Below are 66,566 nucleotides of genomic sequence, written 5' to 3' on the forward strand. Positions count from 1 at the left end.
GTCGACGATGATCTTCTTATAATCAACGGTCCTTCTGTTCATGTGAATGGTACTATATATTGGAGCTCTATTAGCCTTAACTCCTGTTTTTGGACATGTTATGATGAGGTAAACATGGTTGCATTTGATGTTCGAAGTGAGAAGTTTAGATATATTTCAATCCCCGAGTTTTTACTTGACAAGCTGCCTAGGAAACACCACGACGATAAAAATTGTTCTGACCCGAAGATTAATTTATTGGAAGTAGATGGACGTGTAGCTATTCAAATTAAAATAGATAGTTATACTATCAAGCTCTGGATATTTAATGATGACAAGAAGGGAATCACAACATCGGCTAATGACAAAAATTGGTCTGAGGTGACTATTAATTTACCTTTCTGTTGGGGAGAACATCGGTATCTTCATCTTCATGCCATATTTGATCAAATAATCTTAAGAAGTTATGAACTTGAAGATCTATATAGTTCCTATAAACATAATAATAAAAAGAATGTCTCGATTTATTCTTTCGATTGGAAGAAGAATATATTGACCAAGTTCGATATTAGAGGAATCCCCTCTTGGATTCCGTCTGGGTATATTCATTGTGCTGATCTGTTCACAACATTCTTAAAAATTGTTTAGTATGTTCTGAATTTGAACAATATTGCTTATTTTATAAGTTTACTTCAATTTACTCCTTGGAAATAATGACTTAATTTAACTTACCTCTTTTCTGAATGTAGATTAAAATCAGAACTGAGTTCAAAAGCTTACTTTATTAGTTGTTATGAACTACTTAAATAGAGTTACATAGAAACAAACTCAACTAAAAATCAGGACTACTCAGTCCACATTACTCTATAACTAATACTTAGTCAAATTAACTAACCAGAAAATACTCTAACACTTTATTGACTAATTCAAACTCTAACACCCTCCCTTAAACTAAATGTTCTTTCAAACATTAGTTTAAATGAAACAAAGCTTTATTGACTAACTCAACTCTAGTGTAGCTTCTGTGACATGCTTCTTAAGCTGCAATCTCCATGGAACAAACCCCAATTAATTTCCGTAGCTTCACAAATGTATCTAACATGAGAGGCTTGGTTAAAATATCTGCAATTTGATCTTCACTTCTGCAGTAAACTAGATCAATAGTATCTTCTTGCACCAAATCTCGCAAAAAGTGATATCGCACATCGATGTGCTTGCTTCTTCCATGTAGAACAGGATTCTTTGACAACTTAATTGCAGAATTATTATCGCAATAAATCAGCGTACTTCCATTTGAATGACATTGTAGTTCCTCAAGTAGTTTTCTTAACCAAATTGCTTGGCAGGCACAAAGAACAGTAGCTACATATTCTGCTTCCGTAGTCGATAAAGTGACAATCTGTTGCTTCTTTGACATCCATGATATTGCACCTGATCCCATCATAAGTACATATCCTGATGTGCTTTTTCTGTCATTTGAATCACCCGCATAATCACTATCCGTGAAACCAATTAGATTCAGAGATTCCCCCTTCCTGTACAAGATACCAAGGTTGATTGAACCTTTCAAATACCTTAGTATCCTCTTGGCAGCTAGAAGGTGCATCTCCTTTGGATTCTCCATGAATCTGCTAATCAAACTCACAGCATACATGATATCCGGCCGTGTGGCTGTCATGTACATAAGACAACCAACTATTTGCTTATATAGAGTGCGGTCTACCTCAGTACTTGTTGAATTTTGAAGCAACTTTAGACCAACTTCCACTAGTGTACTAACTGGATTGCAATTGTCCATCTTAAACCTTCTTAGGATATCACACACATATTTCTTTTGTGAAATAAATATACCACGACCAGTAGGTAGAGAGAGAGGGAGAGAACAAAAGAGGAAGAGAGAGAGAGAAAGAAGAAGAAGAGAAGAGAGAGAAAGAAGAAGAAGAGGAGAGAGAAAGAAGAGAGAGAAAGGGAGTTTTGTTTTTTTTTTTGGTAAAGTTGGCCGGTCGGCAAGTTTTCGCCGGAGAAGAAGGGTGAGGTGGACAGAGGTAATGTGGTAATTCTTAGATGAGGTCGACAAAGAAAAAGAAAAAAAATAAATTACAGAAATGCCGTGGGGGTAGAATTGGGAGGTTGAAAAAAATTTGGAGCCAATTAGAAACATTTTGGGCCCAAAACGAACTGCCGGACACTTATGGGGGCTAAAACGGCCAGTTGGTCACAAATCGGGGGCCAAAACGGAATTAACCCATTATTGTATGTGACAAATGATCATTGAAGTATTTTGATAATTTAGGAAGTTGTTTTAATTCGAAGTATTTTGGTAAACGAGCTTAAAACAATGAGAGCTCGAGCTCTTTCAAACTTATACGAGTCGAGCTTGAACAAGTGAACAATTACTCGAACGAGCTCGAGCTCGAGCAGATAGTCAAATACACGAACCGAGCTTGGACATCTTACTACTCGGCTTGACTCGAGTACACCCCTAGTGTTCATCCAGCAGGTTAGTGCAATTAGGGTTAGCATATCTAAACTTAAGTTCCCATGATGAATCATAAAGGGTTGCTTGCGATTTTACTAGTCGATGTTGTCTCACATTGCAATTAGTTAACGTTTGTGTTGTTTATTAAGATGAGTTCGTTCGATGTCCTTAACTTTTGCCTTTCAGCTATTTCTTTTCCAAAAATGATACTCTGTCCGACAACAACTAGGAATTTTTGCCAGAGAATGCCATGTCGATTCTGCTCTCCTTACTAGATGAAATGAAGAGCAATTTTGTTAATGCTGATATTATTCTGTATAATGTTTGCGTAGATTGTTTCGGCAAGGTAGATATGGCGTGGAAATTCTTCAATGAGATGAAAGCACAAGGAATTGTGCCCGATGATGTGACTTACACTAGCATGATCGGTGGACTGTTCTCTGCAAATCAAATAGACTTGAGGAAGCTATAGACTTATTTGAGAAGATGGACATTAACAGTAAAGTTCCATGTGCATATGCTTATAACACCATAATTATGGGGCATGGATCTGTAGGAAAGTTTGATGAAGCTTACGAATTACTCGAGAGGCAAAAAGAGAAGGGTTGCATTCCTACCGCGGTTGCTTATAACGGTATCATTTGCTCAGTATTCAAGAGTCTTTGATAGTCATCTTGTGGGGAATTGTTGGATTTATTTCACCTTTTGTTTGTATGAAATTATTTGAGGGTGAAGCTCGCCCACTTGTAACTGGTCAAGACTCTTTGTCTTCTAAATAACACTAGGGTGGGCTCCACCTCTTTTTGAAAGATGGCAATCAAAGCCATTCCTTTCCATAATTCAGTAAACAACCAAGTCCAATAGAAAAGATCCACACACGCGCGACAGGCAAGCTTTAGGCAATGAGCCCGTGCGTCCGGGCGCTCAAAGTGAATGGACTCTTTTGCCACGAAGAGTAATTACACTTTAAGTTAAACCCGAAGTATAACTTAGTTGATGGCTTTGACCAAATCAGTTTTGAGTTTATCTCTAACTGATTTCTTGGGGTTAACCTAGTCGGTTTTCGAGTTTATCTCAAGCTCCCTTATCTTCTCTATCATGTTTCCTAGTCGGTTTAGTCTTCCTTTGTTGCTATATATTCTGGTCGAATCAACTGAGAAGACACACCAAAAATTTAGTTACCATCTACACTCACTACAAAAATACGGAGTTCTTGTGACGATCGGAAGCCGTCAATACTAAAAAGAAAACCGTCACAAATATCTAATTGTGAAGGCTTAAGTCCGTCACAAAGAATAAATCCGTCACAATAACTGTCGTCGCTAACATATGTTATGACAGCTGAAGCCGTTATAAGTACATGTTGATGACGGCTGCCTTCATAAAGAAAATATCGTGACGCGAGGATAGGTCTTTCATCTTTGGTGCCAAATTGGTTGTGACGGCTTGTTTGGTATTAGGTCGTCACAGTTATTTGGCGCCAAATTAATTGCGACGGCTTAGTTTGTATCTGGCCGTCACAAATTGTTTGTGTTTTTTTTTAAAATAGGCAGAAACTGAAATATCCAGCTGTAATTTGCAGCTTTTTGTATACACTTTTTAGCTGTTTTTGTACTACACTTTTTAGCTGTAATTTGCAAGTCGTCCATTCATCAAAAACCATTAGGAGAAATCGAAATTTATTCATTCATATAAAAAGAACTCGTTAATGGACAACATAAGTTCATATATATATATATATATAATAGAATCAAAAGAGTAAATGCACCACATACTCAATATCCTCACTAATCCTGTATTCAACATCATCAGTCACAGGAAGCAGCATATATATAATAGAATCAAAAGTTAAATGCCTGCCTCGTGGTAAGTAATTGAAATCTAAAATAACAAAGAAAGGAATTTGCAATTGGTTGTCTACTTGGTAGATAGTTGGTGAGCTTGGCTTCGGCCCTCTTTCGACTTGGCATGTGCTGCCATATTCTGCTTCACATCAATCTTGCTGACAGGTAGAGGTGTGGTAAGGATTTGCCAGTTAGATAGCTATAGACTAGTATCTTTAAGCATCGTCAGTTTACTTAATTACTTCAAGCTTTGTTTTACGTCGAATTATTTATGGTAGTGACACCACTTGTATAATTAGATGTTGCAATATCTGGATTTGATAGAAAGACTTCGATGTTCTGACTTGCCTAAAGGAGTTGAGTTATAGTGAGTTACCATTGCATAAAAGTCGAGGTCTAATATATGCCAATACCACCAAATAGCGGTTGCTAGTATGTTAATTTCTTAGTTGCATCTGAAAACTATCCGTTGCTTATTATTGTGATGCAGGAGGAAGAGATCACCAAATTAGAGTACGAGAGGAAAACCTTGTTGCTGCAAAAACAACAAGTTGGAGATTTACTTAGGAAATTCGATCAAGTATTGAGAGCTTGGAATCTAACTTAAGTTACTTGCAGCAGCAGCAGCACTCAATAGGTAAAACATGCTTGTCGATATTGAAGCTAAGAGACGAAGAGTTTACACCCTCAACTGCTCGATCTGCATTTTATCTTCTTTTCCTACTCTTCTTGCTAGCAACTTCGATCTTGGCTTCTTTGTGGAGTTTACACCAAAGTAAACACCGCCTGACACAATAACACTTTTGTAACTTAATAAAATCTCAGCGTGCTTATGTGTGTGTTTTGAGCCGGTGGGTCCAACTTGCCGAGGATCAGCCACAAATTAACTACACATATTCTGCAGAAGAAGTCTGACCAGCTCGGTAGAAGGTTAGAGAAGGAATTAAACACGTTAACTGAAATGGAGAAAAAAAATTCGATTGCAACTCGACAGCAGAGATGGGTTCTATACCTTGAGTCCTAATCATCCATTAGTAGTCAAACGTGCGAGAAATTGAGGCAATCAAGAGAAAAGTTGATGAAGAGAAAGCTAAGTATTTGCATTCTGTTACAGTGAGTCGGGCGATAACTCTTACAAACTAGTCTTTCAAATGTGTTCCAAGCATTGGCAGGATTCTTGAATGTTTGTTACGTACATTGGAGGCCACACTCAATCAACAATTTTGTATTCTGTTTGTCTCAAAATCCATCGTTGTTCTTTCCGTGTCTCAGTTTGTAATCAGAGATGGCTGGGCAAGGTTAATTGTAATTGAGAAATGGCTTCTTCTCTAACTTCATTCCTTTTCAATTTTCCTGTCGTAGTCACCGGGAACGGCTTATTCGATAGAATAAACAACTTTGGGATCTTAAACCTGCAAGAAAGAAAAAGTAAATTTTTTAACTCCATTTTAATTTCTTACAAAAGGGTACATGATTGTTATCTCACAACATAATTCGGTTCTCTTCTGGTAGGTTGGCTCTTGTGAGTTTTGTATTTTTCATTTCAAATAGTGGTTTAATTGGGACTGGCTCGGGAACGACGATTGGCCTGGCTCGGGCCCTGCCCGCAGACTAATGGCATTTCAAATAGGGGTTTCATTGGGACTGGCCCGGCAACGACGATCGGCCTGGCTCTGCCTGCGGACTAATGGATAGGCCACCCTAAGGGCCCACAACGCCTTTTGAATTTTGTTCCTTTTGGCTCTAACCTTTTGGCAGTTGAGAGCTTTTGACTACGGACCAACCTAACTCAAAGTGGGCCACTAGGCTGGGCATAGTGACTAGCTTGATGTGACAGTCCACACTTAAGAGCACAAAACAGCAAGCAATGTGGCCTGGGACAGCAGCAACATAGCTCAGAACAGCAAGCATATGTTGGAGTTCATGTCACTTTGGGCCAGGCTGCACATCATAGTATTGATCCATCGTTTGAACTCTTGTGGGCCGAGCTTTACGGAGCATTCTAGAGATATTTGGAGTTTGGGGGTATTAATAGTATTCTAAAGAATTCTAGAGATCTCAATGGAAGGATTTGACGCACCTCTCACCAGTTAAATCATCGACCAGGGTTCGATTGTGTTCTGACACATGGTTCGATCGTGTTCTGACACATGTGTAAGCTAAATAGTATAGATAGGGGTTCACCCCTTCATTTGTAATCATCCAAGTGAAGATTCAACCATAAGAGTGATCGGTTGGAGTGACTTGGGAATTGTGCCCGAAAACATACATGTAAACTTTGATTTCATATTAATGAAGCTTAACTTCTTTGTAATACTCTTGAGCATTCTTGGAGCTTAACTCTCTTGGAGCATCTTAGTAGTGTTGGAACTTGTCTATTAGTGAAGGTAACATTAGGCAAAGACGTAAAGGCTTAGAGTTGTGCTTAGAAAGGAAGGTAACACAAGTGCTGCACGGTGCTAAAAGATCGAGCCAAACTTTTACTCCAAGACATTGAGCTCAGTATGAGCAAAGGCGGGGACTGTCGTTCTCCCCTTCTATGCCAGCCTCTTCGTGACTGACTGGGTGTATGGTTCTATGCTAGGACTGATTATCCGGTCAATTGACACGACTAATTCGGTAGTTACCTGGTTTTCCAAATTTACTTGAAGAAGCAACTCATTATATGCTTTAAAAAAATTATCGTATTTAAATTTTTTTTTTTTTGTAGATGATGATTGAAGGACGTTGACAGTTGATACCTGGTTAAATTCATCTTATGGCAGTATTCTTGGAGGATCTCACTCGATAACGTCGGTGTTCTCTCTCCTTGGGGTAACGGATCGGAATTCTCATCCCTCCATCTCCAATTTTCTGTCAATCTTACACAGCCTATCACCATCTCCGAGAGTCTCACATTTGGAATCCCCAACACAACAATGCTGGAAATGCCGGGGTGCTTAGAAAGCACAGCTTCCACCTGAATCAACAACCTCACCAAGATCAACATACTGCTACTCTTAGGTATTAATTCTTTTCTTATCAATGTCGAATTAGTTGAGCAATATGAAAGTTTGGTCTTATACACAGAAATAGCTAACTATGCAGCAATTTAGTTTACCTCTTCAGGGTAAACATTTTCTCCTCCAGTTTTTATACGATCCTTTGTTCGTCCGACAAGCCATAATTCACCATAATGGTCGATCCAACCGATGTCTCCTGTGTCAATCCAACCTTGGTCTGATGCCGGATTATGATCTGGCCAGTACTTGACCATTACATGTGGACCTCTAGTAAAAATCTGACCAATGGGGGAAGACCCTTCACTAATAATCTTCAATTCAACATGTGGAGCTGGTTTTCCTACTCGGACTCCTACTCGATGAGTTGACTCGGACTCAAGTCTACGAGTTGGTTTAGTTTGTCTTTGATCATAAATAGTCATAAAAGTAAGTGAAGAACATGTCTCTGTCATTCCTATTTTGTAACGAGAAAAAGAAAAGAGTTAGAAGTAGAAAGGACTTTGATTTAGGTGTTGCTTGTTTTTCTTTCTAAATCTGAATCTGAAATCTGAAATAAATAATGTTTAATTTGAGTATCTGCGTGTATTTACTTCTCTGATCAATTCAGATATTAAAACAGGTCTTCTCCAATTCAGACTTGTTTTGAAAGTTGAAAAAAATATTCACCCGGTGCAAAGACTTGATTCAAGATTGTAATACAAAAGCAGGCAAAACAATTAAGGGAAGTTTTATAGCGGCCCTCCCATTTTTGTTAAAAGGCCTCCCCACAAATTCATTGACTTGGTAAATATTGATCGACCTTCTTTGGTTAAAGGGCTCCCTTGCAATGGTTTAAGAAAATCCACTTTAAATGTATATCACCCACATTAGCAATCTACATATCTTAACCCCCAATCTCTCCAAAACTCAAATCTCTTTACATTTTTCTTCTTCCACTTTGGTGATAACCAAACTTTCAAGAAACTAAACCTAGGGTTTGAGGAAGATCAAAGAAGGAAGAGATGAAGATGAAAAGAGGGGGAGAGAACGAGAAAGAAACCGAGAGAAAATGAGGGAGAGATGAAGATGAAAATAAAGGTAGTGGTAGAGGTGATAGATTTTACAGAGAGAGTGAGAAGATAAAATGAAGAAGAAGATGAAACAGAGCTACTGGCCCAATTTTCGGTGGGCTCAGACCGAATTATGCAACATTTTACGATGGGCTGGAGCCATGAATTTTACATAATTCGAGCAGAGCCCACCGAAAATTAGCCCAGTAGCTGCTGGTGTTACTGGTCCAGTTTTCGTTGGACTCGAGCCGAATTATGTAACAGTTTACGGTGGGTTCAGGCCACATTTTGTAACATTTTACGGTGGGCCCAGGCCGAATTATGCAACATTTACGGCTCGAGCGCACCGTATTTGCCACCAGTAGCTTTTCGGTCTAGTGCGACTGGAAAGCTCACTTGGGGGTTTTCTTCCTCTCTTGATTTAAACCCACTTCCAGACGAAATGCTTCCAAAGAAGGTGCGCAAATCTTCTTCCTTGTGTTGCTAACCAGTAGATTCAAACAATGTAGTTTCAAAAATTGAAAAAAAAAATATAAGGTTATGAGGAAGATGAAAGAAGAAGAGATGGAGATGAAAATGTGGAGAACGAAAGAGAAAACGAGAGAGAAACAGAGAGAGAATGAGGGAAAGATGAAGATGAAAATAGCGGTAGTGATAGAGTTGATAGATTTTATAGAGAGAGAAGATAAACTGAAGAAGAAGAAACAGAGGTCATGAGGAAGTTGAAAGATGATGGAGCTTTTGATCGGACAATGGAGTATTTCTTTGTTTAAATAATTTTGACCTAACGGCGTTAACTTTACCGTTAGGTCAAACTAGAGAAGGGAGAGTTCATGTTTCTAGAGGGGGCCTTCTAATCAAAATGGGAGATTTGGGGGACCCTTTGAAAAAATGGGCCCCTATTAAATCTCCCAGTAATTAAAATTACAAATACAATCATTTCAGATTTCACATTCAGACTTACAGAAAAATAAACGGCACATAAGAGTATATATTCTAAACCGAAAAGAGAGGGAAAGATAAAACACTAACCATAAGCTGAAACAAGCTTAGCAGTAGGAAATATGGATGAAGTTTCTTTTATAAGATCAAGTGAGAGTCCTCCACCTCCATTTAGTATCTTCTTCATTGAGTCCCCACCTCTCCATCTTTCTCCACCCCTCCTAAACATCACCAAAAATAACAATACACCCTCTCAATTCTTACACTCAAGTTAAACTAGTGTGCCAGCAATTATATTGAAATTTTAGAATGCACCTATATTTCTAAAAAAAGGCTGCATACACAAAAAAATATGGAATGATTCATGATCCTCTCTGGACCCTACTCCGGACAGAATGTAGCCACAAATACGTCTGACGGCAGGAAATAGTCAGACAGAGTATAAAACTGAATTGTGTGGGCCCACAATTTATACCATACCTGATAATAAAAACAGATCAGTCGATTATTTTAGATAAGTCTGACCATCCATTTTTTCAGAGTTTGATTGAGATCATATCCGACGGGTGAGATAGAATATTTTGGTAAGTAAATAACCTAAAAAGAGAAGGGTATTAATGTCAAAATCGGTTATAATCTCCGTATAATAACTCCTCCCACATTCTCTCTATGTTTTTTTTTTCCTTCACGACTTATACAGAATATTCATTCCCTAACTTCTCTCCACAACTACCCATCTTATTTCTTATCCCTTAATTTCTTTGTCTACATCTTCTTCATTTCAAGTAAATAAAAAAAATATGATCTATTGGCGTTAGCAAGAGGACGGCGGAAACCTAGTACCTGATAAAAGAGAGGAGATCGCACATCATGGTGGGGACAGTGATCAGAGAAGAGACATGATGTGTTTGGATTGTTTGGAGAGAAGAAAAGGGATCAAACTTGGGCAGGAGAACATGAGAAGCACCAATCATGAGCATGGCAATGGCTGAAGATATCCCACCAATATGACACAAAGGAGCTGTATGTAGATAAACCTGCAAAATACACGCCCACTTCATGATTTGTTACCCAATGACTTCGTAGAATCATAGTCAACCTTTGAAAATATTAATTGAACTTACGTCATCTTCATCATAGCCAACTACTGCGATTTTAGCGAGAGATTGGATGATCAGAGATGTGTGGCTTATTGCAACTCCCTTTGGGCTCCCGGTGGTCCCTGATTACAAAAATACATATATATATACATTCACTTAGATTTTTGAATCTAACTCCCATGAACCTGATTTGGCTGAGCCATCCATGTTCCACTCCTTTTGGTTACGGTTACACTAGTAATTTTAGGTTATTTTGGAGAATGGTTTTTATTCATATTTGTTTTATTCTTTACTCAAATAGAATCAATATTAATCTGACTCAGCAGACAAGTCAAACACACGAGTTTGGAGAAAACGTTCTCATATGTCACTTGAGCCCATTCAGATTGTGAGTCAGATTTTTTAAATTTTTATTCCTAAATGAGTCAAGGCTAAACAAAAAACGGCAGGCTCAAACGAGTCAGATTTTAAATTTGTATCTTTACCGATCGAGTTATAAAGAGTTGTGGATATAAGTTTCTAATTCACAAGTCTGAAATTAAGGAAATAAATATTTGTGACATGATCTTCTGGCGGACCAGATGGGTCTGGCGGACAAACTAGATGATTGTTGCATTGTTGAGGTGTACTTTCCTCAACAACCACTAACCAAAATATGGAACTTAAAAAGTTAACATTAACCAGAACAACTTGAGAGAGAAGACCTTCAACTTCAAAACAGTGTCTAAGAGTTGAGAGTTTGTATTGTTTGCTACCATTCGACAATTTTTCAGAAAAAACGTATGATCTATTTCAAAAAGGTAAAACAGTTGTATCAGAAGAAAAAAATATCATAATATGGGTGCGTACGAGAAACAGAGTGAATCTTTGTCTGGTCGGCTGAATGTATGATACTGTTCGATTTTAGATTAATTTAGTCAGACATTTCAAATCAAATAAAATTCAAATTATGAGAAAAAAATTACCGCCTTTAATATAAATGAAAAACCAAAATTTGGGAGGGTTGATTAGGTAAATAGAATATAAAATACCTGAAGTGAAGCATATAAGAGCAATGCCACAAGCAGCCCAAGAATAATCAAATGATGTGTATGTATGTATAGGTTTCTTGATGGCTTCTGTGCTTAACACTGAAAAAGAGAATGCAGTGTTAATCTTATGATATTAGCTCCATAGCAAAAAGTCAAAATGTTCGTAGCTAAAACTATTTACTCCGGACATGGTCCGAAGTAATTGTTCATTTGTTATGGATTTCTTTTTCCAACTAAATTTGAGGCCATAAAAAATTTAAAATTTAGAGATGGACTAGTATCGGTATCCCATTGGTTATGGTCTAATGTTGTATTCTAGTTAGATAACGTACCAGTAGTAGTGGTGGTTCTGAGTGGGGTTGAAAGATGAGCGCTAATAAAAACATTCCACTTAATACAAGTCAACTTGTTAAGTTGCAGCTGGAAGCACCACGTTCGACAACTCTCATCAACCACCAGCATCACCGGTCTAACAATCTCCAATGCTAATCTTGCCTCTTCATAATTCTGCAAAACCAAGTTTATAAAAACCCATTATGTTCTTAACCCCATATGACTTTTCTTATTTCCTTCTTTGACCCAAAAAGAAGTTCTAAAACGAGTTCTAACATTTCTCGCAGAATTAAATGATGTCACATAATCTTATGACCTAGTTTAAGTTTTATGCAAATTTTCTTTATTTTTGTTAAAGACTTAAAAAGTTCTAGGTGGTAACTAGAATTTGAACGTCACTCAGAACTACCGAACCAAATTTTAGGGACTTACCCATCGATAATTAAGTGGAGCAATGATAGCTCCAACAAATGAAATAGCTAGCATCCATTCCAAGTATAAATCACTGAGTACAAAAATCAAAATGTTAAGTTATCATTAGAGGTGAGCATGAGTCTCTTCTCTAATAGTATATTGTTTCAAACGCAGTCGAAACTGTCAGGACTTCGAACAGTTAAGTCAGTTAAGTTTGGTTTATTTTTGTCTAAATTAATATAATGCAATACTAGAATTTTAATACAGTCTTTTTCTGCTAATTGCTGAAATACTTTTCCACATATAAAAGATCAAAATCTCTAGGAAGAGTGGTCAGAGGACGAAGTAAAGGCAGCAATAGACGATCTGGCCAAGGATAAAGCTCCGGGACCTGACGGATTGCCAATATCTTTCTTTAGCAAATGCTGGGATATTATAAAAGAGTCTATTATGGGAGTGGTTGAAGAATTCTCAACAACGGCAACTCTTCATTGGAGATTAAACCAGACGTTTATAGTTCTCATTCCTACAAAACAGAGTAATTCCTCTTTTGCGGACTTTAGACCCATAAGTTTGGTGGGTGGTACATACAAAATCTTAGCAAAAATCCTAGCTTCGAGAATGGCCAAAGTGATAGGGAAGGCAAAAATCCTATCTTAGACGGATTTATGATAGCAAACGAACTAATAGACTCAAGGAGGAAAGAAGGAAAGAGGTTTAATAATCAAGGCAGACCTTGAGAAGGCATACGATCGGGTCAATTGGGATTTCTTATACCAAACCATGGAGCGCATGGGATTCGGGTACAAATGGCGCTCTTGGGTGCATGCGTGCGTCTCCTCTGCAACCTTTTCAGTCCTAGTCAATGGAAATCCATCGGAGGTCTTTCAAAGCTCGAGGGGCATCCGGCAAGGGGACCCTCTATCTCCCTTGCTCTTTTTGATGGTGGGAGAAGTATTAAGCCAATGCTTACAGAAGGCTGGAGCAATGGACTGGATCAAGGGTTTTCAAGTCAAGGAGTCGGGCAGAAGTATCAATCATCTTCAATTCGCAGACGATACCCTGTTCTTCCTAGACGAGAAAATAGACCAAATTCAGAAACTAAGGGACATCCTGGTTTGGTATGAACTAGCATCAGGACTCAAGGTCAATATGAACAAATCTTTCATTTATGAAGCCACAAGGGTTGAAGCAGGAACAAGGAACTGGGAGGCCCTAAGGGGATTTGGGTGCCCGCTAGAGCGGCTACCATCTTCTTACCTAGGGCTCCGTCTGAGGGAGAAGTACAAGGCGAAAGTTTTGTGGGATCCAGTCTTAGAAAGGGTCAATAAGAAGCTGGCGGCGTGAGGGTCAGGTACTATCGAGGGGTGAGAAGGTGACCCTCATAAAATCAGTTCTTCAAAAGCGGAAGATGGCCAACTTTCTGTGGAATGGGAAATCAGATAAAAAGCGTATCCACTGGGCGGATGGAGTTCAGTAACTTCTCCTAAAGCTAGAGGTGGATTGGGGATAAAAAAAAGCTTAAAAGGATGAATGAAGCACTTCTGATCAAATGGTTATGGAGATTTGTGTCCAAAGATATATCCCTGTGGAAGGAAATTATTGTTGAAAAGTATGGGGGTAGACCGAGTATATGGGAGAAGAGGGTTAAGAGATCATCGTACGGATGTGGAATATGGAAAGGAATTCAGCGCCTTTACAATAAGTTTGCCACTTTGACCAAATGGGTGGTGGGCGATGGAAGGTCGATTCAGTTCTGGACGGATGTATGGATTGGGCCATACAGTTTGAAGAACAGATTTCCCCAAATATATGATCTGGCGGTAGACAAAAATGTTTCGGTGTGGTCTTCCTACAACAGGGAATCACAGATATGGGATATAACTTTGCGAAGAAATCTAAATGATTGGGAGATTAACCAACTCACGAAACTATTGGAGTTAATAGCGTGCGCCCAGTTGGGGGAAGGCAAAGACAAGAGAGCTTGGAAATCAGACGAAACTAAAAAACTCTCGGTTAAGGAGTGTAATGTTAGGCTTGTGCAGGATAGTCAACTCATAACTAACCCCCTTATCAAAGCTATCAATCGAAAACATCTACCTCCAAGAGTTTCCTTCCTCATATGGGCCATCCTAATCGATAGAATTCCATCAGTGGACTCCTTAAAGAAAAAAGGGTTCCAGTTGGCGAACCGATGCATTTTGCGCAAAGCAGAAGAGGAAACAGTAGATCACCTATTCCTCAATTGCGAAAGAGCGTCTCACATTTGGGATTATTTCACAGGTCTTTACGCACACAGTGGTGTAGGCCAAACACCATCATAAAGCTCTTTGAGCAATGGGAGGATGTAAGAAAACCAGGGTCGAAGAAGGAAATTTGGGACATAGCCCCGGCAGCAGTAGTTTGGAGCATCTGGAAGGAGCGCAACGACAAAATTTTCAAAGAAGCTAACCCTTTCTCGGTCCTGGAAGTTGAAGACGTTAAAGGGAAAATCCATAACTGGATTGTATCTAACCCCAAATATAAATTTTCGTCTTTTATGGATGTAGTAAGGAATTGGGAGGCCTAGGTTATGTGAGAAATCCCTTATACTATAGCCCTCTTCTGCTTCCTTTGTATAGTTGTTTCTTTAAATAAATCTGATGGATGTTTTGGGGCATCCAAAATGGTTGTAGGGGCAAAAAGACTTTGGTCAAGCATTTTTTACTTTAATTGACTTTAAGGGCAATCTTATCTTAAGTACACTCCATAACTGAGTTGGCTCATAAGAGAAGAGATATTTTAGTCTTTTCAGCCTCTAAAAAGATTAAAAATGCCCTTTGTTTTATCAGGAGGAGTGCACAATGGAGTATACCAGGGACTCCCTATCAACATTGAGAAAATAGTCAATTATTTTGGATTATTAATTTGTTATGTTGTCCAAATCCTATTTTCACATATTCAACTTCCACAAAATAAATTTTTTTAATCAGTCCTATTTGAAATCATTAAGGTATAGATATTGATTTTATTTTCTGATTAATAAATTAGTGAAGATTCGTACACATCGTAAATTAAGAATGCAAGAGATACAATTTTGCAAAATTTTGTGGCCTTGAAATAGGAGGGTCCGCACGGCAAGGTTGGGATTGAATCGGCCCTAATTTGCTCCATTTGATTGAGATATAAAATTTAATGTAATTTTTTTTTCAGTTAAAACAAAATTTGAATTATTTTTTCAAAATTTAAATAATTACACCATAAAAACAACCACCAATAAGACTATAAGAGTACACAAAGGAAGAAGAGAGAAAAACAAATAAGAGAGGGAGAGGGAGAGAGACAGAGTGAGAGAGAGGGGAAGAGAATTGAAGTGTTGTTTTAGGGACAAACCTGTTAAGAGCAGCAATGGCGACGACATCTCCTCTCTGAACCCCAAGCTCATATAATCCTCTTGCTAGTTCCAAGATACTCTCCACAAATTGAGAACCTGTCTTTCTTCTATCTCCATTAATGGTGACCACACGATCACATCGAACAGTTGATATTCGACTTAGGCATTGACATATATGACCTCCTTGTCGTGAGTTATCAAACACATTCATTTTATGGGAGAAGCACAAGTGAAGAAGAGAAGTTAGGATTTGAAAACTTTGTTATCCTTATTTTTGGCTCTACTTTTGGTATACTTCTACTAGATTTTAGATGAGGTGAGAGCCAATAACAGGGTGACATCTGTACATGATATTAAGACACCCCAAGATATGTTTGATCCCCTGGTCTTAAGTCTTACCAAGACTATGTTTACCCAACTTATTAGATTGGAGATGAGCGGACCCAGCAGGCAGGCCTTGAGATTTGAAGACCGCGAGTTTAAAGAATGTGGGCCCACATGTGATTTTTTTTTTCTGAAAGGGCCCAAATCTGTTCTCATTAAAAAAAAAATTGTATATTGGAACTTCAAGTTTTCTTTACACCTAATGTCGAGCTTAAATATGAAATTTATGTTAATAACTATACAGTATGACTCGAATGATCTAATTGTGTTATTTAGAAATCGACTTGAATGCGAAGAGAGTCCTAGTCGGTTCTTAGTCGAACTTCCAATTCAGCGAGATACTCAGTGGAATCGGTGAATCAATATCTTGGTCTTTCCCTTTTTGTTTTAAATACAAAAACAAAAACAAAAATTAAAAAAATGAAAGAACTAAGAAACCACAATTCTCCGGAAAGAAAAAAGTACAGATAAAAAAAGTCAATACTTTTCTTTTTTATGGTGTGAAGGTGTGTTGGTTGTGGTTAGGGGTGGGAAAACGGTCTGGAAACCCGAGACCGGCCCGATCCGCCCGGACCGTTAGTAACCGAAAACCGGAAGGTACACGACCGGGCATACCTGACCCGATAAGCCGGGTGCTAGTGGGCCGGACTCGGATAGGGGCTCAAATCCGAGTCCCCACCCGATAAGTCCGTCAGCTACCCGTCTTCCATAACCCGCCCGCTACCCGATGGATTTAGAGAGCCCGATACCCAATGGAAAAGACCTGCCCGTCTACCCGCAAGAAAGATCTGCGTGTTTTATTTAGATCCAACGGCTGAGGTAGGGCGTCTCTTCAAATCATACCTCAGCCGTTGGATTAAACTGCGCCTCGACTTCGTTCAATTTTAGTTGTTTCTTTTTTACTTAAGCGACTGGGTGTGACAGGTTGGTCATAACCAAATGATTTTTCGCAGTGGTACCATCTTTGGCATATGTCTGTGGGTTTCTTCATATGGATCTTTTGTACTGGTATGAGCGTGCTTTGGTAGATGTCCCGATGGACCAGATATTTTTTATTTTCCATTGCATATATCTTTCCTGTAATGCTCATTTTGCAGGAAAGAGCTTCAAGTCTGCAAAGGTCTTTAGTGCACTGTCTTGGAGTTGGTCATCAAAGTCACTTCAGTCGAGCAGGGATGCTATTGAGTCAGACGACTCTAACGAACTTAGTGCCGAGGAGGAGAGGCTCTACAAGGAAATTAAGGTACCTGATCCAACAAATATGTGGTAAACAGAGCACCGTAGTGTATTGATCTATAACTTTTGAGGTTCAGCTGTGCTTTGAATGTGGTTGCTAGGCAGTTTAGCTTCATTTGAAGTTTCCACTGCACTTTTGACATACTTCCACAGTAGGTAAGAGGAGATAAAGGTTTTTCGATCTTATAAGATGAAGAGACTCTTGAATATCAAAGGTAACACCATTGCCCAACTTTGTGAGTCCAAAAAACACTGAATTATGTGTGCATGTCTTGTAATTTATGTACATTTCTCTCTTCAGACAGTTCATGTCTAGTTTGCGCACTAATATTGTGATATTGCAGGTCTCTTTCGATCTGACACAAGGTGTTGTAAGATGTACATTAGTAAGAAGCTATAGTCAACTTCAGATAATGAATCTTCTTCTGGGCTACAAGGTGAAGTCAGTCCTATCAGGGAGGGGAAAATAGCAAGTGATGATGTGTGCCTGATTTTGGATAATGGTCCCTGGGGATATGCAATGGAAGAAGCTCGATCTTCACTGGATCAGACATGTCAGCCAGATAGTGAAGGGAGTCTTAAAGAGGTTAAAATGTTAATTTGGGTATGAATTATTTTCGGTGGGTTGAGAAGAAAAGCAACCAAGTACACAGTCGGGAAGCATATGGTTGGCTTCTCATGTTAATGGTTCGAAACAAAAATTCGATCAGATTCTAGAGGAAATGAGTCTTGCGGGATGTACTCTCTTAAATGAGACTTGTGTTGAATTAGTTACTACTTGTATCAGTTCCCAAATGCTTCCTGAAGCTTTCAATCTGATACAAGCTATGGGTTAATTCAAATATCGTCCGACATTTTCAGCTTATACTAACTTGATTGGTGCCCTAGCAATGGTGCATGAGCTTGATGTTGCTCTCACCCTCTTTCATCAAATGCAGGAGATTGGGTATGAAGTGAATGTGCATTTATTTACAACTCTCGTTCGAGTTTTTGCCAGAGAATGCCGTGGCGATTATGCTCTCTCTATTTGTTTTGGCAAGGTTGGTAAGGTAGATATGGCGTGGAAATTCTTCCATGAGATGAAAGCACAAGGAATTGTGCCCGATGATGTGACTTACACTAGCATGATCGGTGTTCTCTGCAAAGCAAATAGACTTGACGAAGCTATAGACTTATTTGAGAAAATGGAGCTTAATAGGAAAGTACCATGAGCATATGCTTATAACACCATGATTATGGGGTATGGGCATGTTAGGGGCGGAACCAGGATTTCAGAACCGGGAGGGCAGACCCTTTACTTAAAGTTTGTAAAAAAATTCTTTAGAAAATTACCACAAAATCTATCTACTATTTTCAAAACTAAAATCTAAAGACGTGATTAATTTTCTCATTTAAACGTGCAAAAGACGTGATTAATTTTCTCATTTAAACGTGCAAGTAGTTCAAAAAAATAATATGAAGAAGGTAATACCTGGTGAAAATAAAAATTTGGTCTTCTCTTTCGTCATATATCCACATTTACGAAAGTATGACACTTGTTAAATTTGGTACCTGCTAAAAGAATACACAACGCAACGTATATACAAGTAGAGATTAGTTTGACAAACTAAATATGAAAAGAAAAATAACTAACTAAACTAAAAACTACACATATAAATAAGCAAAACAAAACTAATATATTCATTGATCACTGCGTTTCTGGATATAAAATTTATTGTAAATCCAATAAAGATATGCATAATACTCTAAAGATAAACAAAATACTCAAAATAACTGCAAAATACTAAAAAAAAAATATACTATGCAACCATCATAAGAGAACCACTCAAGGTATAAAATTGTGTCACTTGAGTTGCGCCCTACGATCGTTCAAAGCATAAAAATCATCTATTATCGAGTCAGAATCAATTCCTTCAGCAAGTTCTCTCTCAATATGAATAATCATGCAATCTCTAAGAAAATCATCATCCATTTTGGTGCGACGTTTTGTCTTGATAAGTTTCATTGACGAAAATGATCTTTCAGTAGTTGCAGTAGAGACAGGTAAAGTTAACACTAGACAAATTAGTCTATGAATAAGATAATATGCCTCTGATTTTCTTGTTTCTACCAAATTCTTACATAACTGCAAAACAGAAGATATATTTTGAAATTCGGGATGTTTAAGAACATCAAATTCATAATGTAACAACTGAGATTTCAAAATAATTATCTTCTGACTATTAAAATCTTGTGGATAATCTTTTTCAGCAAGTTTGCTTATATTGTCAGCCTTAAACGACAGATTCATCATGACCCCTAAAAGCACATGCTTGATATGTAAGATTCGGTAAACAATCAATTGTTGTCTTGAGTCTTAACTGATTTTTCTGAACCTCTTCTTTAGATTGTATATTGATTAACTTGTCGATGTGTCGAGATGTACTCCCTAAATCTTTACAAGCTCTTACCGCCACCATGTGCAAAGAATCATGTTCTCCCATATGCCTTAGAAACGAACATTTTTTCCCATCATTAACTATCTTCCATTTTCCAAACCCTTCGACTGTAAACACTGTACGATTTGGTGGATTTGTTTCAAAAATGAAGCATGGAAGACAAAATGCGGCATCTTTTGCAGGGGAATACTCTAGCCAAGAAAATCAAGTAAACCACGAAGCTTGGAATCTACGGAGTGTTTTTCCAAATTCAGTTTGTGGATACTCATCAAGTATTGGTTGGTACGGTCCAGCATTTAGATAAGCTCTTCATACCTCATCTTGTTTATTAATAGGATGCTGCCATATTTGAAGGCGTAACCCAGGATCACGTTGAAAAGTAGCTTCGACATTTCTTGAAGGTTCAACTGGTTGTTTACCAGTTTCTCCATCTTCAACTCTTTGAGCATCGACTCCAAACGTGGAAGGTACACTTTCTGGAGATTTAACTCCTTCATTATCAACTACCCCGTATGCAACTCCTTGATTATCAATTATTGTTGAATTGGGAGGTTGCTCATTAGATAGTGACACATTGACTTGAGAAGTAGAAACAACATCTTCTTTTGTTTTCTTGTTCTCTCGTGGTTTGAAATACGAATGTATTGTCTTCCTCCGTTTACTTACTTGGGGAACTTCAGACATCTTGGCTTAGGAAACTAAAAATTACAATTACGTTACTTTCCTAATTAGAGTAAGAAGTATACAATAATACAAACATTAAGTTCACTATTCACCATTCATACAATATACTTATACACAAAAATACAAAATAGTATTTGAATTAGATTGATCTTTTTCGTCAAATTTCCCGACTCGTTCAAGTTATTTGGCTCGATTTGGTGATTATTAGGGTTAATGATGGATCAAAATTGTCAATTCAATTAGTTGATTATGAATGACTTAGGGTTTTGTAATTACTGAATTAGGGATTGAAGTAGAAATCCCCAATTTTATGGACTATGGTTAATTTTATTCATAAAAGATTAAAAGAAGAGTAAACTACATCAATCAACAAAACCCACATCCACACAATTATCAAAAAAACATAATTAATAATATTCAAGAAAATAAACTTTTTTTATAAGAAAGAATGGGTAAATAAATACAACTCAATTTAAATTTTAAACCCCATAATAGAACATCATTAACTAAGCATTCACCTTTAAAAGGCAAATCAAAGTTCATGATTACAAACTAAATAAAAATAATGAATACCCATAATCCCAAGAAGTTATAAAAACATCATATTTCCTAGAGAAATTTCCCTAAATCTTTTAGGGTACTAAAGATTATGTTTTTAAACAACTAGTACATACATACCCAGAACCAAAAAAACAGTTCTTGATCTATTTTTGAACCACAAAATGAAAACCAAAAGCTACCCATTATGTCAAATATCATAAGAACTTACTATGTCAAAATATCATAAGATCTCAAGCACAAACAACACCCAAACCAATTAAACTATTAAAATCAAGAACAACAAGCGATCCCCATTGAACTCTATTAGTAATATAAACCATAACTAAGCTAGAAAAAAATAATATTAATACTAAATTTAATCATGGGTAGTGAACTGAATTTTTTTATTTAAAACATAGTTCTTAGGAAACAGGACGACGAGATAGACTTCGAGTTCTTAGGAAACAGGACGGGGCAGCCCTACATTTTGCAAACAAATGTGTTCACAGGAGGTAAAGGAAACAGAGAACAGAGGATATATCTCTGGTTCGATCCAACGAAAGATTTCCATTCCTACTCTATTTTATGGAACCTTTACCAGATAGTGTTCTTCGTGGACGATGTCCCAACTAGAGTGTTCAAGAACAGCAAAAACTTAGGAGTGAAATTCCCATTCGACCAACCAATGAAGATCTACTCTAGCCTATGGAATGCCGACGATTGGGCAACAAGAGGTGGGTTGGAGAAAACAGACTGGTCCAAAGCACCATTTGTGGTTGCCTATAGAGGATTCCACATCGACGGGTGTGAGGAGTCGGTCAGAGCTAAGTTTTGCAGGACACAGGGGCAGAGATGGTGGGATCAGAGGGCTTTCCAAGACCTAGATGGGATTCAGTACAGGAAGCTTAGTGATGTCCGGAAAAAATATACCATCTACAACTATTGTACTGATAGGGTCAGGTTCCCAACCATGCCGGCCGAGTGCACCCGGGACAGGGATGTCTAATTCCATACACATATGTAGAGAGTATACTGCTACTAGTATACTATTCACCTGCTTCTGATTTGGGTGTTAAATTTGTACCCAAAAAAATGGGTAATACTTTTTTGGGTAATACCCAGAAAAGAGTAAATGAAGTTACCTTGACGGATTTCCTGAAGAGAGAAAGCTTTTGTGTCTGAAATTTCTGATGTGGGGGTAATGGAGGAAACTCTGAGAGGAGGAGGGATTTGAGGAAGAATTGAAGTAGTGAGAATTTGGGTTTTGAAATTGAAGTGAAGGGAAGACCCAAAGTAGAGGTTTTGGTGATGAGGGAGAACAAGGGGTGACTGAAGGTGGTTATAGTATATATATATTATCCATGGGAGAATTTTTTCTAAATCATTTGAAATTACGTAAATACCCATACCACATAATAGAAAAATTACAAATTCCAATCTCTTCAATGGTTTGGATGATGACTAGGTATGTCCTTTCGATCGGTTGAATCCCAAACTCTAAGAGCAGCTCCAACGTGATGGGGGCTGGGGCTCCCAATTTGAATTTGGGAGCCCCAGCCCCGAGCCTCCTCCCTCCAACCCGGGAGCCCAGGGGCTGGGCTCCCGGTGGGGCTGGGGGCTCCCAGCCCCAATATTCTTCCCGTTGGGAACTCCCAACGGCTAGTTGGGAGCTCCCAACGGGAATATTGGGGTGGATCCCCTTTAAAAGGGGATCCACCCCAATTTTTTTTCATATTCTCCTTCTCTCTCTCTATTTTATCTCTCTCTATCTATTTCATATTTTCATCTCCTCTCTCTCTATCAATTTCTCCTCCATTAATTTTTTTTTTCAATGGATCCAAATGCCAATTTACATAATTTAGGCTATATGGAAATGTTGAACTCCGATTTCAATTATGTCGATGAAGTTAATTTATCCAATGATGGGATCGAAGAAAGGGTCGAAGAAAGTCTTGATTGTAATGAAACACCAATGTCGTCGGTTTCTAGTAAGCGTTATACTAATGATGATGATAATGTGCTCGTTCATGCTTATTTGCATATTGCCACCGATGCGATTATTGGTAATGATCAAAGAGGGGGTACTTTTTGGAGCAAAATTACCGAACACTTCAACGAACGTACAAATCAAAATCGTGTACCAAAAGGTCTTAAATGTCGTTGGGGCGAAATTAACAAGCAATGCGCGAAGTTTTGTGGGTATTTGGCATTGTTGCAAAGGAACCCAAAAAGCGGAGAAAATGATAATGATCGGGTAATTACTCTTATTTTACATTTTGACAACATTATGATTTATTTTTGACACATATTTGAAATTTTAAAATTTTATTTTTGTAGATAAAATTCGCAAAGGCGATGTTTAAACAAAACGGCAACAAAGATTTTAAGTTCGAACATTGTTATACAATTTTGAAAGACCATCCCAAATGGTCATTAAATTTATCTCAATCTTCGTCACACAAAAGAAAAAATTCTTTTGACCAAGACGAAGGATCTCCCTCAATAACCCAACAAAGACCACTTGGAAGAAAAGCAAGCAAGGAGGCTAAAGATAAATCCAAAGGTAGTGAAATTTCCGCGGTGCTTGAATTTTGGAAAGAGAAAATGGAGAAACAAGATAGTAGAGATATACTTATCAATGAAGCCATTATTTCGCAAAAAGAAAATCGACTACTTCAAAACAAACAATTAGAAATGAAAGAAAAAGAATTAGCCATTGAGGAAAAAAAAGTAAACGCTAAAGTGTGGCAAATGGGGATAGACTTGGTGGGCAAAGATACTTCGAACATGACTCCCGAACAACTTGCTCTTCATAGGATGTTGATCTCGAATTGGCAAAAGAAAAATCTATGAATTTTAGTTGATTTGATTATGTATGACTTTGTTTTTTGTTTTGATTATGTTTGAATTTTAGTTGTTTTGGTTATGTATGAATTTTAGTTGTTTTTTATTAAACCCGGAATTTATGTATTTTTTTTAAATAGCACTTCATTGATTGAAAACCAAATACATAATCGAAATACATAATAACTCCCTACAAACACATAATCGAAATACATAATAACTCCCTATTAACACATAATCGAAATACATAATAACTCCCTACAAACACATAATCGAAATACATAATAACGGAAATAGTTCCGTTTAGTCGTTGCGATCTTTAGTATTCCACACGTGTTGTACAAGATTTGCCCTTAATCGTGTATGCAAATCTTTGCTTGTCACTCGACGAAGACGATTAAACATTTCTTCATTTCCCCCAACAACCACTTCTTCTGGAATACTTCCGTCAAAATCATTAGTCGCATTAGGTCCTTCATCTTCGATTATCATGTTATGCAATATAATACATGCCTTCATGATATCACCTAGTGTTTCTACATCCCAAAGACGTGTCGGTTCTCGGATGATAGCAAATCGAGCTTGCAATACACCAAAGGCTCGTTCAACATCTTTTCTTACCGATTCTTGACGTCTCGTAAAATATTGTTCTTGTGGAGTTAACGGATTTTGTATGCTTTTAACAAAACAACCCCATTGTGGATATATCCCATCAGCGAGATAATAACCCGTATCATAATGCTTACCATTAATCTCAAAATTAACAGTTGGAGCCTTACCTGTGGCAATTGCATCGAACACCGGAGAACGCTCCAACACATTGATGTCATTCAATGATCCAGGCAACCCAAAAAATGCATGCCAAATCCAAAGATCCGACGATGCAACAGCTTCTAGTATGACTGTTGGATTATGGCAATGGCCAGTATACTGTCTGTGCCATGAGGTCGGACAATTTTTCCATCGCCAATGCATACAATCTATACTACCGAGCATTCCAGGAAATCCTTGTTTTTCACCAAGTGTTAAAAGCCTACAAATATCAGATTCATTAGGAGACCTTAAGTAACGAGGACCAAACACATTGACGATCGTTGATACAAATTGTCGTAGTGAATCGATTGTAGTCGTCTTTCCAAGTCGAAGGTATTCGTCAATTGCATCTGCTGGTGTCGCATAAGCAAGCATTCTCATAGCCGCAGTTATCTTTTGATGTGGCGATAAACCCATTTTGCCGAAGGCGTCTGCCTCTTGTGCAAAATAGTGATTATGAGCAACCAACGTATTGAGGATGTGAAGAAATAAATCACGACTCATGCGATATCGATTTCGGAATGTAGCAGCATCATAAATTGGATTCTCAACAAAATAGTCACGCATCAGTCGTTCATGACCATCTTTCCTGTTACGATTTATCGTACGATGACCCGGAACAGAACCAACATGACGGGAACGTGGTCGTTGATCCCTTTCCCTTTCCTGTAACTCTGATAGATACAATCCAAATAAAAATTCATCTTCTTCCCTATCTTCTAACTCTTGTTGAATGATCATATTTGTTAACTCAAAATTATCATCCATTGAAGGGAGAGAGAAGATGGAAAGAACGTAGAAGGAAAATGTAGAGAATATAGAAACAAGATGTAGAAAACTTAATGGATAAGTGATTGTATTTATAGGTGAACAAAAAGTAAAAAAAATCGAAATTCAAATTCCCCCAAAATTTTAAAATTTGAAATTCAAATTCCCCCCCATTTTTTTAAAAATTTGAAATTTAATATATTAGAGCCAAAATTTAAAACACAACCCTCACACACATACACCACACATGTGCATATTTTGGATTTGGGAGCCCCTCTTGGGAGCCCAACGTTGGAGTTGCTCTAAGCCCCGGGGCTCCCAAAATTCAGGGGCTCCCAAAATTGGGAGCCCGAGCCCCACGTTGGAGTTGCTCTAATTCTAACTCATTTTCATCTTTGTTTCATTCAAAATGAATAGTCTCTTCCACAGGGCCGGCCCTGAGGGGCAAGCGAGCAAAGCCTCGCTTCGGGCCCCCAGGGCCAAAGGGCCTCACGAAAGGTAAAAAATTAAGAATCGAAGGGGCCCCGATTTTTTGTATCTTTATACAAACAATGATCAAACTTGACAAGAAATTAACATCAGCTCAACTGGTAGAAAAAATTTTAAGCAGTCCAAACAACCCATGTTCGATCTCAAGCATAAGCAATTTTTTTCTTATTAATTTTTCTTTTCTACTTTAGTTGATTTCTACCACCACCACAACTACTAAACCTCCAAATTGTACCTCCACTACTACACCCACGGTTATTAAACCTCTACCACTATCTCTATCATCACCACCACCATTAAACTGTAGATTTAGAAAAAAATTACTTCGGTTGACACTTATACTACCACAACGATTACTAAACCTCCACTACCACCACCACAATCACTAAACCTCTACCATTGTAGCTCCACTACCACCACCATCACAACCACGACTACTACCATTACTAAACTCCAACACCACAACTACCACCATTATAAAACCTCCAGGGCCACAATCACAATCAAACCACAATCAATACTATCCCCTTAAACACAAAAAAAGAAGGTTGAAACTTATTGATTTTTTTTTTGGAGAATCATTATCTAATATATATTTTTTCGGTTTAAAAAAATACTAAACAATATACTGATTCACCGAATTCTGAATTCGCTGAACCACTTAATTGTGAGGGCGTTCATAGACCGACAAGGGTTCTCCACGAACCCATGCCGATTTACGAGTAACTCAACCAAATCATTCAATTCAGAGTGCAAATTAATTGTGAACACAAGTTTCATGTTTAAATCTCACATTATGTGCAAAGAAAACACAAAATGTTCTGATGTACAAATTTTTTTCTTGTGAAACGCGTATAGGCCCCATTTTTAAAACTCGCTTCAGGCCTCCAAAATCTCAGGACCGGCCCTGCTCTTCTTCCATCAAATTACTAGTATTTATCATGGAGATTATTATTTTCACTAACATCCACATTTAAAAAAGTGTTTTTATTTGTATTGCAACCTCCATCGTCGTATTTTCTGGGCAACACATGCACACCCATTGGGTACTAAAACTTATCTAGTATGAAATAAGGACCCAAAATTGGTATAACGTTCCCGGTGTTGGGTAAAAGGGTAGCGATTGACACCTCTAATTATTGTAACAGACGTGACACACCTAAACCCGGTATCAAAGGGCAAAAGGCATTAGACTTGAGACTTATATTGAAATATTAATCTTTTTCGGACCAAATTTAAAAGCAAATTTTTGGCCTGTGTTATTCGGTCAACAATGGCCTAGCCAATGTGATTTGCTTTTATCTTTTTAATGTTCGAACAATTACAATGCTAGAATGAGCAAAACCATAAATTCACGATTGTTAAAGACATCACATAAAGGACTTCAAAATAAATAAACAAATCAAATTTTTGTATTTTGTAGCCTAAGTAAGAACATACTTGACTACTTTGACATATCACATAAAGGACTTCAGAATAAAACATTCTACAATAATATAACTATTTAGTGTTACGGCCCCCTTTGTACGGGAAAAAGACTTTCTACGAAACTTGTGATTGAAGTGACTTGATCATTGGATGCCTACTCTCTTAGACGTCTACTTTTTCCGGTCGTAGAGATGATATTCATATTTCCTTGACTTTATTTGTGTTTGTTTGATGATCATTAGGTATGTCCTTTCAATAGCTTCAAACCAAACTCTAATTCTATCTCATTGTCATCTTGATTCCATTCAAAATGAATTGTCTCTTCCATCCAATTACTAGTATTCTTATTTTTCTCATTATCGTGAAGATCATCTTCATGTAGTATCCACATCTTGAAAGTATTTTTATTTGTACTGCAACCTTCACCTCCACGTACTTTTCCTACAAGACATGCACATCCATCTACCTTTGTTAAATCACATATATCTACGATAGAATTAGGAATTGGGATTGTTCTGAACTTCTCCTTTCCAACATCAAATGCTATAAGAAATATATTCAGTCGGTTTATCTCTATATTGTGGAAACTAGACAGCCAAAAAACGGAACCATTTGCATAGACAGGATAGTCGTCATGAACGTTATACGGTATAATATCGTTAATCGGTCTCCACAAATTATCCTCACCAACGCTAAAGACCTCACAAAAACTTTTATATTCTAAATAATTTTCAATAGCTACCCTTGCCATTCGTATGACTTTATGTACCTTAGAGATAGGATCAAATCCGAATCCACAACTAATAATGTAAGGATCACCCGACATTGACATTATCGTTATCGTACTTTTTTTTTTATTTGCGTATTTCGTGCTCACGTATACACATTAAATTATTGCTACGTACATATTCTCTTGTTCTTTCTCCTATGAGTTCGCTCCTTTCTCGAGTGCTCGGGTTGTCGAATAAACAAACCAAACCGTTTACGGGTTTCAACATGTCTTTATCCGTTCGCGCGTTTATTTTATGACCATAACCAGTTGCTACACATTCATGAAGATCCATTGCAGAGATACGTAGGTTTTTCCAATAAGAAGAAAGACATACTAAGAACATCGGATTATTTTTCGATACAATATATACTTGTATAGCTTCAACTAACCGAAGGCAACAACCCTAAAAGGAAGTACTAACAACTGAGTTCAATTCCCAAGGCTCCCTCTAGAACTAGTCCTTATATAGGCGCCTTTAAAATTTCCCCAGAACAAGAAGTTGGATATTGGGTCTAGCTCTGTTATTATTCTTTGCTATAAAACCCTAGTTAGAATTTGCAAGGGAAGTTTCCATTACTTTGAGGGAAATCTCTACTCTAAGGGAGAGAAATCAGGTACTAAGTTAATTTGATTTAGTTGTTTGATTTTTTGAATCTATGTTATGAATTTTAGGGTTTTGATGGTGATCTGAAACTGATTAAAAGTCTATATCTAGTGATTTTGGCATTATTCCTAACTTCAATATACCATTAGTTTTCATCTTAGATTAGGGTTTTGAAGGGTTCTCTTCAATGGTTTGGATGATTTTTGGTTCATTTCTTCATAATCCACTAAATCAGGCTCTTCATTATGTACTTGGTTTCCCTACTAAACCCCTTAGTGTTATCCTAGTTCTCATGATTTTGCTTGCATAGAACACTGATTTTTGTTTCCCCTTTTATTTAGGAACGGAAGCGAAAACCTTACCCAAGAGGCCGAGACCACATTGTCGAATCAAATCTTACTACATTATCATTAGAGATGTTAACCTATGTGAATCCGTTGGTTATATCTATGCAAAAGTAGTTCAATTCGATGAAAATCGTTTGCCTTCTTTTCGGCATGTACACTAATAGAGCTTGAGAATCAACTATTGCTTAAACAATAAGATATCAAAGGCTAGACTTGATCTCGAACAATAACTTAAAAGAGATGCCCGCACGGAAATCTCCTCGTTCAAACCCATCAAGAAGGAGATGCAGTAGAACTCTCTTAACTTTAAACTCTGTGCTAATGAATTGTAGGAGTTACTTTCCGTTCTTCGAGTTAAATTTTTTTCGTATGAAGTTTTTTTTACGTGTTGCATATTCTTATAGCTAGTTTCTGTTTTACAGTTTATAATTAGTGATGGGTAAAGCTAAAGGTGGTTCGATATTCATCAGACTCGTATCTGCTGCTGGAACTGGATTCTTTTATGTGAAACGTAAGAACCCACGAAAGATGACAGAGAAGCTTGAGTTTCGAAAGTATGACCCTCGGGTGAATCGACATGTTCTGTTTACAGAATCCAAGATGAAATGAGGATTTTCATTTCTCTTCTAATCTTCCAAAGAGTTCTCAATGTTCGTCGGTAGATTCGGGTACTAGTCTTACTTTTATTCCAGATTGTGAAAGATCATTCGGAATTCACCCATTTGGGTAGTTTTATGCATATTAGAATGTTTTGATTCTTTATAACCCTAGTAATGGGCATTACTCTAAAGTATTGAAAATGTTTCAAAACCCTTTTCTCTTTGGATAGAAATATAATGTGTCGAAAAGTCGTTCTTTCACTTATAACTGTCGTTTTTATCCTCGTTGACCAAAGAAACCTCCACTTTCATGAGTCGGACTCTGTTTGTGGTAATGCAGAGACACACATATTACTACCCGATCAGTGTGGGTAAATGGAACTGGAGTTGTTAGTGTGACCCACCCATGTATATTGGTTAGGTAGCTAATATACGGACAACTATATTTCTTACGTGGACAACAAAATTGGGCGTAAATAAATATATTTGGTGGCAACTAAACTGAAGGATCTAAACCTAAAACTAAATATCCATTTCTTTTTTCTTCTTAATCACTATCTCCAACGGCAACACAATACAGTCACCGACCACCACCAGCAAGCACCATTTTCTCAGACAACTACCACCATGTTCGTGTTCTTCTTCACCCCTTCTTCATCTTCATCCATTAACACATCATCTCATATGTCTCTCTTCTTTCTTTGGTTTATACAAGAATTAGGGTTTTCTTGTGCCCGTGAATGCCGCCGGCTAAGGAGTTCTTCTCCTTTGTCTGTTGACTAAATTTGCAGATGAAACTTAGCCGTATATGTTTCGGATATCACAAAAGCATCTCTAACAAGTACTAGAATGTTATGTAAAAGCATCTTGTCTAGCTTTACTAGACCGAGAAGAAGACCCATCATAATGAAGTTCAAGTTATAAAGTGGTACCTGAACCTCAAAGTTGCCCTTTAAGTATACTTGGAAATTGGAAGTACAGTAAGATGTGGTTGATGTTTATGGAATTTATAAGAATCTAATACTGAACTTCTTGAGTTTTCCATAGGATGCACTAAATTGCACAAATGGAAGTTGGAGGACGCCCTAAATTGCACAAATAGAAGTTGGAGGATATCCTAATTTACAGAATTTCAGATGTTTGTAGGTTTCTTGAGATCGACAATTGTGATGAAATCCTAGGTTTTTTCTTAAGAAAAAAAAGGAAGAGAGGCAGAGGAGAAGATGTGTTGTTGGTGGTAATGACGATGAAGAGGGTGAATCATGACAAATATGAACATGATTGTAGTTGGTGAAGATGAAGAAGAAAAAATTGTGTACGTAGTTTTAGGTCCTACAATTTTTTTTTTTGTTGTTCAAAGAGGTCCTTCAATTTGATCTCCTCGAATCATAAATATTTACACCCCAATCATAGTTGTCCACCTAAGAAATTCGTTTGTCCACGTATTGGCCACCATTGGTTATTTGGCCCGAAATTTGGGGCCGACTAGATGTCAGGCAATGTGGAGAGAAAAATATACTGACAAATGAAAACCGGACACATCACATTGGACTAATGGAAGCGCTATGTGGAGAGAGAAATATCTCGACTAATGGAAGCAGGACGCATCACATTCGATTAATGGAAGCGGGACACATCACAATCTGTCTCTTGTTCAGCTTGAAAAAGATTGTGACCGTTGGGTGATGTTATTCTCAAAGCAATGGGAAGTTGGAAAAGAAAGGAAACCCTAAGAAAGGGACAAGATTCAAATAGTGGTGTAAAAAGGCAAAAGAAGCAAAAGAGTGAGGGATTAGTACTCAATTAATCACTTATATTATTGAAAAGACCTTTTGAGAGTTTGAAATTCAAAAACAGTGACTTCTTTTTTGTTCACTTTTTCTGAAGGGTGAATGAAGAAAAACATCCAAACTTATTATCATCATTGGCACTTCCAACCTAAGCTAATCCCTCCTAACTTTTTACAAAACAGTTAAATGAAATTATCTAAGGGCCCCAATATTTTCGGGCCTCATAGGTGGCACGACCGATCTTTATTTGGGTTGGCTTCGACTTGGGTTGTTGAAAACTGCCTAAACCGAACTGACCAAATTTAGTTGAGTCAAACCAAACCGAGGCGAATGAAGTCAGTCGACGACTTTGGACTGAAGAAAGCCATAAACCGGTCTTGATTTGGTTTGGCTTCGACTTCGGTTGTTGAAAACTGCCCAAACCGAACCGACCAAACTTATTTTGTCAAACCAAACCGAGGCGAACTCATCTCTGCCTGATATTTTAGCCCCAATGTCTTTGATGCTCATAGGTGGTAGGACCGACCTTGGACTGAAAAACGATTAACAAATCTTGATTTGGCTTGGCTTCGATTTAGGTTGTTGAAAACTGCCTAAACCGAACCGACCGAACTTTGAGTCAAACCAAACCGAGACGAATGAAGTTGGTTGTCTCAGCTTCGCACGATGATTTAGCCAAACTGTTGTTGATTATTTTGCTTCGTCTGACCCTAGATGGTATTTTTTTTGTCGACCGAACTTTGAGGCAACCGCTGCTCACCTCCGAGAGAAACTAGTACGAAGTATTTTTTTTGTCCAAACCATGAAAAAAAAATCTATATCTATAACCTCAGATTTGAAATAAAAAGGTCAATAAATTGTATTTAAAATTAGTTTATTTAGAAGTGTAATGTATGCCCAATATTGGTTCCTTCTCTTTCTTAACGAAAGAAAAATATTCTATCGAGTTTATATATATACTAGGGTATATCCCGTGCCCTAGGGCACGGACACTTATATCAATCAAATGTTACGAAATTTATTTTATATTTTACTGAGAGAGAGAGATTTTTGTTAGTTATTATTTTTTGGTATTATTTTTTTGTTTCTTTTCTCTTAAATTAGTTATTATTTTATTGAGAGAGAGAGAGATTTTAATTTTTTTCTTTAACCCTTGAAATTTATTTTGTTTCTTTTTTTTCTTAAATTAGTTATTTTATTTCTAAGAAAGAAAGGATTATTGTTTTTTAAATAGGTAACTTTATCTCTACGAAAGACTATATTTTAAATTTTGAGAAGGGCTTCTAGACAATATGCATAATTAAATAAGGATGTTTATTTTATATTTTATTGAGAGAGAAAGATTCTTTATTCCTTGTTATTTTTTGTATTATTCTTTTTCTTTCTTTTCTCTCAAAATTAGTTATTATTTTATTGAGAGAGAGAGATTTTATTTTCTTTTTTAACTTGAAATTTATTTTGTTTCTTTTTTTTTTCTTAAGTTAGTTATTTTATTTCTAACCAAAGGCACGGTAAAATTATTTGAACATTTTATGCGGTGGTATATATTGCACTAAAAACATTTTGTGTCTTTAAATATATTAGGTGATGAACAGTTAAACAAAGAACAGTATGTTTATTTGTAGTTCAAGCATAGTAGAATTTTGAGGGATGTATATGAACGAAACTTAGCCATTGGTAGAAATTTTGGAAGTAAATGATAAGATAGTATCCAATTACAACCCTATTTGAAATCCAAACCCTTAATCCCCGTAAAAGTATTCGAAATCTCCAACTTCTATTTAAATCCTCAAAGCTCAATTCTTCTTCTCTTTAAGGGCAGTCCCCAACACGGTCTTCTCTTCTAACCTTCACATTCTCCGAGCGTCAAAAACCTAAAAGACAGAAACGTATAAAGTAGATTTAATGGTTTGTCCACTTACCTTATCTCACCGTAACAAAATTATCTTTTGTTAGATTAAGTGACATTTGAGATAAAGTCTAAGTTTGAATAAAGAAGACCAAATAATGGAGGTGTGATTACAATAATCCGGATTGAACAAATCAATCAGACTACCCCAAACTAATCCAAATCACTGTGAACCACACTGTAACCTGAAACCTATCAATGAAATAATGGAAAAAAGATATAATGCTCAAAATTTTCTAACCTAACATACACCCACAAGTTTAAAGCATGTTGATATAAAATTATGCAATTCCTAATTCAAATCAGACCTTAGTGTTCAACTTTGGAAGATCATCTTTAGGCAATGATATATCATTAATTCAGTGAAGCAATGAGCATAGATAGAACTTATTTTATTTCAGCGTTCCTACTTCAACAAGCATTTGCACTGGACTTGATGTTTATCTCTTGCCCCTCTATTACTTGTCTGTTTAACGACATAATTAGGGGTTTTAGACGAAGCTATGCTTGTGATATTTATTTCCACTTCGATGTGGTTGCCACACTGTCAATAAAACAAAAGAAGCATGGATTTCATAAACAAAAATAAGGAAGAATATTGAACAACATTGAGAAAACTAACTATTGCAAAATAACTTCAAAAGGTTAGTAATTTAGAGTCTCTGGTGGATTAAAAACTCTAGATTGACAATTGAACGACATAAACCATAACTACAAAAGATTAATAATGTAGAGTTCTAGTGGATAAAAAAAAATCTAAATTGACAATCGAACAACATAAATCACATACATTTTCTAGCTTCGGATTAAAATCTTTAGTAGAAATATGCAAGTAATTTAACAGAATAAAAAAAAATGTATTTCTTTTTAATTCACACTAACCTGCTTCTCAAACCAATTTAGAGAGAGATGGAATGTACAAACCAATTGAGAGAGAGAGAGATGAAATGAGACGAATTAGGCTTCTTGCCCTAAAATTCCCTTTTACATTATTTCTATAAACCAGCCTTAATTTTTTTCCTTTTTTTTTTCTTATCTAAATAAGTAAATAACTTATTTAAAAGAATATGCCGTAATTTAATTTAGAGAAAGAGAGATGGAATGAGACGAATTTAGGTTTCTTTTTCTTTCCTTTTTTTCAACTATGCCCGTTAGTTTAAATTAGTAAATAAGTTATTTTAATTTTTTGTAAATTTGAAATAGGACTATACTATAAATTTTGAGAAGGGCTTCTAAACAATATCCTTTATTAAAAAAGGATGTTTGTCCCAGTCATCGTTTTCCCTTCTGTTTTATATAATAGAAATTGAAGAAAATATTTATGAGGACAATTATAACCTTAATTATTCTTTGATGCTAAATTGCATCAAATGTTTTTTTTCTAGCTAATGCTTTAAGAGACAAAATCAAACGGAAATGTCGATGACATAATTATTCATATTAAGAATCTAATCGAAAAGCAAAAGACAAGAACAAAATGTTTTAATCAAAATGATTTATAATTAAAATTTAAAAAATATTAATTTGAAGGGCATGAAGGAGTTGCCCCGAAACATGCAAATAGTTTTTTTTTAATTTCTGCAAGGCAAATAGTTCTTGTAGATTTATCGAAAATCACACCTCCCACACACCGAACCCTAGATTGAAACCGAAAGCCAAAGTATGCTTATTTCACACGAGAAACAAAAAAGATCCAATTATTATTAAAATTTACAAAATTGTCCCCCAATTGAAAATGGATTGGTCAAAAGACCCAAAACTCCTTCCTTTTTTAACGGTAACCTGCACACCTACCCCACCAATTGGCCATTAGATTCACAAATTTATTTATCAATCAATCACTTTATGGTTTTTTTTGGTAATTGAGCCATAATAATACCTGTTTTTTTAGTCAAAAAAGAACCTGTGTTTTTTTTGGTAAAAGAGAATGAACGGTTAGGAAGTAAGTATGTGACACGTGTCCTATTTGCAAGGGTTGATGGTGATTGATAAATTTAAGTAAATATTATGGAAGATTTGACATCATTTAATGGACTTATGGTCCCATCATGCTCAAAGATGTGGGAGAATTCTTTTTTTATTATAAAGTTTTTTTTTTGAAGTGACTGCGATCTACGTATGTCATTACATTTGGCATTGATACATCAAAGATGTGATACGCTCAATAACTGCCCACTCATACTGAAACAAGACCGGACATATAAGCCAACAAGACAATGGCCTAAAGGCCAACTACATTATTTACACCCTAATAATCCCAGATCAAATAACTAAAGAATCCACCTTCTCTGGGATTGGAACCTGAGACCTCCAAAGATTTTTGGGTTTTATGTCAAAACCTTAGAAACACTTAGGCTACCAACTGTTGATTTGGAGTTTTATAAAGGTATTGCATATTAACAATTTTGTCCATTACCTTTCGATGTAGCGGTTTGCCACTCATTCTGCAGTGCAGAGATATCAAGATCCATTTTATAGAAGTCTACATTTGCAATTTTATTAGATGCGTGTGTAAACAAAGTAAAACTAGATTAGTTAGGTTTATGTCTCATGACCTTTAAAGATTGATATATTTGAGGTTCAAATCAATCAATTAAGACATCTACAATGCCCATTCAATTTATGAATTTTGACATGTATTTGTATTACCTCTTTATGATGTATCAATCCGTGTAACAATGATTCTGATTGTCCATTTCTAAAAAAACAAAGAAATTAATAAAGTTTTTCTTTTAAAGAAATATTGATATATTATCAAATATATTTCTTCCTATGAATTGTGTTTGAGAAAACAATGATAATATGACAAGAAAACATACAAGTCTGAAACTTTTACCAAGTAATCAACAACCAAACTGTGCTATGGTTATCATAATTTAATTTTCCAACTATACGTAATTAGTTACTAACAAGTAGAAGGCTTTCTAACGAAAAAAATCAAATAGAAGGCTAAAATCACATTAAAAAACTACCGCATTTATCGTATGTTATTGTATTAAGTAGGGCAAGTCTTTCAAACTAATATTGACGTGGTAAACTTTGATATTTTCTAGCTTTATGCTTTAATATCGATAATAAAGGACCAATCAAGACTTAACTCTTGTTGATCGATGATATATGTCTTTTTTTTTTTGTTAAAGTATATATTAGGGGTGGCAATAGGTACGCGTTTACCCGAGAACCGAATCAATCCGAGTCTTAATGGGTAGGTTTTGGATAGAGGTTTCATATTCATTAGGAAAATCGGGTTTTAAATGGATATACCTGATAGGACCCGATTAGGCGGCGGGTTCTAATCGGGTATATCCGTCTGGTACCCGACAGGTAATGGATACCCGAGATAGTACTAAAACCATCCTAGATTATATAGGATTCTTTTAATTAAGAGTTTTCCCCATCAAGTTACCAACTCACCAAGCCTCTAAAAGTTAAAACCTAACAGTTACTGAAAGTTGTGAGATTTCTCAAATCCTCTTTTCCTCGGTTGAAAGCTAATTTATAAACCCCAAAGGTGAGTGGTTTAATATTACATAAATGTTCAATTCTTCTTTCTTGATTTTCCTATCTCCTATCTCATCAACTATTGTACCCCGGGATATTTGCTTATTTAAAGATTTATGTCGTTTATGGTATTCCTTTTCATTAGATTCTTGCAAATTCTTTATTTTAAGAAATGTTTGATATAGTTTTGTGAATACCTGATGAGGACCCGATACTCAATGGGTAATTGAGAAATTTATGGGTTCTGGTTGTGGATCATTCTATTGAGGTACCGCTACCGTTAAGAACCGAAACCGCTACAATCTACAGGTTCCATTATGGATAGTTAAAAGCCCGAACCAGAACTGACCGGTTTGATACCCCTAGACTAGGGCTGGGAAAACGGTCCGAAAACCCGAGACCCGACCCTAACCGTCCGGTCCGTGAGAATCCGAAGTCCGGAAGAAGCTTGGCTTGGGCTTACCCGACCCGTAAACCCGGGTTAAAACGGGCGGGACTCGGGTAAGGTTGTGTACCCGAGTTTCGGCCCTTTATACCCGATCGAGAACCTGCGCATTTCAACCGCCCGATTTAGAGTCCGTAGGATCTAACGGCTTAGGGCCCTTAATTTCTCCCATCAGATTTAGGGTTAGGTATATAAACCAATCTTCATTCTACATCTTTACCCCTAGGGTTTTTTTAGAGGTAAAGAGGAGAGAAAGAGTACTACTGAGACGGAGGGAGAATATTTTAGAGAGAGAAGAGATAGAGAGAGTATTCTAGAGAGTAGGTGATAGAGAGAGATCAAATAAGATCGAAGAAAGAATATCTTGTGAAGACCAAAAGGAGTTTCGAAGAGATCGATTATAGGGACGGACTAGTGAAGTTGCACAAATCGTAACTATTCTAATCTTCCTTCCTTGTTTTTGTTAAAGGTAATCTAATCTTCCATGAAAGAATGACTCCAAATCTTCCAAGAAAAGCAAGTTTTCGATTTTTTACTCCTATATTATGGTAAAGTTTGGCGATTAATGCACCAGATTGAACCCATGATGTGTTTTCTTTGGTATCCATACAGGTATTTTGAAGATTGAACAAATCAAGGATTATATAAGGAACGTCGGATGTATGAGTTCTATCTATGTAATTTTTATCTTCCTTTTTTATGTTTAACGAATGAAAATTAAGTGCTTTAATTTTTTTTAGTTCTCTGAGCCCGCAACCTGACCGTCCGCGTCCGCCATAGCCCGAGCAGGCTCGTGGGTAGAAACGGGCCGCGGGCACTTTGAGTGTCAAATTAGTTCGGCTCGATCCACCCAGTTATCAATGGTGGGCTTGAACTTCCCGGACCCGATCCGCCTGAGTCCGTTAAAAATATGCCCGCAAGCGCCCGACAGAATCCCGCCCCTACCCTAGACTATGCATATCAAAATTTTGGATTTTAAAAAAAAAATTAGAAAATTGAAATGAGGGTAGTTTTGGTATTTAGTATAAAACGTGCATATGCCTGAAATATGGAGTGGCATTTTGGAAAATCATGGAAAAGACAAGGGTATTAAATAATGTTAGTGATAAAGTAAGCGTTAAATTTGAATTTTGTGTGGCGTTTAAACTACAAAATAACTTCGAACTCCAAACCCCAATGCTTCAAAAACCAGAGAAATCACCCTCTCTACACTTGGAGTCTGGAGATAGAGAAAGAAATTTATAGAGAGAGAAAGTTAGAGAGAGAGTGATGACAGGAGTGTTAATGGCAACAAAGGGTGGAGGAAGAGGAGATCAAGGTTGGAATGAGAAAGGAACAAAAAACAGAGCTTCTTCTTCTACTGATGTTGATGATGATGAAGAACAAAACCAACTTTCTATTTTAACAATTCTTATAGCAGCTATAAGAAAATCAATGGTTTCTTGTCGAGTTGAAGAACAAGATGAAATATCATCTTCATCTGTGGAGATCGGATGGCCTACAAATGTTAAACACATCACCCATGTTACTTTTGATCGTTTTAATGGATTTCTAGGGCTTCCTGTTGAATTTGAAGTTGAAGTTCCTTCTAGAGCTCCAAGTGCCAGGTGAAAATTTCACTTACCCATTTCAATGGGTTCTCTTAATATTCAAAAATTTAATCTGGGTTGTTCTTTGTTTTGTGAAAAATTGGAAAAAAGTTCAAGATTCTAGGGTTTAGAAATCAACCAGTTTTGAAAACATGAGGTTTTTATGTTAGATCTTGGAGCTAATCTGGTACCCATTAAAATGGGTTGTCTTAAAATTAGAAAATTTAATCTGGGTTGTTTTTCATTTTCTAAACATTGGGGAAGAAGTTCAAGATTCTAGGGTTTGGAACTTGAAGTTGAGAAATTTCAGTTAATTAGGTTAAGATACTTGTAAAGGTGAAGTTTTTATTTTAGACCTGAAAGCTATACCTTATTGAAATGGGTTTTCTTCATTTGTGAAAAATTGTGAGAAGAATCAAGATTCTAGGATTTAGAACTTCATAAATACTTAGGTAAAGATACTTGTGTGAAACTAGTTGTTCTTGTTTTGTATAGCAAAAGAAGCCCTAGATTGAAATTTTGGACTTTGAAACCATTGTAAATATGGGTATAATGACATTTTCATGTGTTATTATGCTGATTTTGATTTCTCTTTTTTTTTGGACAGTGCTAGTGTTTTTGGTGTATCTCCAGAATCTATGCAGTGTTCTTTTGATTCCAAAGGGAATAGTGTTCCAACCATCCTTTTGCTTATGCAAGAAAGACTCTACTCACAAGGAGGTTTAAAGGTATAACGATTTTATCTTTGAATTCTTTCTCTAGATTTTAGTTCCCATTTGTTTAATTTTTCCAATAGAGAAAATTTTGTTACTCTTACTAGATCCATTTTTTTTCTGAAAAATAAAATTGTGACTCAACCATCCTTAAGAATATTTTGTTTTTGCTGAGATTTTTTTTTATCATTCGGCAAAATGACATTAAAAATAAGTTCAGAGCGTCAGTTGAAGTTTTGCTTAAAATGTTGATGTCACAATTATTACTGTCGGTTTTAAATCAAAGTAGTTTTCAAAAAATAGTTGATGAAAGTATGTGGTCAGAATGATGTTAGATAAAGCTTGAAATAAGACTTCGATTGGAACTCTTGGTGGAAGAAGCATTTCCTTAGGTTCCTACTCGGAGTTTGTCTTAGCATTCTGACATCTTTGTGGTCACATACTTTCGTCAACTGTTTTTAGGAAACCTCAGTGATTTAAAATCATAGAGATTTTCAAAAAACAATTGATGAAAGTATGTGGTCAGGATGATTACAGATATAGCTTTGAATAAGACTCTGATTGGAGCTTTTGGTGAAAAAGCATCTCCGTAAGTTCTTACTCAGAGTTTGTCTTAGCATGTGACATCTTTCTGACCACATATTTTCATCAACTGTTTTTTGGAAACCTGATTTGAAAAAAAAACAGTTGATGAAAGTATGTGGTCAATGATGATGTCAGATAGTACTTTAAATATGACTTCGATTGGAATTCTTGGTGAGAGATGTATTTCCTTAGATTCTTACTTAGAGTTTGTATTGACATGTGGCATCTCCTTGGTCACATGCTTCCATCAACTGCTTTTTGAAATCTCAATGATTTAGACTCGTAGAAACTTTCAAACTATAGTTGATGAAAGAATGGGTTAAGGTTGATATCAGATAAACCTTTGACAAAGACTATTAGTTGAAACTCTTGCCAAAAGATACATTTCCGTAGATTCTTATTTTGAGTTTGTCTTAGCATGTGACATCTTTCTGGTCACAAACTTCCATCAACTGTTTTTTGGAAGTTTCGATGACGATGATTTAAAATCAGTGGTTAAATTTTGCCATCAACACATTGAGTAGGACTCGATTCAACCTCTAAGTAATTGTAGCGCTTCCGAAGTTATCAATTACTAGTCAGACTTTTGATTTCCTAGTTTTGGTTTTAATCTCAACAGAAGTTACTAACTTTTTTCTCTTTTGCGAAACCGATTTATTAGGCTGAAGGTATTTTCAGGATTAATCCAGAGAATAGTCAAGAGGAGCATGTCAGGGACCAACTTAACAGAGGAATTGTACCTGTCAACATTGACGTACATTGTTTAGCCGGTCTAATTAAGGCTTGGTTTCGAGAACTACCTGAAGGAATATTGGACGGGCTATCTCCTGAACAAGTTCTTCAATGCAACGAAGAGGACGAATTTGTCGAGCTTGTGAAGCAACTTCTACCCATTCAAGCTGCACTGCTTAATTGGGCTATCGATCTTATGGCGGATATTGTCGAAGAAGAAGAGTCTAACAAAATGAATGCTAGAAATATTGCCATGGTTTTTGCTCCAAATATGACTCAGGTAATGGAAAAGCAAACACATACTCGATCTGTCAAGATGATTTCCTTGTTGTGTTAATTGGTTTTTGCATACTAAATGGTGTCTTTCTCTTAACAGATGTCCGATCCATTAACCGCTCTGATGCATGCTGTTCAAGTGATGAATTTGCTCAAGTCACTGATACTAAAATCATTACGAGAACGTGAAGAAACAGCAACGCAGGGAGATTATTCGCCAGCTTCGTCTCGTTCATATGAGCGACAAACCGATGAAGAAGACTTCGATAGTCAGGAAGAAGATGATGAAATGGATACAAGCTCTGAAACGAGAAGAACAAGTTCAGATTATTATGAGGATACCCATTACAGTCCGAGTAGCGAAGATGAAGAAGAAATCAATCAACTAAATGAGACCGAAAACTGCTTATTAAGACAATTAAACGAAACCAAGGAGCAGCAACCAATGGATTCTACTCAGGGTTTGTCAGAAAGTTGTGAAACTAAGCGACTTAGTAGTCCAAGTACCTTATCTAACAATACTGAATCGGGTTCATTATATTCTGATGGCAAAAATACGAACAAAGAGTTCGAAAGGGATCCTAATGAAGATTCGTCAGAAAGTATTGAAACTAAGCAACTTAGTAGTCCAAGTACTTACTCTGGTTATAATGCAGAGTCTGGTTTTTCATATTCTGACACGAAAAATATGGGTTCAAACCTAACGGGTATGAGTGACATAGAGGATTCAAGCTCAAGTGTGTCTATAACACCCGGGTTAGAGGAAGTGAAGATAAACGAAAGGTAATGATGGAAGAAAAACAAGTCGAAGTTTTTGCATGATTTAACTTCACTTTCGATTGTGTGATGTGTGACTACTAATCAAGGTCTAGTTTTGAATTGTGATTGACAAGTAATTGTGGGACGTCTTTTTTTTTTTTTTCTTCGTATCTTTTGACAGCCATGGTTGTCTGTAAATTGATTCTCGCTGTTCTAGGAGTGGGTTTGCTTGGTGGTGTCCATCGAGAGCTGGTTCAGTTCTAGGCTGAACTTTTGTGCTTGTTTTGTAATTGATATCGTCACAGGATTTGTACTACTACATTTGAAACAAGTTTCCATTCGATCTTAAAACATCTTCAATGGCTTCTTTTTCTTCTTCACTTGCCAATTCCTCCACACATGTTATGAGGGAATCATACTTCATAAATACTTCCTTCTCTTGATGGGGGTAATTTTGATAGTAGAATGTTAGTTAAAATTAGGATGAGTAGTTCTAAAGGGTGCCCTGGGAATTGCTACATATTTTGGTCATAAGTGGGCTCCTGCACCAATGTCCATTGAACTCGGTTGCTAAAGGGTACTTATCATACTTAGGGTTTACCTACCGGGAGTCAGGAGATATACCCGTCTCTATTATAATAAAACAGCTCAGTCGTTATTTAAAGGATAAGTCAGATTTTGTTGAGAGTATGATAAAGATAATATCCAACGTTTAATGTAAAATCCTACTCTTGCAAAACAGTACCAATTCCTTACTTCTTATCCCAGCTATACAGGTTGCCATAGATTACAACATCTCTAATGCAAAACTATCCTAGGTTGTGTTTGATATCGGAGAAATAATTCTAAGGAAATAAAAGAGTTCCATGGAAAGTTTTCCACGGAATTTATTCCGTGAAAATAAGAGTTATTTCGTTTGGTAGTCATTTCTTATTCCGTAGAATTACAAACTCTGCTATTCGGTTGACAACTAACTTCTACGAATAGAATATTCAATTAAGAGTTTTTATTGACTCTTTAGGTAGTCAAAATGACATTTTTACTTTTACGATTGCAAAGTTACATTTTCATCCTTATATTGTCTAAATTACATTTGTACTCTTATGTATTCAAAATCATGTTTTACCCCTATATTATAAATTTATTTAACCTTGTATCACTTCGCTAATTTAAGAGTAAGAATGTCAAGCTGTGAATAAAACAAGATCAAAATATAAATTTGACAACGTATGGATAAAAAAAGGGTTTTTTGAGCTTACCCCCTCATCACTAATTGCTAATTGAGTTTACCCCCCTCAATAATGGGTAATTGAGCTTACCCCCTTACATTTACTATTTTTGACAAAGACACAGAGGTTGTGTTTGGCGTATGTGAAATAAATGTGATTACCAAGAGCAATTATCCTTCAATATGATCACTCGTAGTTATTCCACCTTACTTTATTATTTTATTTCGTCGATAATATGATTAGCAAAGATGAATTTTGTTTATACATTATTGAATTTATGATTTTGTTATCCCATGCCAAACATGTCCTTAGTAGTTTTGCTAAAAATTCTAAACTCAAGGGGGTAAACTCAATTACTAATTACTGGAGGGGGTAAACTAAATTACTAATTAGTATTGAGGGGGTAAGCTCAAAAAACCCATAAAAAAAAGATATTACTAATATAAAAAAGGTAAATATATCATTTTAATGTAAAAATGTAGACACATCATTTTTACAAGATAAAGGCAAGAATGTCATTCAAACCACATAAAAGTAAAAATGTCATTTTGATATTATACGAGGGTAAAAATGTCATTTTGACATAAGGGTAAAATGATAGTATTATATTATAAAAGGATAAAGATGTCATTTTGGTTATATAAAGCCAAAATGTCATTTTGACAACATTGTAAACACGACATTTAGTAAGAAAGATAAAAATGTCATTTGCACAATGTATAAGTAAAAAAATTGTTTGTTAAAGTTTTATGGGTAAAAATGTCATTTTGTGGAGATAAATATTAGGTTTCAAGTATCTAAATATACTAAAATATTTTTTATTTCTGACATTTCACGGAAACTAATTCCTAGGGTGGAGTAAGGAATTAAAAATGGTCTATCTCATTAAAATGAATTCCCTAGGGAATTAAAGCCTTAGAATTAATGGCCTTTGGTATAGGAAGGACAATTTTTAACGAAGGTAGTGCATTAGATAGAGAGAACACTCTTTTTAGAATAGGGAGAGATAAACACTATTTTCTAAAATATCTCAACTTTAAACTTTGGGACCTCCCCTCAAATTATTTTCGACCAAAACATAGAGAAGAAAGAAAAATCATGTTCGACCAAAAACCTCTTCGTCGATCAAAAAGAGAGAAGAGAGATAAACACCTTTAAATCCTGTTCAGCTAAAAGAGAGAAAAAAACTCTAAATCTTTTAGTTTCGATCAAATAGATAGAAATATAGATGGAAACCTAAACCCTGAATGACTAACAAAACACTCATCTCCATAGAGGGGTTTGTAATTCTTGTTATTGCTTGATTTCTTTAGGGTTTACATAAAAGAAATTGAAAAGAGATAAACACCCTTAAAACCTGTTCAACCAAAAGAGAGAAAAAAATCCTAAATCTGTTAGTTTCGATCAAAGAGAGAGAGGGATAGAGATAGAAACCCAAACTCTAGATGACTAACACAACAATCATCTCCATAGAGGGGTTTACTTAAAAGAAATTTCGCTTATCATAAATAAAAATTCATAAATGAAAATAGTGAAAATTTTCATCCAGAGCAACTGAAAATTTAAACAAGTTTCGTCCAGAGCGGATGAAAAAACAGAACAATTTCAGCTGGCTCGGACGAAATTTATTGTTTTTTTAGCGGACCCTGCCGAGATTTGTTGTCTTTTTCAGCCAACGCGATCGAAATTTGTTGCCTTTTTCAGTCGACCCAACCGAAAATCATTTACAAAACAAAAACGACCTAAGACCCTAAAACGTTTGTCCAACCATAAAGGAAGACAATAAAATAATTTTTCTTTACCTGAGACATATTATCTTCATTATATGTATCTTCATTTAAGTCGATGTCCTCGTTTAAGTCGATGGTTTCGTTTAAGTCGGGTCTTCGTTAATTAAGTCAAAGGACTCTTCTTTCTTGATGCAGGTTGCCTCCTTCTTCATTAATGTGGTTCCTCGTGCATGAGATCTTGAGACATCATTAAAAGTTTGGAACTAAGACTATAGTGATGGTAAACTTTGCAAGTTTCTTAACACTAATGGTGGTGTTGATAGTAGTGACAATATAAGGGTTGGGTTGTTTATGTGAGAGAAAACTACAAGTGAATAGAATATTAGATTTATTATTAATTTTTATCAAAGTCCTTATATTTTAGTATTATTTATTAAATGATCATTATAAAGCCATCCTTAAACTAATTTGGTGAAGGAAGAGCAAATACATAAATTCATATTTCTAACGCAATGCCTCTAGTAAGCGTTGCTCTTCCTATACCAAAGGTCGAATTATATTATCAAACGGTGAAAATACCTATTTCAATGAAAATTCTTTTGTTTCCATGAAAATATGAGATATCAAACACACCCACATAAATTCTTTTTGAGTTGTTACTTACAAACTTTTTCAATGCAAAATTTGAATTACTAAGGTGACGTGGCGGTAGAGATCAACTGGTGGATGGTAGTAGGAGAATAGGTGAAGATGAAGAATATGGTATAATATACAAACAATTTATTTTTTGAATCAAAATAAAGTTGTCTCCTAAATCAAATAAATAGATCAAAGTCTTTATGGCCTAGAAAATATTTTGAATCCCAACGGCCGAATTTTTTTACTAATACCATTCTAAAAAGTTACATAACCGTCTATAAAATCGAAAGGCCAGCGCTTTGGGGAAAGCAAAATAGTTTCCGGGGTGTGAAGACTTGGTCAAAAATTGGTCAATTTTGTTTGACAATTTTATTTAGGGGAAAGCAAAATAGCTTCTCTACCTCATCTCTCTCTCTCTCTCTCCACCTCACTTCTCTCTCTCTCTGCCACCTCATGTATTCGCCACCTCATCGTCTTCACCGGTGAAGGTCGCCGGCCATTAAAGGTCTGAGCAGACCTCCAATCATAAAAAAAAAAAATTCCTTCTCTCCTCTCTCTAGATCAGATCTAGAGAGAGAGGAGACCTCCATTAAAGGTCTGAGCAGACCTCCAATGGAGGTCTGGAACAGACCCATTAAAGGTCTGTTCGGACCTCCAATGGAGGTCTGGAACAGACCCATTAAAGGTCTGTTCGGACCTCCAATGGAGGTCTCCTCTCTCTAGATCAGATCTAGAGAGGAGAAGGAAAAAAAAATTATGGTTGAAGGTCGCCGGCCGGAAATTGGCCGGCCGGCGACCTTCACCGGTGAAGACGATGAGGTGGCGAATACATGAGGTGTTAGAAAGTATTCTCCATAAAATATGTTTCCCTGGAAAATTTTCAAAATTCTACATATTCCCTTTAAAATTTTACACCCCGGAAACTATTTAGCTTTCCCCAAAGCGCTGGCCAATCGAAAGCACTAAAAAATGTCTAATTAGAAAAAACTAGGGACCAATTAGTATGTTGGTTATAAATTAGTGGGCCATTTGAAATCAAATAAGAAATAGACAATACCCATATCTTAAGGAACTACTATTTCTTTAACAAAAAAAGGTTTAGGCATGTAAACGGGAGTTTACCCAATCGGATATACGCATATTCGATATCCGATAATTATTTGACGGATATTATACATCAACATCCGAATCCGACACTGATATACTGACAGATATCGAGAATTTCCAATATTCGAAACCAAAACAAAAATTTATGTTTTAAGTTTAAATTTTTAACCATTAGATCTAAATAATACATCTCAACCACCTACTTTATATATTATTAACAGTAAAATTTATATTTTATTATTTTTATATCACTTATCGGATATTAGAGTATCCTTATCCCGTATCCCAAATTTTAAATTTTTTAATAATTCAAATATAGATAAGGATAGAATGTCCAATATTTCCATTGACAGACTTACTTAGGTTGGTTATAAATTTGGTTAGATGAACTAACATAAGTATATATTCACTAGTACAAGTCAAAAAAGGAAAACTATAGTATTAGGATGGTGGAGTCCGACAGAGTTGGTGGTATTTTGAACCCTAGAAGTGTTCTTGAGATATTGACAGATTTCTAGTTAAGTCATTGATGCGGTTGAAATCTTAAAATAAACACATGAACTATATTATTTCCCAAGATGAACACTTTTGTAATTTACATCTTAGGGTATCGAAAAATAATCCGATGCACCTAGTTAGTCTTTATTCCTGTTCGGAAAAACTATGGGGCCGGATTACCATATTATGTAGGTGACACTTGTATAATGATGTCTCTTCTTTTTCTTTTTGTTAACACATATGAAAATATCTGAAGTCTTAATATATTAATTATGTTCACAATTACTAAAGGTTCTCTTTTTGTGTTAAAAAAGTTATATCCTTCCTCGAGTACCATATCATATGACTTCTTCGCTATAAATATGATCATATCAAAATTGTTGCTTAAACGCCATGGTTCAGATTTAAAATAATTTTGATATTTTATTATCTGAGTAAAATGGATAATAATACAATAAGAAAACATACAATCTCAATGTTACTTCTATATAACGAGTTGAGTAATAACTAATTTCTGATCTAACTTTTCAGATAAAGGGTATATAGTGTGATTGGATATTTTGGAACATAAGTTGAAGGAGTTGTGATATAGGATAATATAGAATAATTTTTTTTTGTTGAACTAATATAGAGTAACTTAGAAATAGTTAGAAAGGGATGGAAGTTTGAAGAACTATCTTGAAATAGTCAATATCACTAATGTGTTTATATAAATTTACTTTGGTCATAGTTTGCTTTTGGTAGCTCATATAAATATGAGAAGATGGAGGTGTGCATTTATTTATATAATATTTTAGGCTAGGTTTAAGGTGTTGGAGAATACTAAATAAAGAGGGTAAATCTTCTTCTTCAAAGGTGTGAATTAGGCAAAATTAGGGACCAATTGGTAATTTGATTATAAATTAAGAGGTCATTTGAGATTTGTATAAGAATATGACAATTCCCATATCTTAACGAACTATTTGAGATTGGTTAGATGAAACTCATCAGAAAGAATTACTGAAACCCCACCTTTCGTGTAATTGCGGTCAAATTAAACAGATTTCCGCCGTTATCTTCTCCATCCCAGCAAATCTATTATTAATGAGCTATCGGTCCTTTCTGCTTATAAATCTTGGCTTCTAACAATTTAGAGGAATACACAGCAGTTTTCTTTAGAGTTTTCAAAGCTCAAAACAAGCATTTAGTGTTTATGTGCTCTGGTGGTAAAAGGTCATCATTAAAACAAGATCTATATAAACCCTCCTATGGGGGTTTGTGGATGTAGATTTGAGAGATGGGAAGCTTTCTCTAAAGAGCTTGGTATGGTTTTCAAACTTCTTTCTCATACCTTGTGTATGGTTGGTTGCTTGTTTCAACTTTCAAATGAAGTTCATTGTGTACCCAGGAGGCGGATACATAGGGGTGCCAGTGGATGCAACCGCACCCTTGGATCATCCCTAAAAATAATAATAATAGTTGTAAATATTTTTTTAATATAAGTATATAGAAATCTATATATTTATTTAATGATGTATGATTTGGACATGAAGGACTTGGCTTAGTGGTTAGGGTGTGACTTAGGTTTTAAATGAGTGTCAGGTTGTGGGATTGAACCCCTCCATAAGCAATTTAAGTTTTCTTTTCTATAGATATATTTGTATTTTACTATATATGTACAAATGATAACAAGTGAAATTTGACTTAGTGGTTTTAAACTTGTGGCTTTAATACGTGGACGGGTGGGAGCTTCAGGTAGTTGCTCTATGAAATGTTTGAGTCCATGGATTTGCCTTTTCGAAAAAATTAAGTTGATGCGTCTTGCTTAATTTTATGAGTCATTTTTAATGAGTTTTTGTCTCCGGCCATGTCACTTTTAATGAGTCATCTTTTCCCTATCGTCAGTCTTTTATGAAACCTTCTCAAACCATTGCTGCTCCTCCACACCCAGTTATAGTTCCTGCCCGTCCTACTCCTCTTACATTAGTTGATGTCCCTCCTCCCACACCTGCTACCTCTACTACTCCACCCATTTTACCAACTCCATCTCTTCCACCTACTCCACCTGTTTCTTCTCCTTCATCTTCTTCCAGTGGTGCTTCCAATACATCCACTTCTATTCATCCTATGCAAACAAGGGTTAAGTCATGAATTTTTAAACCAAAAGCCTTTCAGTTGACTACCAACCATCTCATTTCTCCTATTCTCTTGGCTACTACCTTACCACCTACACCAACCTGCTTCACCCAAGCTAATAAATACCCCAAATGGAGATCAACAATGTGTGAATAATTTGCAGCACTTCAGAGGTCAGGAACTTGGTCCTTAGTACCATCTTCTCCTGATCAGAATTTAGTTGGCATTTTTAAATACTTTATGTTTGAATTCATTCCATCCAACTATCTTTATTGATATTCAACTTCAAAAGCTAAATGCTCGTTTCAAGAGTATCAAGTTACTCTATGGCATATTTGAGTCCATGGATTTGCCTTTACGACAAAACTAAGTTGATGGGTCTTGCTCAATTTTATCCCTCAGATTTTATTAGACTTGACACTATGCTACTTAGTTCTCAACTTGATAATTACATTTACGGTACGAGAAAGAATGCCAAATTTAGATGGGATTGGAGCTCTTGCTAAATGCTCATTCCAAAAGTACTGAGTTGCTCTGTTATATGGCGTGTTTGAGTCCATCTACAGAATTTTCCTTTTTGACAAAATTAAGTTGATGCGTCTTGCTCAATTTTATCCGTCACATTTCATTAGTCTTGAGACTATGCTAATCACTTTAGCACTAACTTTGCCGCCTGCGACTGCTTCTATTGAAAGAGCTTTTTTGAAATTAGTTAAAATACGTTTAAGAAACAAGACGAGTGATCTGTGGTTGAATGGTAGTTTAGTAGTCTTTATTGAAAAAGAAGTTTAAGTTAGACTATCTCCAATGCAACACTTAATCTTACAAACTCTTAGGGCGACATACTTTTTTAAATTTTTCTTTAAAACATACTTTCTATTCAAAACTTTTCGGATCTCTAAAATGATGTGGCGGTGGTCGGAAGAGGGTGATGGTCGGAGATGGTCAATGTTGGTCGGAATGTAGTTGAAGATGAAGATTAGGAGCTAAAAAAATAAATACGTTGATTTTTAGACTCAAAACAAAGTTGTCCTCTAATTGATCAAAGTCTTTACGCCCTGGAAAGAATTTTAGATGCCCCAAAATCAACCCTTTTATTAGTACTATTCTACAAAGGAAACATAAGCATCCATGGATCCAGTAAAAAAAGGTCTAATTTGACAAAATTAGGGACCAATTCGTAGGTTGGTTATAAATTAGAAGGCCATTTTAGAATGAATAGGAAGTGGGCCTCCCATTGGACTGAGGTGGAAAGAGGGATCGGATCACAATAAGGATGAACTTGTTCCCCACCCAAAATATTTGGATGCCCAAAAAGAAAAACAACCCTACATTTGAACTTGTGAAAAACTGTTTAATTAGACAAAACTAGGGACTAGGGGTGGGAATCGGTCCGGACCGGTCGGTATCGGACTCTAACTTCATCGAACCGGTCGACTCGGACATAAACTGTTGGTGACCACCTATTTACTCGGGCGGACTCGGACGGTCACTCTCAAGAATTCTTTGTCCATTGACCGTCCAAGACCGTTTATTTTACCGGTCCAGTCGGACACCGGACGGTCTCGGTCCGGACTTTCCAATAAATTTACTTAATTCAGAACTTTATTTTTATTAGCACAAACAAAATTACTTACAAATGAAGATGTTTAGCCAAGAAATCAAAAGTAAATATAAAAAAGAAAAAACACAGTGGATCATCATTTGACAAGGTATAATTAAGCCATGCACTAATGTTTGGTCTTCCAGAGGACTATATGACTATAGCCAACGATCATCATATATTCATATGTCTATAAAATTCAACGGTCAACTTCTAAAAATGAGGACAGTTTAGTCGGTCAACCTATTCGGTCACTCGTACCGGTCGGTCCTTCGACATAGAATTTTGACCGTGACCGTCCGCCAATTCTTTCGGGCCGGTCGGACACTGACCGTTATGACCATCGGGTGTCCATGGACACTTTTTATCTCGGTCGAACGGGTCGGATAGCGGTCTTCCGGATTTTTTTCCCACCCCTAGTAGGGACCAAATAGTAGGTCGCTAATAAATTAGGAGGCTATTTGAGAACAAATAGGATACCCATATCTTAACGAACTAGTATTTCCTTTATAGGGTTTTCCCTTTGGTTAGATGAAACTAACACAACTATATATTAACGAGCACAAGCTAATAACAAAGTAAGATTAGGAAGATGAAGTTCGATAAAGATGGTGGTATTTTGAACCCTAGAAGTACTGTTCTTAATTACGATATATTGTTATCGGAGATATTGACAAGACTTCCAGTTAAGTCATTGATGCGGTTCAAATCTGTAAGTAAACACTTGAACTATATTATTCTCCAAGATGAATACTTCCGTAATTTACATCTTACCGTATCGAAAGATAATCCAATGCTTCTAGTTAGTATTTCTTCCTATCTGGAAAAACTATGTCTCTCTTCAATGGATCTTCATGAATGTGTAGCAATTGATAGTCATGTTCATAATATAAACGTGCCGACGTATAACCACATGTTGAAACCCGTAAACGGTTTGGTTTGTTTATTCGACAATTGTATATTTAACTCGGTTCTTGTTTACAACCTGAGCACTCGAGAAACGAGCAAAATCATAGGAGAAAGAACAAGAGAATCGCTTGTCAATAATATATCACTATCTCTTCAAGAATATGTGTATAACAAAAATTTACAATCGCTTCGTGACCAAGAAAGAGTATGCAGAAGAAAAGGAATTACGGTAACGATAACGTCAATAATAGGTGAACCTTATATTATGAGCTGTGGATTCGGATTTGATCCTGTCTCTAAGGTACATAAAGTCGTCCGAATGGCAGGTGTAACAGTTTTCAGTACTATTTATTATAATAGTTCTGAATATAAAAGTATCGATGAGGATAGTTTTGAATATAAAAGATTTTGCGAGGTCTTTACAGTAGGTCAAGATAATTCATGGAGATCAATTGATGATACGGATAATCTACCGTATGATGAAGTTTATGACTCTCCTGTTTATGCAAATGGTTCCATTTTTTGGCAGTCTTGTGCGGAGGTAAACCGACTTGATGAGTTTCTTATGGCATTTGATGTTGGAAGTGAGAAGTTCAGAACAATCCGGTATCCTAATTCTGTCATGGATATATGTGATTTCATGGAGATAGATGGATGTGCATGTCTTGTGGAAAAAATAAGTGGCGGTGAAGGTTGCAGTGCAGATAAAAACACTTTTAAGATGTGGATACTACATGAAGATGATAATCCCCACGATAAGGAGAAAAAAAAGAATACTAGTAATTGGATCGAAGAGACTATTCATTTTGAGTGGAACGAAGATGACAATGAGTTAGAATTTGAATTTGGGTTTGAAGCTATTGAAAGGACAAACCAAATTATCATCAAACAAACACAAATAAAGCCGATCGATTATGAATGTGACTATCATCTTTATGACCGGAAAAAGCGGACCTCCAAGAGATTAGCAATCAATAATCAAATCCGTTCAATGACAAGTTTTGTAGAAAGTCTTTTTTCTGTATAAAGGCACCCGTAACAACACTTCTACCTTCACCCTTCTCTTGAAAACGAAATAGTTATACTATTGTAAAATGTTTTATTTTGAAGTCCTTTATGTGATATGTCAAAGTAATCAAGTAATGGTGTGTTTGGTTGCAGGATTCCCAAGTAGGATTCCTACCAAAAGTGGAATTTGGTAGGAATCATGAATCCTTGGTCTGTTTGGCTACCAAGAATCCTAGGACTCTTGAATCCTAAGGATTCCTAATTCCAAAATTTGTATTGGACCAAAATCCCATCCTACTCCGTAGGATTTGCAAGGATTTTGGATTAATGAACCTAAATTTCAAAACTTAAAATCAACAAAAAAATATTTTCTTCTACAAAATCATTATTTTTTCAAAATCATTATTCTTTTCAAAAATCATATTTTTTCTAGAGACGTTTAAAAAAACTCAAATAATAATAAATCATAAGATTCTTAGTTGCCAAACAAGCCAAAAAATATTACTTGGATTCATGAATCCGTGGAATCGTGAATCCCAAGGAATCATGAATCCGCGGATTCATGATTCCGCCATCCAAACACACCATAAGTTTATTTATTTTGAAGTCCAATATTGTGATGTATCAAAATTTTACTATTTTTTTTATTGTGAATTTATGGTTTCACTCATTCTCTTATTGTGATTGTTCAAAAGTTAAAAGTAAGAAGAGAATGAGAGCTCAGTTTCGACCTTATTAGAATGGTTAATAAGGTCTTTCCTCGTGTTATCAAGGAATTTTATTCGAATGGTTAATGGTAGACCATGATAATTAACTTGGTTTTGCAATTCCTATTCCCATACAAGTTTAAAGAGAGCCTTACAAACCCTAAAAAGTGGAAAGACTCGCAATTTATACGTTTGATTTGGATCATTTGGTGAAAAGCAGGCTAATGAGTACTTGGAGACTGGCTTCGAAAGCAAGCAGCAAAATCGATCACATTATAGTCTCTCAAGTTTAATGCTTTTTACCTCTTCGATACCTTATTTAACTGTTTGGTGTGTGGCATGTTTTTTACAATGACTAGGGGTGTCAATTGCTACCCTTTTACCCAGAACCGAAAAGTTATAGCGGTTTTTGGGTCTTATTTCATACTCGAAAAGTTTTAGTACCCAATGGGTACTACCTGATAGGAACCGATAAGACCTTAGCAAGTTTGATTCTTTTAGCATTTTCGAGCTCCACAACCAGACACATTAGAGAACAATTTGATTGACATTACCCGTTCATACTGATTACAAGTTTGATTTGCATTCCTTGAATCTACCCACAAGAAGAACAGAGAAAAATGCCACGAAAATGCATTCGACATTCTTTTATCTCTCTTTGCCTGCATGTCCATGTAATTTTTGTTTCGGTTTATGGTGTTCTTTTATGTAAATTTTGTATGTATTCATAAACTATTTGAAACCCTATGCTCTAGTGTAGACAACCCTTAAACATTTACGAAGATTATAGTATAATTCACAGACCATGATAAAAAGTTGCAGAACGAATACGACAATGATATAAACAAGCTTCTCATACGGCTTGAACAGAAAATGTGATCATCCAATTCTTTCTTAGCTTCAGCAACATCTTCTGCTCTCAGAAATTCCACATATGCTATTCCCATTTGTGTCCTGAAAACTCGGATAATATTTAGTACCTAATGGGTACAATTCGATAGGAACCGATAAGACCTTAGCAAGTTTGATTATTTATACCTAATCACTACATGTATCTTCTCATAAATTATATCTTTCATAAAACATAAGAACTAAAGATATGATTCCAAGTTCATCAAATTGCCATATTTTAGCATTTTCTGAGTACCACAACAATAAAATATTTAGGAACAAGTCGACGAACTTTACCCAGTCATACGCGACAAACACGTACGTCTCGTTTCGTTCTATGGTGCTTTGTTATGTAAACTTTGTACGTATCCATAAACTATTTGAAACCCTAAGCTCTAGTGTATAAGTGTATTTGTACAAACTGAAAAGTACCAAAAAAAATCAAGGATCAAAATGTAGATTATAGTAGAATTCAGAGACCATGGTAACTAGGTTTTGCATTTCACCTTCTCATTATCATATACATTTTTCGTAACTTTAGAAACCCTAAAAATGGGAAGATCCAACCAACTTATACATTAGATTTGAATCACTCTAAGAACATGACACCAATGAGTACTTCAGGAGTGGCTGCGAAAGCAAGTCGATCATTTTTTAGTCTTTATCGACTCATGTAGTCTCTAAGTATCTCTTTTCACTTCAATATCTGCATCAATTAGGCAAAATCATATATATATATATATAGTGGTATCTTGTCCGGCTAAGTGTGGTATTTTTATGTGTTTGGTGTTTTCACTATAATAACTAATAGCTTCGAAATTATGTAAATGTCTCTAATCTAAGTAATTCCATACCTCGAGTCATGCGTAGTTGGTGAAGGAGACTTTGAATATCTTGAGTTAGTTAGGTCTGTCTGTTACGAGTGAAGGAGACTGAATACCTTGAGTTGTGCCCGGCGGATGAAGATGATCGTGAATACCTTAAGTTACGCCTGTCTGGTGAAAGAGATTGTGAGTTACAACTGGCTGTGACGTGTGTACACACTCGTGAATACCTTGACTCGTGCCTGACCCGTGAAGACGATTGTGGGTACCTTGATTGACGCCATGTCTTGTGAAGGAGACCGTGAATACCTTGAGTTACGCCTGTCTGTTATGGGTGAAAGAGACGGTGAACACCTTGACTCGTGCCTGACTCGTGAAGATGATCGTTGGTACCTTGAGTTACGCCTCTCTGGTGAAAGGGACTGTGAATGCCTTGATTTTCCCCTGGCAGGTGAAGATGATCGTGAACGTGAATTGTCATGTTTAACATTTTTGAGCAATGCCCGAAGAACAATTCGACCCACATAACCTAGTCATACCCAATTAGTAGTTTGATTTGCATTCTTTAACTCTACCATCAAGAAACACCGAGAAAAATGGCACGAAAATACATTTGACATCAACTCTATTTGAATAAACTGAATAGTACCAAAATGTAAACAGAGCCCTAAATACTTGTCAAGATTATAGTATAATTCACCAATGAGGAATTGGCTTTAGTAGCAAGCAAGGAAACCGATCGATCACTTTATACTCTCTTTAGTATTTACATATCCATGCATTGTCTAAGCATCTCTTTTGACTTCATTAACTGGTGAAGGAGACTGTAAACATCTCGAGTTAAGCCAGGCTGTGAAAGGTGAAGGAGACCTTGAAACGTGCCCGACGAGTGAAGGAGACCATGAATACCTTGAGTAACGCCTAGCTGTGACCAGTGGCGGGCCCAGAAAATTATGTTTCTGGGGGGGGGGGGGCGCAAAGTTAAACAGTGAAAAACGAATACTATCATCAATGACAGATTGTGGAGAGCTTCATTACTAACTTCTACCAAAATTAGTTAAAGGTCTGAATTGCTAAATAAAATTTATGTGTTGTTCAAACAGTGAATTGTTTGGATAAAAAATCTAAATATAAAAAAATTTGTATTCACATTTAAATTAAATAATGTTAGGAAATGTACATAAAAATGAAGGATGAATACGGCATAAGGGTAATATGGGGATGCAAACAACTCTATCAGAAGTTGGATAAATTTTAACAGCAAGAAAAGCGAAATCCGAATTTATAAAAGAATGTGAACAAATGAAAATTTGATAAATAATAGAAGTTGAAAAGAAAATTTGAGATGTTAATTAGATAACAAAGATAGTAGGGACAATAACAAATGGGAAATTTTAAGAGTTAATTCCTATATGGCCCCCTACTTTGTGACCAGCTTCCTTTATGGCCCCCTTTTTTTCGTAAATTCAAATATGGCCCCCTTTTTTGATGTAATTGTCCTAACTACCCTTCCTTTAAATCTTTTTTCAAAATTAAAAATAAAAATAAAATTATAATTCCACCTCATTTCCTCTCCCACCACACATCTCTCTCCATGTCAACTCTCTCTCTCCACATCACCTCTCTTTCCAACTCACCACTCCTCTCTCTCTCCAACTCACCTTCATCTTCTCCGATTAAGGTCGCCGGCCGGAAAATTTTCCGGCCGGCGACCTCAAAAAAAAAAAAAAAAAAAAATTTCCTCTTATCTCTCTCTCTCTCTAAAAGCTCCGGCGAAGGGGGTTTCCCTTCGCCGGAGCCGTGAACAGACCAGATCGGTCTGTTCACGAACAGACCTCTAATGGTCTGTTCGTGAACAGACCGATCTGGTCTGTTCACGAGCAGACCTGTACTGGCTGCTCGTGAACAGACCAGATCTGGTCTGTTCACGAGCAGCCATTACAGGTCTGCTCGTGAACAGACCAGATCTGGTCTGTTCACGAGCAGCCATTAAAGGGCTGCTCGTGAACAGACCAGATCGGTCTGTTCACGAACAGACCATTAGAGGTCTGTTCGTGAACAGACCGATCTGGTCTGTTCACGGCTCCGGCGAAGGGAAACCCCCTTCGCCGGAGCTTTTAGAGAGAGAGAGAGATGAGAGGAAAATTTTTTTTTTTTTTTTTTTTTTGAGGTCGCCGGCCGGAAAATTTTCCGGCCGGCGACCTTAACCGGAGAAGATGAAGGTGAGTTGGAGAGAGAGAGGAGTGAGTTGGAGAGAGAGAGAGGTGAGTTGGAAAGAGAGAGAGGTGAATTGGAGAGAGAGAGAGAGGTGAGTTGGAAAGAGAGATGAGGTGGAGAGAGAGAGGGGTGAGGTGGAAATAATTTTTTTTTAAATGTTTTAAATTTAGAATTAAGAAGGGTAGTAATGACATTTACTTGAAAATAGGGGGCCATATTTGAATTTACGAAAAAAAGGGGGCCATAAAGGAAGCTGGTCACAAAGTAGGGGGCCATATAGGAATTAACTCAAATTTTAAAGACGCCTATTGTAAATGGCGCCACTCTCAAGGCAAACTTGAGACAAGGTTTGTGAAGAATGGAGGCGCCTCTAAAATTCACCAAAACAAATACTCAGCCACTGTCCACGGAGCCGACTCTTGACTTGCGATATAGGATTGCAACGGCTTCGATTGTACCTTAGAATAACCCTGAAATTTTCAGACCCACATCATTTTTTAAGTCGGAGTCGTGGGACACGTGCCCCTACATGGGTCCTCCCCGGGCAGTCACGGGTGAATGAGACCTTGGATACCTTGAGGAATTGGAGAAAATCATCATCATCATATAGTAGACCCCGTTAGAATCGTACTCCTTGCAATTCTTGGTTGACTGTTTGGTTGCTTCCGAAGACGCGGAGGGGTTTTGCTACAGCGAGAACCGTTGCTTCTGCTTCTGTTGATAGCCATTGTTGACAAGAGTTTTGTTGTTTCAGATTTTGATGATCTTCTTCTTGAGGAATGGGAGAAAAAATAACTGTAACTAACAGAATAAATAGGCTAAAGATATTTGGTTATTTAACTTTTGAGTCCTTTTCCTTGAAATGCTAATATTTGAATAAGAGTCTTAAGTTTAATGCTCTTCGCACTTAGATCCTTCATTTTAACAGTTTTGGTGTGGCATTCTATTACAGTGATGCAAAAGGGTCTATCAAAGTGTAACATAACTCAGAAAGTACTTGCAAAGCATCCGTAAAAAGTTTTCCGATAATTTCTATAGAACACATAACTTAGAAAGTACTTGCAAAGCATCCGTAAAAAGTTTTCTGATAATTTCTATAGAAATGTTTTGAAAGTAGATAAAATATCATCATTGGAAGAATTTGTATCTTCGACATGGAAGTGTGGACCACAAAAGTGTCTACAAATCATTATCAATACTACAGATAGAATTCTGAAAGTGAGACTTCACTAGATAGTCTGTACATTTTACTTATAAACGAACGTAATTTAGAATTAATTTCTTTTTAGTACGCGTGCAGCTCGCTTGTAATAGTTCGAGAACTTGACTTCTTAAATCTGACTGCTTAAAACTTTGCACTAACACTTTATACACGCATATTAGTATATTACTATCGGATAGAATTGAAGTTCTAGGTTAGTGGTTAAGACTAATTTACTAAATCAACCAAGGCTTAAGAAGATTGATGAAGTCAAGCCAATGTTTGAAGTCAATATGAATGGTTGAGATCAAAATCTAACCCTAGATGGCATAGGAGTGGGACCAATTAATCAACATCCAACCGTCCATTTTTATTGGTCAATTATGGAGGCTTCTTCAATGGCTGTGAACTCCTTCAAACTTTACTCTTTTCTTCTTCTTCTTCTTCATTTCAATTTCAAGACCCCATTTTGAATCCTTAAAAGAAACCAGAGAAAACCCTAATCTCTCACTACAATGGATAGATTAGTGAGTATTGATCTAAAAGAGATTGAATTAACCTTCAAACCAAACCAAATTTGTAAATCAACCTTGAAATTGAAGAACTTAATGCATACAATGTCAGTAGCTATTTCTCTAACTACAACAAACCCTAATCTCTTCTCTTTCAATCAATCTTTCTCTCTCCTCAAACCTCTATCTTCTTCTTCATTTACCCTTTTTCTCTCTCTACCTTCTGATTTTCCACCCATTTCTTCTCCACCACATACCCTTTTTGTTCATTCATCAATCCTCCCAACTGGTAAAGCTCATGAAGATGACCTAAAAAGATTGTTTTCTAAACCTGGATCTCATATTTTCAAAGATGCAAAATTACCCATTTCTTTTGTTGGTGATTATGTTGTTAAATTCTTACTTTCCCATCCATTTAGAACCCTAGAAACTTCATTTTTACTATCTAAAGCTATTTCTAGATGTACCCAGACTCAAATTACTCATCTTTTATCTTCTGCTGTAATTAGTGGAAACCCTAGTTCTGTTTGGGCTTTAATTAAAGCTGGTGGTGATTTAAACTATAGGGATTCATTTGGGAAATCATTGTTGTTTTCTCCTGTTAATTCAGGTAATCTTGATCTTGTTAGGGTTTTAATTGAATCTGGTGTAAAAATTGATTGTTCAATTGATTGGTTTTTACATGATTCAGCAGCTATTAACAGAGTTGATTTGATGGAATTACTCTGTAATTCTGGTATTTCAATTAACTCAATTGATTCATTTGGGAGAAAACCCATTCATGTTTCAGCCATGAATGGAAATTTAGAAGCTTTAAAATTCTGTTTGAGTAAAGGTTGTGATATTGATTCAATTGATTCTAATGGATGGACTTCACTTCATTATGCAGCTTCAAAAGGAAAAACCCTAGTTTTAGAATTCTTATTAGAATCTTCTTCATATTCAAAATATGCTATTACCAAAGATGGAAAAACTCCATTTTTATTAGCTATTGATAATGGGTATTCTAATTTACTCGATTCGCTTCGATTAGACGATGATTTATATCGATCGGCGAGAATAGGAGATGTGAATGGATTGAAGAATGGTATTGAACAAGGTGTAGATAATAATGATGGGAAAGATCAAAATGGTTTGACAACTCTTCATAGAGCTTCATTGAAGGTCATATTGAGATTGTTAAGGTTTTAATTAGTAATGGAGCTCAAATTGATCTTGTTGATGATGAAGGTGAGGAAGGAAGCACCTAAGTTGCTTCATTTCTAGTCAATCATGGAGGTCTAACAAATATGAAGGATCTTTAAGGTTTGGGTTCTTTGAATTTGAAATCTTTCATGAATCAAAATGCTATTGCTTTTCCTTCAATAACAGAGTTTTTAGGGTTTTGTTGGGTTCTCATGAAGTAAGAAACTTGTAAATAGTTCATGTTAATCTTTGTATAATACGAGGGTGTAACCCGTGCCCCTAGGGCACGGACGGTATTTTCAAACGTTAGCGAGGATGTGCATTTTTCTCTTTCAGTTTGATGGTGTAAATTGACAACAAAAATAGGCAAAAAGGAGTCGCGTTTTGTTAAGTCTCCAAAAAATATAGAATGCAGTAATGCTTACATCAATGCAACAACTAAATCAACACGTTAGAAAATCTCGATTTCTGTTTACACAATTCAATTTTAGAAATCCACACACTCACAAAAACTGAGTAGCACAAAATAAAATCTAATTCTCTCAACAACAAAAAAACTCTAACTGCAATTCAAAATGAAATCTACAATTTGGAAATAGTTTTAAACTAATAAGTTCAAACATATAAACATTACAAATTAAAATACCTTCATCAAAAAAAAAAAAAAAATTAGAATACGAAACTTTTTTTAAATCTCGTTTGTCGCTTCCACAACCGTACGATCTTCTGGAAGAGGTTCTTGTGACAAATCTTCTGTGATTCCTTCATAGTCGTACAATTTCACCCTCGTAGATATACTTGTGAAGATATTGAATAGCTGAACTTCGCTCAGACGGATTCTGAGCCCCAATGAGTACTTTTGCAGGATGTTCTTTCTTTAATAAACTCATTCAGTAATCGCTAAAACAAACCCTAAGTTGAGCTGATGAGGAAGAGAACCTAATCACAAACGCAAAAATGAATAATCGGTCACAAATTCAGTAAGCTTAGAGTTTAAATATATAAAGAGAGGATTCAAACAATAAGAATGTAATCTTGAACTCAGCTAAATGTAAGTTTGAATCATTCATACAATAGAAACCCTGTAATTTGAATCATTTCAAACAACAAAATCAACAAATAGTAAGCTCATTTCAACAAATAAACGTGTAGTTGTGCATAAATTATTTTTCTATTTACTTCACAAATTTATGTCCATTTCAACAAATAATTAGTAAATGTTGGTTTTTGACAATTTGTGCTAGTAATCTTTTTTCCTCTCATTTGACTCCCTCATTTGGTACAATAGAATATTTACAATTCTCATTTTCAACGTTTTCTTATTGGACATGTATTCACAATAATTCACACATTATCCATGTAAGTCTAAAACATACATCACGCAACCAACCACCATGTAACTTGAACTTAACACTAAGTGGCAGCGATAAAAGTTAGACCTTCCTTTCAAATGAAGTCTTTAATATGTGTTACGTGCTAGAATGAGAAACGATATAAGGAGAGCAGTTGGTAGTATAATTACCTGCAAGAAAACAAAAGATAGATGAAATAACTATAGATTTTTAATAAGCGGGAGAATCATAAATGAATTTAAATGAAAAAGAAGTTACGTCGTTGTGGAAGAAAATAAGTTACTTTGAGTACAATGCTCATTGCAGCATCTCAAACAGAAACATAAGAAGAGAAAGGGAACTGGAGAGTACAACCTTACTCGAAAAACGTCTCCGGCCGTAGGTGATATGATTTTCTGATCCTGTACAATTAAAATTAGATTTTGATCGAGACAAACATTAAGCCAGATTTACTGCAAGAAGCTAGTTTAGATCAGCTTGAGAAACAATAAAGGCGGAGAAGCTCCATCAACCATGTCTACCAACTGTTCCAATACCTTAGTATCACCTTTCTTATCAAATGTGGTGGAAATAAGACATACTAAAATCTCCTCATCACATTAACAACTTTGTAGGTAAGCAAAATAAATGAGCTATAATAAGCATACTAAATCTCCACATCCATCACCAGTAATTGTCTCCCCTCAAATATAAAGAGCATAGTGAGAGGTGAGTGGTCACTTGGTGGTACATGAAATTTTAAGGAAGGGAAGAAAACAGAGACACTAACCTCTTTGCTTTGATAACATTCATTCCCTTAGATACACATTGGAGTCGTAATAAATCTATATAATAAGGGAGGAGGGTATCTTTTTCCCTCCTCCCAATGGATGAGATTTGTTCTCACAAAAGATAAAAGAAGGCTGAGATTTAATTGTTAAAGATGGATGGCTAAGATTAGTAACGGAAATCTGTTAAGGGTTGGGATCATAAGAAATAGCATATTTCAAAGATGCCATTTTCTCTTTCTCAATCCCAGCCTCCCAGGTACCCCCAAACAAGTCCTTCTCAATTCTTATCTCCTTCCTGCTCTCACCCTCCCCTTTATTCAAGTTTTCTTTGCTATTGTAGTCAGAATAGTTCCATCTCTATTCAAATCTTTATCTTCAATCTCATTCTTTCTTTAATCTGATTGAGTCTGTTATTTTGATTGTTTTCTCACTATTTCAAAGCCATCAACAACTCTTATTGTTATTCAACTTTGGGTCTGAACCATCATTGGGTTATAGGGAAAGCTACGATTTCTGTTGGATTGTACAATTTTGAGTTGATTTACATATGGGGTAAGCTACAATTTTTTGTTGAATTTGTGTCATCCTTCTTAGGGGATTTATATTTGATGAATTTAGAGTTGATTCACAGTTGGAAAGCAGTTGTAATTCTGCACTTCAAATGTTTGACGAATTGTCCCAATAAATTTTCTTATTCTTTTTCTCTTTACATATGTTCTCATCAATTTGCCTCATCTCTACTTTTAATTAAGCTCACCGAAGGTTAACAAGGTTTGTGAATTAATTGCTTAATGTAGGTAGTCTTCCTCTTGGACTTGCTTAACCCGTTGATCCTTTCATGCTTAATGTTTTTTTTTGTTTACATGGAAGAGGGTGTATCCATCTTTAGCTCAATTCAATATGGACAAACTACTTACTTATAGAGTTAGTGAAATATTTTGTTGTCATTGCACTGCCAATGTACTTGACATTACCGATTTGGTAATACGAAAGGATAACACTTTAACCGGAAAACATGGAAGAAAACATGCTTTGTCAGGTTATTAGCTTCTCAAAATTTTGGTGTAACTCTTGAATTTTGGACTATTTATTACGACTCCAATGTGTATCTAAGGGAATGAATGTTATCAAAGCAAAGAGGTTAGTGTCTCTGTTTTCTTCCCTTCCTTAAAATTTCATGTACCACCAAGTGACCACTCACCTCTCACTATGCTCTTTATATTTGAGGGGAGACAATTACTGGTGATGGATGTGGAGATTTAGTATGCTTATTATAGCTCATTTATTTTGCTTACCTACAAAGTTGTTAATGTGATGAGGAGATTTTAGTATGTCTTATTTCCACCACATTTGATAAGAAAGGTGATACTAAGGTATTGGAACAGTTGGTAGACATGGTTGATGGAGCTTCTCCGCCTTTATTGTTTCTCAAGCTGATCTAAACTAGCTTCTTGCAGTAAATCTGGCTTAATGTTTGTCTCGATCAAAATCTAATTTTAATTGTACAGGATCAGAAAATCATATCACCTACGGCCGGAGACGTTTTTCGAGTAAGGTTGTACTCTCCAGTTCCCTTTCTCTTCTTATGTTTCTGTTTGAGATGCTGCAATGAGCATTGTACTCAAAGTAACTTATTTTCTTCCACAACGACGTAACTTCTTTTTCATTTAAATTCATTTATGATTCTCCCGCTTATTAAAAATCTATAGTTATTTCATCTATCTTTTGTTTTCTTGCAGGTAATTATACTACCAACTGCTCTCCTTATATCGTTTCTCATTCTAGCACGTAACACATATTAAAGACTTCATTTGAAAGGAAGGTCTAACTTTTATCGCTGCCACTTAGTGTTAAGTTCAAGTTACATGGTGGTTGGTTGCGTGATGTATGTTTTAGACTTACATGGATAATGTGTGAATTATTGTGAATACATGTCCAATAAGAAAACGTTGAAAATGAGAATTGTAAATATTCTATTGTACCAAATGAGGGAGTCAAATGAGAGGAAAAAAGATTACTAGCACAAATTGTCAAAAACCAACATTTACTAATTATTTGTTGAAATGGACATAAATTTGTGAAGTAAATAGAAAAATAATTTATGCACAACTACACGTTTATTTGTTGAAATGAGCTTACTATTTGTTGATTTTGTTGTTTGAAATGATTCAAATTACAGGGTTTCTATTGTATGAATGATTCAAACTTACATTTAGCTGAGTTCAAGATTACATTCTTATTGTTTGAATCCTCTCTTTATATATTTAAACTCTAAGCTTACTGAATTTGTGACCGATTATTCATTTTTGCGTTTGTGATTAGGTTCTCTTCCTCATCAGCTCAACTTAGGGTTTGTTTTAGCGATTACTGAATGAGTTTATTAAAGAAAGAACATCCTGCAAAAGTACTCATTGGGGCTCAGAATCCGTCTGAGCGAAGTTCAGCTATTCAATATCTTCACAAGTATATCTACGAGGGTGAAATTGTACGACTATGAAGGAATCACAGAAGATTTGTCACAAGAACCTCTTCCAGAAGATCGTACGGTTGTGGAAGCGACAAACGAGATTTAAAAAAAGTTTCGTATTCTAATTTTTTTTTTTTTTTTGATGAAGGTATTTTAATTTGTAATGTTTATATGTTTGAACTTATTAGTTTAAAACTATTTCCAAATTGTAGATTTCATTTTGAATTGCAGTTAGAGTTTTTTTGTTGTTGAGAGAATTAGATTTTATTTTGTGCTACTCAGTTTTTGTGAGTGTGTGGATTTCTAAAATTGAATTGTGTAAACAGAAATCGAGATTTTCTAACGTGTTGATTTAGTTGTTGCATTGATGTAAGCATTACTGCATTCTATATTTTTTGGAGACTTAACAAAACGCGACTCCTTTTTGCCTATTTTTGTTGTCAATTTACACCATCAAACTGAAAGAGAAAAATGCACATCCTCGCTAACGTTTGAAAATACCGTCCGTGCCCTAGGGGCACGGGTTACACCCTCGTAGTCCAAAATTCAAGAGTTACACCAAAATTTTGAGAAGCTAATAACCTGACAAAGCATGTTTTCTTCCATGTTTTCCGGTTAAAGTGTTATCCTTTCGTATTACCAAATCGGTAATGTCAAGTACATTGGCAGTGCAATGACAACAAAATATTTCACTAACTCTATAAGTAAGTAGTTTGTCCATATTGAATTGAGCTAAAGATGGATACACCCTCTTCCATGTAAACAAAAAAAACATTAAGCATGAAAGGATCAACGGGTTAAGCAAGTCCAAGAGGAAGACTACCTACATTAAGCAATTAATTCACAAACCTTGTTAACCTTCGGTGAGCTTAATTAAAAGTAGAGATGAGGCAAATTGATGAGAACATATGTAAAGAGAAAAAGAATAAGAAAATTTATTGGGACAATTCGTCAAACATTTGAAGTGCAGAATTACAACTGCTTTCCAACTGTGAATCAACTCTAAATTCATCAAATATAAATCCCCTAAGAAGGATGACACAAATTCAACAAAAAATTGTAGCTTACCCCATATGTAAATCAACTCAAAATTGTACAATCCAACAGAAATCGTAGCTTTCCCTATAACCCAATGATGGTTCAGACCCAAAGTTCAATAACAATAAGAGTTGTTGATGGCTTTGAAATAGTGAGAAAACAATCAAAATAACAGACTCAATCAGATTAAAGAAAGAATGAGATTGAAGATAAAGATTTGAATAGAGATGGAACTATTCTGACTACAATAGCAAAGAAAACTTGAATAAAGGGGAGGGTGAGAGCAGGAAGGAGATAAGAATTGAGAAGGACTTGTTTGGGGGTACCTGGGAGGCTGGGATTGAGAAAGAGAAAATGGCATCTTTGAAATATGCTATTTCTTATGATCCCAACCCTTAACAGATTTCCGTTACTAATCTTAGCCATCCATCTTTAACAATTAAATCTCAGCCTTCTTTTATCTTTTGTGAGAACAAATCTCATCCATTGGGAGGAGGGAAAAAGATACCCTCCTCCCTTATTATATAGATTGTAGAATAAGATATTTTTATACATTATTGGCTTGAGCATTGTTCTTATTATATAAAGGATGGATTTTGCCCACCCATAAAGATGTATTTTTTTATAAGTTTCCACAAAAATGATATGCCCACCCATAAAGATGTATTTTTTTATAAGTTTCCACAAAAATGATATTATGTCCGAAAAAAGTAGGCAGAAACCTGGTCGGAATCCAAAATGAACGACTAGACTTTGTCTTAGTGTCTCATTCT

At 36.0% G+C, this 66,566-nt stretch overlaps 4 protein-coding genes and 3 pseudogenes across 11 annotated transcripts; 5 read left to right on the forward strand and 2 right to left on the reverse strand.

Moving 5' to 3' along the window:
- Window positions 1-1,015: 1,015 nt before the first annotated feature.
- On the reverse strand, window positions 1,016-1,777 carry LOC147535966 (secreted RxLR effector protein 161 pseudogene; annotated as a pseudogene).
- A 2,354-nt stretch (window positions 1,778-4,131) lies between these two features.
- AAE14 (acyl-activating enzyme 14) lies at window positions 4,132-22,287 on the reverse strand. 7 transcript variants are annotated; one of them, XM_086639579.1, is made up of 13 exons: window positions 21,971-22,287; window positions 18,638-18,717; window positions 15,546-15,729; window positions 12,192-12,264; window positions 11,759-11,933; window positions 11,427-11,525; window positions 10,420-10,517; window positions 10,139-10,332; window positions 9,386-9,516; window positions 7,403-7,758; window positions 7,044-7,261; window positions 5,315-5,714; window positions 4,132-5,088 (listed from the first exon to the last, which is right to left on the reverse strand). In XM_086639579.1, exons 2-12 carry the CDS (start codon window positions 18,672-18,674, stop codon window positions 5,582-5,584), a joined length of 1,698 nt encoding a protein of 565 aa, XP_086495705.1. In that variant the 5' UTR covers window positions 18,675-18,717; window positions 21,971-22,287; the 3' UTR covers window positions 4,132-5,088; window positions 5,315-5,581. The 7 variants fall into 7 exon arrangements, with proteins under 7 accessions (XP_086495705.1, XP_086495703.1, XP_086495704.1 ...); XM_086639577.1 differs by having other exon boundaries at window positions 4,132-5,213; XM_086639578.1 differs by having other exon boundaries at window positions 4,132-5,213; window positions 18,638-18,720.
- LOC147535968 (xyloglucan endotransglucosylase protein 2 pseudogene) lies at window positions 20,737-21,875 on the forward strand (annotated as a pseudogene).
- Window positions 22,288-28,493: 6,206 nt separating the features above from the next.
- On the forward strand, window positions 28,494-29,753 carry LOC147535969 (uncharacterized). The gene is made up of 2 exons (XM_086644496.1): window positions 28,494-28,556; window positions 29,316-29,753. Exon 2 carries the CDS (start codon window positions 29,329-29,331, stop codon window positions 29,500-29,502), a length of 174 nt encoding a protein of 57 aa, XP_086500622.1. The 5' UTR covers window positions 28,494-28,556; window positions 29,316-29,328; the 3' UTR covers window positions 29,503-29,753.
- Window positions 29,754-37,355: 7,602 nt separating this feature from the next.
- LOC147535970 (rho GTPase-activating protein 2-like) lies at window positions 37,356-42,171 on the forward strand. Of its 2 annotated transcripts, none has more exons than XM_086642602.1 (6): window positions 37,356-37,606; window positions 37,750-37,797; window positions 37,878-38,744; window positions 39,334-39,454; window positions 40,686-41,036; window positions 41,133-42,171. In XM_086642602.1, exons 3-6 carry the CDS (start codon window positions 38,407-38,409, stop codon window positions 41,817-41,819), a joined length of 1,497 nt encoding a protein of 498 aa, XP_086498728.1. In that variant the 5' UTR covers window positions 37,356-37,606; window positions 37,750-37,797; window positions 37,878-38,406; the 3' UTR covers window positions 41,820-42,171. The 2 variants fall into 2 exon arrangements, with proteins under 2 accessions (XP_086498728.1, XP_086498729.1); XM_086642603.1 differs by having other exon boundaries at window positions 38,330-38,744.
- A 9,133-nt stretch (window positions 42,172-51,304) lies between these two features.
- LOC147535971 (putative F-box protein At2g02030) lies at window positions 51,305-52,648 on the forward strand. The gene has a single exon (XM_086640113.1). It carries the CDS (start codon window positions 51,305-51,307, stop codon window positions 52,646-52,648), a length of 1,344 nt encoding a protein of 447 aa, XP_086496239.1.
- A 6,246-nt stretch (window positions 52,649-58,894) lies between these two features.
- Window positions 58,895-60,331, forward strand: LOC147535972 (protein VAPYRIN-LIKE-like; annotated as a pseudogene).
- Window positions 60,332-66,566: the final 6,235 nt, after the last annotated feature.

Source organism: Eschscholzia californica, unplaced genomic scaffold (genome assembly GCF_041429995.1).
Source record: "Eschscholzia californica isolate CP2 unplaced genomic scaffold, dmEscCali1.0.p SCAF_5, whole genome shotgun sequence".
NCBI classification, from domain to species: domain Eukaryota; kingdom Viridiplantae; phylum Streptophyta; class Magnoliopsida; order Ranunculales; family Papaveraceae; genus Eschscholzia; species Eschscholzia californica.

Bases quoted from the DNA above. Each gene is read 5' to 3' on its own strand.
- AAE14 (XM_086639579.1), bottom strand. From the start codon at position 18,674: ATGACGAAAGAGAAGACCAAATTTTTATTTTCACCAG. The intron at 10,518-11,426 runs GTATTTTATATT...TTTTGTAATCAG, and splicing joins TCTTATATGCTTCACTTCAG to GGACCACCGGGAGCCCAAAG. The intron at 7,759-9,385 runs GTTAGTGTTTTA...GTTACAAAATAG, and splicing joins TAAGCTTGTTTCAGCTTATG to GAATGACAGAGACATGTTCT.
- LOC147535969 (XM_086644496.1), top strand. From the start codon at position 29,329: ATGGGTAAAGCTAAAGGTGGTTCGATATTCATCAGACTCGTATCTGCT.
- LOC147535970 (XM_086642602.1), top strand. From the start codon at position 38,407: ATGACAGGAGTGTTAATGGCAACAAAGGGTGGAGGAAGAGGAGATCAA. The intron at 39,455-40,685 runs GTATAACGATTT...CCGATTTATTAG, and splicing joins ACTCACAAGGAGGTTTAAAG to GCTGAAGGTATTTTCAGGAT. The intron at 41,037-41,132 runs GTAATGGAAAAG...TTCTCTTAACAG, and splicing joins TTGCTCCAAATATGACTCAG to ATGTCCGATCCATTAACCGC.
- LOC147535971 (XM_086640113.1), top strand. From the start codon at position 51,305: ATGAAGTTCGATAAAGATGGTGGTATTTTGAACCCTAGAAGTACTGTT.